The sequence below is a fragment of the Callorhinchus milii genome, unplaced genomic scaffold (assembly GCF_018977255.1).
Source record: "Callorhinchus milii isolate IMCB2004 unplaced genomic scaffold, IMCB_Cmil_1.0 Scaffold580, whole genome shotgun sequence".
Taxonomy (NCBI): domain Eukaryota; kingdom Metazoa; phylum Chordata; class Chondrichthyes; order Chimaeriformes; family Callorhinchidae; genus Callorhinchus; species Callorhinchus milii.
The window spans coordinates 1-54,449 of NW_024705321.1; the positions used below are offsets into that span (position 1 = coordinate 1).

The 54,449-nt window shown below is 51.0% G+C and overlaps 2 protein-coding genes across 7 annotated transcripts; both read left to right on the forward strand.

The window, feature by feature from the left end:
• Positions 1-1,334: 1,334 nt before the first annotated feature.
• Positions 1,335-24,143, forward strand: LOC103191190 (LARGE xylosyl- and glucuronyltransferase 2; the record flags this gene model as incomplete). 2 transcript variants are annotated; one of them, XM_042346304.1, is given in 11 exon segments in its annotated part: positions 1,335-1,458; positions 10,732-10,903; positions 13,890-13,994; positions 14,109-14,221; positions 17,403-17,528; positions 17,628-17,783; positions 17,956-18,119; positions 18,269-18,547; positions 22,227-22,373; positions 22,498-22,693; positions 22,820-24,143. In XM_042346304.1, coding segments are annotated over 11 exon segments (1,780 nt in total), but the record flags the coding sequence as incomplete, so codon positions are not given.
• Positions 24,144-26,034: 1,891 nt separating this feature from the next.
• Positions 26,035-50,678, forward strand: celf1 (cugbp, Elav-like family member 1; the record flags this gene model as incomplete). 5 transcript variants are annotated; one of them, XM_042346299.1, is given in 7 exon segments in its annotated part: positions 26,035-26,106; positions 37,738-37,809; positions 42,098-42,285; positions 43,670-43,752; positions 49,455-49,503; positions 50,213-50,347; positions 50,575-50,678. In XM_042346299.1, coding segments are annotated over 6 exon segments (630 nt in total), but the record flags the coding sequence as incomplete, so codon positions are not given.
• Positions 50,679-54,449: the final 3,771 nt, after the last annotated feature.

The following is a 54,449-nucleotide window of genomic DNA, read 5'->3' on the forward strand; positions in this document are numbered from 1 at the left end:
ATTTAAAATAGTTGTTAAAATGAACAGAGGCAAGGGGAGGAGAAATGTTTTCACAGCGAGTTGTTGGATCTGGAATTGCCTAAAGGCTGGTGGAAGCCGATTCCATAAACAACTTTTAAGAGAGAAGTAGATAATTATTTGGGGAAGACAAGTTTGCAGGCTATGGGGAGAGCGCGGGGGAGTGGGGTTGATCAGGGCTATGGGGAGAGAGCGGGGGAGTGGGGTTGATCAGGGCTATGGGGAGAGAGCGGGGGAGTGGGGTTGATCAGGGCTATGGGGAGAGAGTGGGGGAGTGGGGTTGATCAGGGCTATGGGGAGAGAGCGGGGGAGTGGGGTTGATCAGGGCTATGGGGAGAGAGCGGGGAGTGGGGTTGATCAGGACTATGGGGAGAGAGCGGGGAGCGGGGTTGATCAGGGCTATGGGGAGAGAGCGGGGGAGTGGGTTGATCAGGGCTATGGGGAGAGAGCAGGGGAGTGGGGTTGATCAGGGCTATGGGGAGAGTGGGGGGGAGTGGGGTTGATCAGGGCTATAGGGAGAGCGGGGAGTGGGGTTGATCAGGGCTATGGGAGAGAGCGGGGGAGTGGGGTTGATCAGGGCTATGGGAGAGAGTGGGGGAGTGGGGTTGATCAGGACTATGGGGAGAGAGCGGGGGAGTGGGGTTGATCAGGGCTATGGGGAGAGAGCGGGGAGTGGGGTTGATCAGGGCTATGGGGAGAGCGCGGGGGAGTGGGGTTGATCAGGGCTATGGGGAGAGAGCGGGGAGTGGGGTTGATCAGGGCTATGGAGAGAGAGCGGGGGAGTGGGGCTGATCAGGGCTATGGGGAGAGAGTGGGGGAGTGGGGCTGATCAGGGCTATGGGGAGAGAGTGGGGGAGTGGGGCTGATCAGGGCTATGGGGAGAGAGTGGGGGAGTGGGGCTGATCAGGGCTATGGGGAGAGAGTGGGGGAGTGGGGCTGATCAGGGCTATGGGGAGAGAGCGGGGAGTGGGGCTGATCAGGGCCGAATGGCCTCCGTCTGTGCTGTATAATTCTATGATTCTATAGCTTGCGACTGCCACAGTGAGCAGCGAATGGTGGTGTTAATAGGAGAGCAGAAGATGCAGCTAACTTATGGTGGGAATACTAACTCTTATCAAATACCACCAGAGTCAAAATTTAAAGATGTTTCTTACTCCCACCTCGCAACACAGTATTCAGGTATGGTATATAAGACTGACAGGACTTTAAATTGAATAACAATATCTAAGTTTAATTAAATCACAACAGGAATTGCACAACAGCAAGATTATGTCTGTCAGGTTAGGGTTAGTGAAACACTGTTTAATCTCTCACAGAAAGAACCCACTATATTTCCATTTCATCACGGATGCGGTGGCGTACAGGATCCTCAGCAAACTGTTCCAGACCTGGATGGTTCCCTCTGTATACATCAGTTTTTATGATGCAGATGAGTTGAAGGTAACATTTGGGAATGCTTTAAAGTTCCAGTGTGAGCACAGGACAGGGCAGCGAGAGGGCAGTGCATGACAGGACTGGGCAGGGCAGGGCAGGGCAGGGCAGGGCAGGGCTGGGCAGGGCAGGGCAGGGCAGGGCAGGGCAGGGCAGGACTGGGCAGGGCAGGGCAGGACTGGGCAGGGCAGGGCAGGGCAGGGCAGGACTGGGCAGGACTGGGCAGGGCAGGGCAGGGCAGGGCAGGGCAGGGCAGGACTGGGCAGGGCAGGGCAGGGCAGGACTGGGCAGGACTGGGCAGGGCAGGGCAGGGCTGGGCAGGGCAGGGCAGGGCAGGGCAGGACTGGGCAGGGCAGGACTGGGCAGGGCAGGGCAGGGCAGGGCAGGATGGGCAGGACAGGACAGGGCAGGGCAGGGCAGGACTGGGCAGGGCAGGGCAGGATGGGCAGGACAGGACAGGACAGGGCAGGGCAGGGCAGGGCAGGGCAGGACTGGGCAGGGCAGGGCAGGACAGGGCAGGACAGGGACAGGGACAGGGCAGGACAGGGACAGGGACAGGGACAGGGCAGGGACAGGACAGGACAGGACCGACTGGGAAAGTGTGAAGTTCTGATCCGTGCGCTGACTGAGTTTCTATCTGACAGTTCAGGGCTATAGTTGATCTCAGGGCCTTTGGACAAGAGAATGGGGGAAACTTAGACAAAGTTCCCATTACTGATCATATTCAGTGACCCCATCCCCTCCAGTTCTACGATGCCTGAAGACATGATTGAATCAAATGGTATCAGCGTGAAACTTGACCTTCACATGAGGGAGATGGGGGTAGAAGGGTATGGGAGGGAGAAGGAATGAGACAAAAGCCCTGTTTCCATGCTGTACATTCTTTGTAAATCTTTGCAAATATGTGGACATTAGAGGTCCACAATTCCCTGGAGAGCCGAATACATATTGTCTTAAAATTGGGGATAATTCTTAAATACAGTTAATTTGGGATCTGACAAATGTCATCAAATTAAAGCTGAATTTAAGGAATTTCCACATTCTGTGCAAAACATTGCCATGTGGTACCAGAGGCCACTGCCCTGTCTACACCATCCTCACTGCCCCGTGTACACCATCCTCACTGCCCCGTGTACACCATCCTCACTGCCCTGTGTACACCATCCTCACTGCCCTGTGTACACCATCCTCACTGCCCCGTGTACACCATCCTCACTGCCCCGTGTACACCATCCTCACTGCCCTGTGTACACCATCCTCACTGCCCTGTGTACACCATCCTCACTGCCCTGTGTACATCACCCTCACCACCCTGTGTACACCACCCTCACTGCCCCATGTGTACACCACGCTCACTGCCCCATGTGTACACCACGCTCACTGCCCCATGTGTACACCACCCTCACTGCCCTGTGTACACCATCCTCACTGCCCTGTGTACACCATCCTCACTGCCCTGTGTACATCACCCTCACCACCCTGTGTACACCACCCTCACTGCCCCATGTGTACACCACGCTCACTGCCCCACTTGTACAGCACCCTCACTGCCCTGTGTACACCATCCTCACTGCCCTGTGTACACCATCCTCACTGCCCTGTGTACACCATCCTCACTGCCCTGTGTACACCATCCTCACTGCCCTGTGTACACCATCCTCACTGCCCTGTGTACACCATCCTCACTGCCCTGTGTACACCATCCTCACTGCCCTGTGTACACCACCCTCACTGCCCTGTGTACACCATCCTCACTGCCCTGTGTACATCACCCTCACCACTCTGTGTACACCACGCTCACTGCCCCACGTGTACACCACCCTCACTGCCCTGTGTACACCACCCTCACTACCCTGTGTACACCACCCTCACTGCCCTGTGTACACCACCCTCACTGCCCTGTGTACACTACCCTCGCTGCCCTGTGTGCACAACCCTTGCTGCCCTCACTGCCCCGTGTGTACATTAACCTCCGTGTGTATCCACTGTCAATGCACTGTGTTCACCGTCTTCACTGCCATGTGAACACCACCCTCACTGCACCTGCATACACCGTAATCATTGCCCCTGCGTATACTGTCCTCACTGACACCCGTGTGTACACCACCTTCACTGCCCCCCGTATGTATACCACCCTCATTGCCACCCATGTGCACATCACCCTCATTGCCCACCGTGTGCACCACCCTCACTGCCCCCTGAATATGCATCACCTCAATGTTCCCTGTGTATACCACCCTCACTGCCCCATGTGTACACTACCATCACTGCTCTGTGTACACCACCATCACTGCTCTATGTACACCACCCTCACTGCCCTGTGTGAACGGTACTCACTGCCCTGTGTTCACCACCATCACTGCTCTGTGTACACCACCCTCACTACCTATTATACACCACCCTCATTGCCCTGTGTACACCACCCTCACTGCACTGTGTACAGCACCTTTGCTGCTCTATGTAAACCACTCTCAATGACCTGTGTACACCACCTTCGCTGCCCTGTGAACTCCACCCTCACTGCACCCTGAGAACACCCTGTGTACATTGCTCCCTGTATGTGCATCACCCTCACTGTCTGCTGTGTACACCACCATCACTGTGCCCTGTGTACACCAGCCTCACTGCCTTCTGTACACCAACCTCACTGCCCCGTGTGTACAACACCCTTACTGCCCTCTGTGTAAACGACACTCACTGACCGCTGTGTACACCACCCTCACTGCCCTGTGTACACCACCTTCATTGCCCTGTGTACACCACCCTCACTGCCCTATGTACATCACCATCACTGCTCTGTGTATATCACCCTCACTGCAACTGCGTACACCATACTCATTGCCCCTGTGTACACCATCCTCACTGACACCCATGTGTACACTACCCTCACTGCCCCCAGTATGTACACCACCCTCACTGCCACCCATGTGCACATCACCCTCACTGCCCCGTGTATACCCCACTCACTAACCCCTGTGTGTGCAACACCCGCACTGTGCCCTGTGTACACTAACCTCAGTGCACCCTGTGTACAACACCCTCATCTTGCCCTCTTTACCCTGTGTACATTGCCCCATGTATGTGCATCACCCTCACTGTCCCCTGTGTACACCACCATCACTGCTCTGTGTATACCACCCTCACTGACCCATGTGTACAACAGCTTTACTGCCCCTGTGTAAAGGACACCCACTGCCCCCTGTGTACACCACCCTCGCTACCCTGTGTACACCACCCTCACTGCCCTGTGTGTACACCACCCTCGCTGCCCTGTGTACACCATCCCCACTGCCCTGTGTACATCACCCTCACTGCCCCTGTGTACACCACCCGAATGGCTCCTGTGTACACCATCCTCATTGCACCCTATGTACACCATCCTCACTGCCGTCTATGTAAACCACCTTCACTGTCCCCTCTGTACACACCCTCACTGCTCCGTGTGTACACAACCCTCACCGCATCTTTATGTACATCACCCTCACTGCCCCCTATGTGTACACCACCCTCACTGCCCCCTGTGTGTACACCACCCTCACTGCCCCTTGTGTACACCACCCTCACTGCCCTGTGTACACCACCCTCACGGTCCTGTGTACACCATCCTCACTGCCGTCTATGTAAACCACCTTCATTGTCCCCTCTGTACACACCCTCACTGCTCCGTGTGTACACAAACTCACCGCATCTTTATGTACACCACTGTCACTGCCCCCTATGTGTACACCACGCTCACCACACCCTTTGTGTACACCACCCTCACTGCGCCCTGCGTACACGCCCTCACTGCCCCCTGTGTGTACACCACCCTCACTGCCCCCTGTATACACCACCCTAATGGCTCCTGTGTACACCATCCTCACGACCCTGTGTACACCGTCCTCATTGCACCTTATGTACTCCACCCTCACTGCCGTCTATGTACACCACCTTCACTATCCCCTCTGTACACCACCCTCACTGCCCCGTGTGTACACCACCCTCACTGTGCCCTGTGTACACAACCCTCGCTGCCCTGTATACACCACCCTCGCTGTGCTCTGTGTACACTACCTTTCCTACCTCATCTGTACACCTACCTCACTGCCCTCTATACACCATGGTCACTGCCCTGTGTACACCTCACTCACTGCCCTGTGTACACACACTCACTGCCCCCTGTGTGTACACCACCCTCACCGCATCCTTTATGTACAGCACCCTCACTGCACGCTTGTACACCACCTCCACTGCCTTCTATGTGCACACCGCCCTCACCACACCCTTTGTGTACACTACCTTCACTGCGCCCGGTGTGTACACCACCCTCACTATGATCTGTGTAAATACCCTCACTTCCCCTTGTGTGTACACCACCCTCACTGTACACCACCCTCACTACCCGTGTACACCATCCTCACTGCCCCCTATGTACGCCACCCTCACTGCCCCGTATGTACATCACCCTCACTGCCCCATGTGTACCCCACGAACACTACTCTGTGTACACCACACTCACTGCCCTGTGTACACCACCCTCGATGCCCTGTGTACACCATCTTTACTGCCTTATGTACACCTTCCTCAATGCCCTGTGTACAGCACCCTCACTGCTGTGTGCTCACCACCCTCATTGCCCCTGTGTACACCACCCTAATGGCTCCTATGTACACCGACCTCATTGCACCGTATGTACACCACCCTCACTGTGCCCTGTGAACACCACCCTCACTGTGCCCTGTGTACACCACCTTCACTGTGCCCTGTGTACACCGCCCTCACTATGCCCTGTGTACACCTTCCTCACTGCCCCTGTGTGTACACCACTCCTATTGTGCCCTGTGTACACCTGGATACATCTGCTCTGTGTACACCGCCCTCATTGTGCCCTGTGAACACCACCCTCACTGCCCTGTGTACACACCCTCACTACCCCGTGTACAGCACCCCCACTGCCCCCTGTGTGTACACCACATCCTCAACGCTCCTTGTGTGTGTACAATCCTCACTGCCTCCGTTTATACATCACCCTCTCTGCTCCCTGTGAACACCACACCAGCTGCCCGCTGTGTGTACACCACCGTCACTGCCCCCTGTGTACACGAGCCTAACTGTGCCCTGTGTACACCACTCTTATTGTGCCCCGTGTACACCCTGTGTACGCTGCCCCTGTGTGTACACCAGCCTCACTGCCCTGTGTATCTAATATGCTCACTGCCCCATGTGTAGCCCTCTAACACTGCTCTGTGTACACCACCCTCATTGCCCTGTGTACACCTTCCTCACTGCCCTCTATACACCATTGTCACTGCCCTGTGTACACCTCATTCACTGCCCTGTGACACCACCCTCATTGCGCCCTGTGTGTACACCACCCTCACTGTGCCGTGTGTATACCTGCCTCACTGTGCCCTGTGTACACCTGGGTACATCTGCTCTGTGTACACCTCCCTAACTGTGCCGTGTACACCACCCATGTTTGTACACCATCCTCACTGTGCCCTATGTACACCACCCTATATGTGATCTATGTACACCCCCCTTCCTGCCTCGTGTGTAGACCACCCTCGCTGCCCCATGTACACCACCCCCACTGCCTTGTGTACACCGCCCTCACTGCCCTGTGTATAGAATATGCTCACTGCCCTGTGTGTACATCACCCTCATTGCCCCATGTGTACCCCACTAACACTGCTCTGTGTACACCACTCTCATTGCCCTGTGTACATCACCCCCACTGCCCCCTGTGTACAGCACCCCCACTGCCCCCTGTGTACAGCACCCCCACTGTGCCCAGTGTACCCCACCCTCATTTTGCCCTGTGTACACCCCCCTCACTGTGCCCTGTGTACACCGCCCTCACTGTGCCCTCTGTACACCTCCCTCACTGTGCCCTGTGTACACCGCCCTCACTGTGCCCTCTGTACACCACCCTCAATGTGATCTGTGTACACCCCCCTTCCTGTCTCGTGTGTAGACCACCCTCGCTGCCCCCTGTGTACACCACCCCCATTGCCCGCTGTGTGTACACCACCTCACTGCCCCCTGTATGAACACCCCCCTCACTGTGCCCTGTGTACACCTCCCTCACTGCCCTGTGGACACCTACCTCATTGCGGCCTGTGTACACCACCCTCATCACATACTTTATGTACACCACTCTCACTGCCCGCTGTGTGTACACCACCCTCACTGCCCTCTGTGTACACCTCCCTCACAACCCTGGGTACATTACCCTCACTGCTCCATGTGTACCCCACTAACACTGCCCTGTGTACATACACCACCCTCAATGTACTCTGTGTACACCCCCCTTCCTGCCTCGTGTGTAGACCACCCTCACTGCCCCTGTACACCACCACCAATGCCCCCTGTGTGTACACCATTCTCACTGTGCCCTGTGTACACCACCCTCACTGTGCCCTGTGTACACCACCCTCACTGTGCCCTGTGTACACCACCCTCACTGCCCGTGTGTACGCCACCTTACCTGTGCCCTGTGTACACCGTCCTCACTGCCCCCCGTGTGTACACCACCCTCACTGTGCCCTGTGTCCACTGGCCTCGCTGCCCCATGTGACCACCCTCGCTGCCCTGTGTACACTTTCCTCACTGCCCTCTATACACCATTGTCACTGCCCTGTGTACACCTCCTTCACTGCCCCCTGTGTGTACACCACCCTCACTGTGCCCTGTGTACACCGACCTCACTGTGCCCTGTGTACACCACTCTCACTGTGCCCTGTGTACACCGACCTCACTGTGCCGTGTACACCACTCTCACTGTACTCTGTGTACACCACCCTTCCTGCCTCGTGTGTACACCACCTTCGCTGCCCTGTGTACACCACTCTCGCTGCCCTGTGTACACCACCCTCGCTGTCCTGTGTACACCACCCTCGCTGCCTTGTGTACACCTCACTCAATGCCCTGTGTACACCCCCCTCAATGCCCTGTGTATACCTCCCTCACTGCACCCTTTGTGCATCGCCCTTACTGCCCCTATGTGTACACACCTTCACTGTGCCCTGTGTATACCATGATCACTGTGCCCTGTGTACACCACCCTCACGGTGCCCTGTGTACACCACCCTCACGGTGCCCTGTGTACACCACCCTCACTGCAATGTGTGTACACCACCCTCACTGCCCTGTGTACACTACCCTCACTGCCCTGTGTACACTGCTCTGTGTACAACACCCTCACTGCCCTGCGTACACCACCCTCACTGCCCTGTGTACACTACCCTCACTGCCCTGTGTACACCACTCTCACTGCCCCATGTGTACACCACCCTCACTGCCTCGTGTATACCACACTCACTACCCCATGTGTACATCACCCTCATTGTCCCGTGTGTACACCACCTTCACTGCCCTGTGTACACCTTCCTCACTGCCCTTTGTACAGCTTCCTCACTTCTCTGTGTACATCATCGCCACTGTCTTGTGTACACCTCCCTCAATGCCCTGTGTACACCACCCTCACTGCCCCTGTGTACACCTTCCTCACGGCACCTGTGTACACCACCTTCACTGCGCCCTGTGTACACCACCTTCACTGCCCCGTGTGTACACCACCCTCACTGCAACACGTATAACCCACTAACACTGCTCTGTGTACACCACCCTCACTGCCCTTTGTACAACACCCTCACTGCCCTGCGTACACTACCCTCGCTGCCCCTTGTGTACAGCACTCTCATTGCCCTGTGTACACCATCCTCACATCACTGTGTACACCATCCTCACTGCCCCATGTGTACACCACCCTCACTGCCCTGTGTGTGCATCACCCTCACTGCCCTGTGTACACCATCGCCACTGCCCTGTGTACACCTCCCTAATGCCCTGGGTATACCTCCCTCACAGCCCTGTGTACGCCACCCTCATTGCCCTGTCTACACCATACTCATTGCTCTGTGTACAACACCCTCACTGCCCCTGTGTACACCGTATTCACTGCTCCCCATGTGTACACCACCCTCACTGCCTGCTTTGTACACCATCCCCACTGCCCCCTGTGCGTACATCGCCCTCACTGGCCACTGTGTACACCAATCTCACTGCCCCCTGTGTACACCTCCCTTACTGCCCCCTTTGTACACTACCCTCACTGCCCACTGTTTGTACACATTCACAACCTATCGGAGTACATCGGTGGCCTTCAGCCTCAGCCCCGAGGCTCTGGAACTCCATCCCCCAATGTCTTCGCCGCTTCCTCTCTTTCCTCCTTCAAGGCCTCCATTCCCCCCTCCTCGCTCCCCCCCTTCCCTCCCCTCACCCTGACCATTTCCCCCAATGCTCGGGTTCTGACCCAACTGTACAGCGCCTTGGGACGTCCTCCTGACGTGAAAGGCGCTCTATAAATGCAATCTTGTTGTTGTTGCCCCCTTTGTACACCACCCTCACTGCCCACTGTTTGTACATACTCACAACCTACTGTGTACACCGCCCTCTCTGCCCTGTGTACACCTCCCTCACTGACCCGTGTACACCATCCTCTCTGCCGTGTACAAAATTCTCATTGCACCTTGTGTATGTACACCACCCTCATTGTACCCTGTGTACACCTCCCTCAATGCCCTGTGTATACCTCCCTCACAGCCCTGTGCACACCACCCTCATTGATCTGTGTACACCATCCTCACCGCCCCTGTGTACATCGTATTCACTGCCCCTGTATACACCGTCCCCATTGCTCCTGTGTACACCAACCTCACTGCCCCCATGTGTACACCACCCTCACTGCCCCCTGTGTACCCCACCCTCACTGCCCCGTGTACACCACCCTCACTGCCCCGTGTACACCACCCTCACTGCCCCGTGTACACCACTCACTGCCCCCTGTGTACACCACCCTCACTGCCCCGTGTACACCACCCTCACTGCCCTGTGTACACCACCCTCACTGCCCCGTGTACACCACTCTCACTGTCCCGTGTACACCACTCTCACTACCCCGTGTACACCACCCTCACTGCCCCGTGTACACTACCCTCACTGCCCCGTGTACACCACTCTCTGCCCTGTGTGCAGTTTGAGGCTCTGATTTGTGTACTTAGTTGATGTCCAACATTTGACATTTAGACAGAACGATAGGGATTTCAGACCGGACTGAAGCCAGTGCTTAACCTTCCAAAGTCCAGCACTGCAGTAAACTCCTGTCTGTTAAACTGGGATCTTCGGTCCTGCCGTGGCTTTGGGATTCCCAATGTCCTGCCCGCGTCCTGCAGCCTTTCCGAGAGAAATGAAGGTTTTCTACTTGTCAGAGATGTAAATGTTTTGCTGATTTTTCTGCAGCCTATTGTCGCCTGGATTCCTAACAAACATTACTCTGGCATTTACGGACTGATGAAGCTGGGCCTGACCAACGTCCTGCCGGCTAACCTGAGCCAGGTCATTGTGCTGGACACAGACATTACCTTTGCCACCGACATTGCTGAACTTTGGGCGATCTTCCGCAAATTCACAGGTGATTCTGTGAGGTGAACGGTGTAAGGCGAGTTAGCCTGTGAGCTGGAATGTACGAGACCATTTGCGAAGTGTGTTCATTGGGAGCATAACGACAGCTGTTCTAGTGCTATTAGATGCTGATACCTACCCCTCTCCTGCAATAGTGATAATAATAATCCTTGCATCTGATACAGCGCCTCATCATGTCTTCGAGACGTCTCAAAGCGCCTCACAGGATATACTGTAATAATAATAATCCTTGCATTTGATATAGCGCTTTTCACGTCGGGAGGACGTCCCAAAGCGCTTCACAGAACACACTGTAAAGTGAATTGACTGTATATTTGTGGGCGAACGCGGCAGCCAATTGCGCACAGCAATGTCCCACAAACAGTCGTAGAATGAAAATGACCAATTTATTATTGTTTTGGGTTTTGGAGGATTATTATTAGGCTCTGTGTGGAGTAAGGAAACTTGCCCGAGGTTTTGCCCTGACCTGCCTGGATAGTAGCAAACTGCAGGAGGACGTAAACAGACTGTTGAAATGGGCCCGCCACATGGCAGATGAAGTTTAATGCAGAAAATTGTGAGGTGATGCATTTTGGAGGAAGAATGAAGGAAGAAGAATATATACAATAAATGGTACAGTTTTAATGGGGTTCAGGAGCAAAGAGACCTGTGGGTTCACATACACAGCTCTTTGAAGGTGGCAGGACAGGTTGTTGGAGTTGTTAAAAAGCATATGGGATCCTTGGCTTTCTAAACGGAGGCACAGAGTACAGAAGCAAGTAAGTTCCACTAAACCTTTATAAGTTACTGATTAGGCCTCAATTGGAGTATTGTGTCCCATTCTGGGCACAACAATTTAGGAAGGATATCAAGGCGCTGGATGCTGCAGAGGAGATTTACCAGAATGGTAATAGAGATGAGGGACTTTATGTATGTGGAGAGTCGAGAGAATGTGGCTTTGTTCTCCTTAGAGAAGAGAAGGTTAAGGGCAGATTTAACAGAGGTGTCCAAAATTATGAGGGGTTTTGGTAGAGTAGATTGGGAGACACTGTTTCCATTGGCAGGTGGGTCAATAACCAGGGGACATAGATTTAAGATAATTGGCAAAAGAACCAGAGGGGAGATGAGGAGAAACTTTTTTACTCAGAGAGTTGTTATGGTCTGGAAAGCACTGCCTGAAAGGGCGGTGGACACTGATTCAATAACAACTTTCAAAAGGGAATTGGATAGGTACCTGAAAAGATAACATTTGCAAGGATATGGGGAAAGAGCGAGAGAGTGGGACTGATTGAGGAGCTATTTCAAAGAGCTGGCACAGACATGATGGCCGAATGGCCTCCTTCTGTGCTGTAATACTCTATAATGCTATGATTCTAGTTTGAAGGGATTATTACCTCGGAAAAGTGATCTGCTAATTGACTAACAACTGCGTTCCTACGTACTACTAGGTAAACAGAAGTGTGTGGAGTAAAGAAAGTTGCCCAATGTTTCACCCAGGTCATCTCACTTGTGAGGCGAGTGCTCTAACCACTAAGATACAGGACTCCACAATGAGGAGACAGATTGTTAATTTACATGTTTCAAAGAGGGAGAGAAGAAACAACTTGCACTTGTATACCTTTATGTCTGGGAATGTCTCTGAATACTTTACAGAACAGGGTGGGAGATTCGGTGCTGGTAGGAGAGAGGTAGCCAAAGCACAGTAAAAGTCAGAGGTCTTTAGACTTAAATTCAAAGAGAGTGCAAAGTGAAGAGATTTTGGAAGAGTTCCAGAGAGTGGGGGCAAGATGCGTGGGTGGATGGGTTGAGGGACAAGAAGCAGCATCATTAGAGCTGAGAGGGTTGGCAAAAGAAAGGATGTTTACCATCAGTCCTTCTCGCAACAAGAACAACCCATTGCACTTGTACAGCACCCTTCACGTCAGAAAGATATCCCAGGGTGCTGGACAGACAGGGGTTATAGCAGAATATAAAGTGCACCAGATTCCCTGACTTGGAGGCCTGCACACTGTTGAATTCCCAAAGCGGCATTAACTGAGCTCTAGGTTTCATTGCTTTAATATTTTTGATAATAATCCTTGCATTTGATACAGTGGCTTTCACATCAGAAGGATGTCTCAGAGCGCTTCACAAGATCTAATATAAACTTTGGGTACTGTATTTTTTAGCGGAACCCGGCTGCCAAATTAGGTACAGCGATATCCCACAAAAGCTGCAAAGTGAACGAATGATTTTATCTGGATTCTAATTCTACTAATTATTCTATACGATACATTTGGAATCATAGAAACAGGAGGAGGCTATTCAGCCCCTCGAGCCTGTTCCACCATTTTATAAGACCATGGCTGATCTGCACCTCAAGTCGTTACCGCCCTCGCCCCATATCCCTGAATACTCCTACTTAACAAATAGCTATACCTCCGTCTTGAAGAGAGATTTGATTACTGAGCACAAAAAATAGCCTTTAAAATACGAGTAAAGATTAAAGTTAATTTCTGAAGCAATTTTAGAAATAGTCCAGGATATTGTGGGATTGATTGTTTCTATGCAGCCACTGAATCATAGAACTATACAGCACTGGAGGAGGCCATTCGGCCCATCATGTCTGTGATGGCTCTGCCAGGGCGTGACATCATCCAGTATAACCCAGAAAGTACGAAGAAACTGCTATAGAAGCAGACTGGGCAGACCGTGGGAACATGTCCCAGACTTCCTCTTCAAGTAAAACTTTTTGTGATCATTGACTTAATAATTGTTTAAAGTGAATTGTCAAAAGTCTTATTTGGAAGATGAACTTCCTGATCATTCATTCTGGTTTGCTACAAAACAAAACACATAGACACTCCACTTTATAGTAAATGCTATGAAGCACTTTGAGACATCCTTCCAACATGAAAGGTGCTGTATCAAATGCAAGGATTATTATCTATTTGAAAGATGACTGAAATGACCTTGTTGTATGTGACATGGGTGACAAGGCTTTCTCTTCCTTCTAGATAAACAAGTAATTGGGCTAGTGGAAAATCAGAGTGACTGGTATCTGGGAAATCTTTGGAAAAACCATAAGCCGTGGCCAGCACTGGGCAGAGGCTTTAACACTGGTAGGAGTTTGATCAGCAGCGAGGCTTCAAATGGATTTGCTGGATAATTCAGTACCACGTGTTGCATCCTAGTGATACACATCGCTGAATGTCCTGTGTTTGCTGTGTGTGTAGGTGTGATCCTGCTTCTGATGGACAGGCTGCAGAGGAGAGGCTGGGAACAGATGTGGAGGTTGACTGCCGAACGGGAGCTGATGAGTATGTTCTCAACATCGCTGGCTGATCAGGTAGGAAATGAAGCAATTAACAGTGCAATCCCAGGGCAGCTTCTGCATGTAATTCTGCGTGTGTGGCTCCTTGTTACACAGCAGTTTGAGATTTCAGACACTGTTAACCCCAAATCATGCAAACATTATACAAAAACATCTGAGGTTGACAGGATGTCACTGTAGACTCTGTTTCTGGGCTGTCCAGTGGGTTCGCAATCCATGATTTGATACCAATCTGAGATTTTAGAAAGCCATCTTTTAAATTCCCACAGGTTAGCACAGTAATATTTTACAATTGAGACATTAGTTAGAAGTGAACAGAAAATATTTCTTCATACACAGGATTGTGAAAATGTGTTAATGATTTGCCTAGAAAGCCATAGAATCAGAGTCCATTCATAGACCCGATGATACTCCAGAGCACTGCATTGTCTTTCAGATGAGAAGTTAAACCAAGGTCCCAAAGGTACGAATCTCCTGGGGTTCTGTCCGACAGTTCCACAGATTTAAAAATCTGGTTGTGGGACTTGCTGAGTGCAAATTGACTGCATTCGCCTATAAATCACTGGACTTTACACCAGTGGTGGCTCCTGAACATTTGCACGAGTCTAGATAAGCCCGTGTTCGATTAGTAGCGTGTTTTCATTTTTTTCTTCATTAGAATCATACAGCACAGAAGCAGGCCATTCGGCCCATCGTGTCTGTGCTGGCTCTTTGAAAAGAGCTTCCAAATCAATCCCACACCCCCACTTTCTCTCCACAGCCCTGATCAACCCCACTCCCCCGCTCTCTCCCCATAGCCCTGATCAACCCCACTCCCCCGCTCTCTCCCCATAGCCCTGATCAACCCCACTCCCCCGCGCTCTCCCCATAGCCCTGCAAACTTGTCTTCCCCAAATAATTATCTACTTCTCTCTTAAAAGTTGTTATGGAATTGGCTTCCACCAGCCTTTTAGGCAATTCCAGATCCCAACAACTCGCTGTGAAAACATTTCTCCTCCCCTTGCCTCTGTTCATTTTAACAACTATTTTAAATCGGTGTCCTCGGGTTACCGACCGACTCGCCAGTGGGAATAGTTTCTCCTTGTTCACCCTATCGAATCCCTTATCATTTTGAAAACTTCTCTTAAGTCTCCTCTTAACCTTCTCTGCTCCAAGGAGAATAATCCCAGCTTCTCTCGCCTCTCCTGATAACTGAAGCCCCTCATTCCTGGTACCATCCTGGTCCATCTCCTTCACACCCTTGACATCGTTCGTCAAGTGTGGGGCCAGAACTGAACACAGTCTCTCGCTGAGGCCTAACCAGTGTTTTATATAAAGGTTTATCATAACTTCCAGACTTTTGTATTCTATGCCCCTATTTATAAAGCCCAGTATCCTGTATGCTTTTTTAACAGCTTTATCTGCCTGTCCGGCCACCTTCAAAGATTTACTATATGACCCCCAGGTCTCTCTGTTCCTTCACCCCCTTTAACACTGTATCATCAGCGTATATTGCCTCTCCTCATTCTTCCTCTCAAAATGCATCACTTTGCATTTCTCCACATTAGATTTCATCTGCCACCTGTCTGCCCATTTTATCAGTCTGTCTATTTTTGAGGGATAATAATAATAATAATAATAATAATCCTTGCATTTGATACAGCGCTTTTCACGTCGGGAGGACGTCCCAAAGCGCTTCACAGAAGACACTGTAAAGTGAATTGACTGTATATTTGTGGGCGAACGCGGCAGCCAATTGCGCACAGCAATGTCCCACAAACAGTCGTAGATTGAAAATGACCAATTTATTATTATTTTTTTTGGTTTTGGAGGATTATTATTAGGCTCTGTGTGGAGTAAGGAAACTTGCCCGAGGTTTCGCCCTCTGCCTGGAATTGAACTCAGGTCTCTCACTTGCAAAGCGAGTGCTCTAACCACTGAGCTACAGGACTATGCTCCACATGAGGCTTCTCCGGCCCTTCCTCAACTAAGCCTTCAAGCATAACCTTCTATTCCTTTCTCCCTCATGCACCTCTCTAGCTTTCCCTTAAATACATCTGTGTTATTTGCCTCAACATTTCCTTGTGGTAGCATGCTCCAGATTCCCAGTACTCTCTGTGTGAAAAAATGTCTTCTAACTTCCCTATTTGATCTATTGGTGACTATTTGTTATTAATGGCCCCTGGTTTTGGTTTCGCCCACAAGTGGAAACATCTTCCCTATGTCGACCCTATCCAAACCTTTCATCATTTTAAAGACTTCTATCAGGTCACTCCTTACCCTCCTCTTTTCAAGAGGAAAGGAAGGACCCTTTGGCTTTTGACTCCTCCCCAGAGGTGTCACCTCCCTGACTGGTCTTCAGTAGAGAACTGGTTTGTGATTGCCACACTCTCAGGGGATTTCTGCACTGCCCGTCCCCTCTTAATAATAATAATAATCCTTGCATTTGACATAGCGCTTTTCACATCTTCTCGACGTCTCAAAGCACTTCACAGAATAGACTGTAAAGTGAATTGACTGTATACTTGTGGGCGAACGCGGCAGCCAATTGCGCACAGCAATGTCCCACAAACAGTCGTAGATTGAAAATGACCAATTTATTATTGTTTTGTTTTGGAGGGATTATTCCTACCATGCCGAGTGGTCACCCCCTCACTCTCCTTCTGAACCCTCTGTGGCTGTGCGGTGACCACCTCCTGAGACATTCAATCGATGAACTCTTCAGCCTCCCTGTATGCCATGTAGTGGAACCAGCCTCTCCTCGAGCTGAAGCTTGAGCAGCCGGAGGCACTTCCTAAACACGTGTCTGTCCAGGGCACACAAAGCCTCCAGGACTTCCCCCACATGGCACACATTGTGCACGCAACCGGTCTCAGCTGCCCTTACCATGTTCCCAGACATATTTTATAGTGTTTTAATAAAAATGACACATTTTATAATTATGCATCTCTTTCCCCCTCTCACCCAATTCCTTAACAGAAATCTTACTCTGTTTCCCCTCACTCAGTTCCCTCCGCCTGCTGCTGGGCTCTCTGCTCAAAATGAAACCTGCCAGGTTGATTGGTCCGGGTTACCCATTGTCATGTGTGCATTTTTTGAATACTCATGCGTACATGCCACATTTGTAAAACCCCAATACTCTCATTGTCTCCTCTTGGGGGCAATAAGAATTTGTATGTTTCTTATATTCTCTAATATCATTGTTCTATTTTCTCAGGATATTTTTAATGCTGTTATTAAGCAGAACCCATCCATAGTGCATCAGCTGGCTTGTTTCTGGAACGTGCAGTTATCAGACCACACACGATCCGAACTCTGTTACACTAAAGTCTCAGATCTGAAGGTGTGTTAAGTGGGTTGGTTTGAAAGGTTTGGCTGTTGCTCAAACTGACAGGATATGTCAGTCCTGTTTCACTCTCTTCATTCTCTCTCTGACCTGCAGGTTATCCACTGGAACTCCCCTAAAAAGCTGAGAGTCAAGAACAAACATGTGGAGTTTTTCCGGAATCTGTACTTGACATTCCTGGAATATGATGGGAATCTGCTGCGTCGTGAGCTCTTTCGGTGTCCCAGCCAGACCAGCACAGGAAGACAACGGGTCAGTGTTTCTGATGGATTGAAATTAACTGTGAATGACATTGGTTGCAATCCAAAGCTTAGTGGCTCATCCACTTGGAAGCCAGTGCTTCTCTTGGGGGTCAGGTCAGGCTGCTGGAGGTTGTGTGGAGGGCTGGAAGCAGGGCTGGATTGTCATGTTCCCCTGTGTTCAGTTGCAGAGAATGCTGGAGGAGCTGGATGAGGATGACCAATGCTATGATTTTCGACGTGAGCGGATCACTGATCACCGGACCCATCTATACTTCCTGCATTATGACTTCACTGACAACATGGACGAAGCTGGTGTTACACTGGTCACCCAGCTTTCCATGGACAGGTAATGTGGATACGTAACACTGATTCATTGTCTCCCTGAGCTGGTCTGGCTGGGATACTACAAGAGTTCACGACCCACAAGAGGAGGAGCGTATCTATGAACTTCCTGCATGATTTTAATTTCCTGGTTTCTCTTTCCTCATCTCCTAGGTTACAGATGGTGGAAGCAATTTGCAAGCACTGGGAAGGCCCTATCAGCTTGGCGCTCTATCTGTCTGATGCAGAGGCTCAGCAGTTCCTTCAGTATGCACTGGCTTCCCAGGTGCTGAGGAATCGCAGGAATGTTGGCTACCATATAGTGTACAAGGAGGGTCAGTTCTACCCTGTGAACTTGCTACGAAACATTGCACTGAAGCAAGTAAACACCCCGTATGTCTTTTTGACAGACATTGATTTTCTGCCAATGTATGGGCTCCATCAATATCTCAGGTAGAGTGATTTATATGTCTTCCAGCAGCTGGATTGTTTTCAGGCCACTGTGCAAAACGTGCGGTAGCCCATTATGTTTGCTCAGAATCCCATCTCTTGCGGTCCGATCCTGCTTGTTCCAATATCTGCACTTTATCTCCTCCAACGGTTTCTCCTCCCGTCCTCACATGATTACCTGCAGAGTGCAGTGGGCTCTAACTTCAGCTTACATGCTTCCCTTAGCAACTTCATCTCCGTACACATAGTTAACATCCACTTACAATACAATTTACACTTATATAATGCCTTTCACATTGGGAGGATGTTTCAAAGCGCTTCGGAATGTCAGCTGGGCACCCAAGTTGTGGATGGAAGTTGAAGGGGGTGGGGAAAGATGACCGAACGCATGGTCAAAGAGGCATGTAAAATTTGCACTGCTCCCACTCCTGTCCTTTACCCTCCACTACTCCCACTCAATCTTCTTTCCCACCGCCCTCTCCACCTCCTATCCCTGCTCGACCTTCCCACAGCCTCCCTCTGCTCCAGCCTGGGAATCCTCTGTCACGCTCACTGTAGCCGATGCCGCTAGCTGTCCCAACATCAGCCACCCTGACTGCCCCATTCTCCACCTCTGCCACAATGCCCATCGGTCCCTGACTCTGGGGGCCACCCTCTCCTCTCTTATCCGCATCCCCACCCTCCGTCAATCCTCCCCCCACCCCTCGTCTCGCACATTCCTCCACCACCAGCTGTCCCCTCTGCATTGGTATACAAAATGCCCACTCGCTCTCCAGCAAAACGCTCACCATCCAACATTCTCGCCCTCACCGAAACCTGGGTCACCCAAGGCAACACCTTCCCCCTGACAGAGGCCACAGCACCCGGCTACCCTTTCCATCATACCCCTTGACCTAACCACCGTGGTATGGTGTGGTTCTCAACTCCAGGTCCCCGCTCAGCCTATCCCCTTACTCCTCTGGTTCCTTCCCCTCCTTTGAGTACCTTATCCTTTATTAACCCTCCAACCTTTCCCTCAAAATTCTCCTTATTTATCGTCCCCAAATCTTCCCCCACCTTCCTCATGGAACCTCCACCCTCCTCTCCTCCTTCTGCTCTGAATTATTATCTGAGGCGACTTAATAATAATAATCCTTGCATTTGACATAGCGCTTTTCACATCTTCTCGACGTCTCAAAGCACTTCACAGAATATACTGTAAAATTAATTGACTGTATATTTGTGGGCGAAACGCGGCAGCTAATTGCTCACAGCAGCGTCCCACAAACAGTTGTGGACTGAATGACCAAATTGTTATTGCTTTTTTTTCTTGAGGGATTATTATCAGGCGTGTGGAGTAAGGAAACTTGCCCAAAATTTCACCCTGCTGGGAACCGAACCCATGACTCTCGCTTGTAAGGCTAGTACTCCAACCACTCTAACCGGGGCCAGGGCTCTCTCTTCAACCAGCACTTCACCTCCTCCTGCTCTACCTCTGCTGACGTCTCCTCCCTCCTCTCCTCTCACAACCTCTCCCTCCACATCAACTCTGCCACCAACATCAACATGCCCCCCACCCCTCCCTCCTCCCCCCTGACCCCAGCTCAGGTCTGAAATGCTGTACACTGTCCAGCGCCTTGGGATGTCCTCCCGACGTAAAAGGCGCTATAAAAATGTAATCTTGTTGTTGTTTTTGTTGCCACCCACATCCACAGTCATCACCCTTGATCTGGTGATTACTCAGAGTCTCACCATCTCGGACATCACCATCATTGACAAAACCATTTTGGATCACTACTTCATCTCCCTTAACTCTGCTATCCCCCGTCCCCCACTCAACCTATCTCCTACTGTCCTTGGAAAAAATATTTCCCCCACTCTCTCCGCTGCCCTGGAATCATCCAAACTGCTACCCCTCTGGCCCTCTTCTCACAACGACCTACCCTCCTCACTCTCTTCTCCACAACTCCCTCTCCTCCATCCTTGACTCCCTTGCCACCTTCAACCCCCCCCCCCAAAATTGCCTCCTACTCCCATAAATTCCTTGGTACCAGCCACCTCCAATCCCTCAAGGTACAAGTACATGTCACGGAATGCACCTGGATCAAATCAAACCTAACAGTCCATCGGTAGATCTGGCTAGACCATACCAAAGCAGTAGCTCTGCCTTCACCTCCGCCAAATCATCCTTCAACTCCAAGATAGTCTTGGAGGTCAGGACAATTCCAGGCTCCTCTTCTCCACCACCAACTGCCTCCTCTGTCCACCTTCCTGTGTCTGGCCCATGCTCTCCTCCAATTCCAACTGCGAGAAGATGTCATATCCCAGCTTTGCTCTTTCCTCTCCTGCCATTCCATTTATGAACCCCTCCAATCAGGTTTCCGTACTGCCCACAGCACAGAAACAGCCCTGGTCAAAGTCACTAACAGCATTCTGTCATCTGCACCCAGAGCTCTCTCTGCCTCCTTGTCCTTCGACATTGTCGACTATTCTATCCACCTACACAGCCTCTCCTCTCAGCTCAAGCTTCACGTCCTGCCCTTGCCTGGTTTGAATCCTATCTCTCCCACCGTCTCCACTTTGTTTGCACTAACGGCTTCTCCTCTAACCCCCGCACCGCTACGTGTGGCGTTCCTCAGGGCTGTCCTTGGTCCCCTCCTATTCAATATCTATATTCTCCCCCATGGCGACATCATCTGCAGATGTGGGATTAACTTGCACGTGAATGAGGATGACACCCAACTCTATCTCTCTGCCTCCATCCTCGACTCACAGAATGCTTGTTGGACATCAAGTCCTGGATGAGAGCTAACTTTCTTCAGTTGAATGACACAGGACCGAGGCTCTCCTGATTGGCTCCCATCAGCACCTCCAAACCTCGGGCACTGACAGCGTCTCCCTTCATGGATGCACACTACTACAGCCAATACGGAACTCCTTGAGTTTTGTTTGACCCTCAACTGTCCTTCACCCCCCACATCCATGCCATGACCGCCTTTCCCCACCTCCGCAACATTGCCCGGCTTCACCACTGTCTCTCACCGCAGGCCACCGAGACCCTCATACATACCTTCATCACATCCAGGCTTAACTACGCAAACTCCCTGCTTGACGGCCTCCCCAACTCCTCCGTCCACAGGCTGCAGATCATCCAGAACTTTGCAGCCCGTGTCCTCTCCCCACCAGGCTCTGTGGCCCTATCACCCCCATCCTCGCCCAACTCCACTGGCTTCCCAATACACCAGAGGATACAGTTCAAGATCCTGGTCCTCATCTTCAAAGCCCTGCATGGCCTTGCTCCGCCCTACCTCTGTGAACTCTGAACCCACTACCAATCTGTCCGCTCCATCTGCTCATCAGGCTCCGGGGACCTGCTTCACGCCCCTAGCCTTGCCTGTGCTGTCATTGGTGGGCGGGCCATCAGCCTCTCTGCCCCCACACTATCAAACTCCATCCCACAGACCCTACCCCTCGCTTCCTACCTTGCCTCCTACAAGACCCGTCTTAAGACCATGGTTTTGGACCATACTTTCGGTCACCCTCCTACCCCTCCCCTCCCTCCACCCCTCCTGATCTCAACCACCAGCTCGGGGGTGGATCCCTGACTGTCTAGCACCTTGGGACATCCTCCTGACGTGAAAGGTGCTATACAGATGTGATTTGTTGTTGTTATTCCTGTCATGTGTTGCCTCTGTGCCTGCAGGAAGTCCATCATCCAGCTGGAGTTGGACAGTGAAAAGAAGGCACTGATTGTTCCAGCGTTTGAAACATTGCGCTATCGTCTTTCGTTCCCAAAATCCAAAGCAGAAGTGCTCTCGATGCTTGACATGGGGACTCTTTACACATTCAGGTAGGGACCTGCCCACTTGAGGCTCACTCTTTCTGCAACCGCCTACCTACCCAACCCTGTTGATTGCCCTTTATTCAACCCTTTATTCTGATTTCAATCAAGGTGACCTTGTTTATTTTGCCAGGTACCATGTCTGGACTAAGGGACATGCTCCAACCAATTTTGCCAAATGGCGCACAGCGACCACTCCGTATAAAGTGGAGTGGGAGGCAGATTTTGAGCCTTATGTTGTAGTAAGGCGAGATTGTCCAGAGTATGATCAGAGATTTGTTGGATTTGGATGGAATAAAGTGTCTCATATCATTGAACTTGATGCTCAGGTGAGTAAAGTATGAAGATGTGATGGAAGATTTGAAAATCTTGCACAGCTGCTTACTTTGAATTACTAGCACTTACTAGAGGTTACTGGGAACGTTGCTCATGATGCAAATCTCTTAATTTCACAGGAGTATGAGCTGATGGTCCTCCCCAATGCATACATTGTCCACATGCCCCATGCTCCCAGCTTCGACATCTCCAAGTTCCGCTCCAGCTCACTTTATCGCAAATGCCTGAGAACACTGAAAGAAGAATTTCATCAGGATATATCCCGAAAGTACGGTTCCACAGCACTAAAATATCTGACAGCAGAGCAGAGCATCTAGAGGCCTCTACTGAAAGCTGCACCTTGTTCGGAACAGGCTTTAGGAATAGGCCCCGTACATACACATTGTACCAGGCTATTTATCTGTATTGTAGGGATCAATACAGGCACACTATATGCAGCTCCCTGTATCTACATGTTTTGGCTCAATGTAGATTGGGACGTAACTGAATGTAAACTTTGGACAATTGGCTGAGTTTTCTATCTTTTTTCTCTCTATTTAAATTATACAATTTCGGAACATGTAAGTAGTGATTTTTTTTAGAAATAGTAAAGTGGGTTTTGCTGTTTGCCCACAACCTGTGTATTAATACACTTGTTCAGTGTGGAAGCATCACATACAGAACTATGTTCTGAGGCAGCCTTGTTACTCTTCAAGATTAACCCTTTCTTATAGTATAATTGTCCAGCCATTTCTCTGCTTTCCATGAGACTTGCAGTGAGCACAAGGTGGGTATCAAATGGTTAACAGTTGGTATGAGTAAAGGTAGTGTGTGAAATTATGTTACCATTATCATAACCTGTACTAGACTGGTACTGTCCTTGATTGTAGTTCTGAATCTGGTTAAGCATTGATGGCTTCTAAACCTCACGGCCATAAACATTGTCAATTGCCTCCAGCCTGCCAGCACTCCCAATGATGGAGGGAATTGCCAGCTCCTGCCTGAAAATATGGTTTTATGATGTATTAGATTTTCGGCATCAAATCCTGGCATAGCATGCCAGAACCAGTGACACACTTGGGATCACCTGGATACAGAAAAACTTCTTCCTGTTCCCGTGACTGTTTGTTGGTCCCAAAGTGGATGATGGCGCTGTTGGAATGGGATTTGGGACAATGGTAATTTCTAATCCTGTACATTCCTATGTTCCTATGGAATGGTTTAATGATGCTTCTGTTTTTCTAATCACCCAAAACTGTCTTTTCTGCCAAGGTGGATGCTCTGGAATAGAATGGCTCTCTGTTCATTCTGCTGTTATACTGTTACACTTGACTGTACTTGGAACTTGTCCTGAAGCAAGGCTGTAGTTTCTTCCATAGTTTGAGTAAAACAAAAAAAATTTCTGCAGAGAAATTTGGATAATTGCTATAAATCAAAATTTTCTCATTAAAACTGATCTTAGTTCTTGGTTTGTCTGCCTATAATTAAGCTTGTAATAATAATCCAAATATTTGATGTAGCATCTTTCACAACGGGAAGATGAAAAAATATATATTGTAGAGTGGAGACTGACTGTCTGACATCGAGTCTTGGACGAGAGACAACTTTCTTCAGCTCAACGTGCGAAAAACCGAGGCCCTCCTGATTGGCTCACGTCGGCGCCTCCGCACCTCAGGCGCCGACACCATCAGCTCCGCACTCTCCACCTCTCAAAGCCATCAGGAACCTCGGGGTTCCCCTCGACCCTGAGCTGTCCTTTCTCCCTCACATCCGCACCACAACCGGCACCGCCTTCCACCACCTCCGGAACATGGCCAGACTACGGCACTACCTCACCCCTCACGCGGCTGAAACTCTGGTTCACGCCTTTGTCACCTCAAGGCTGGACTATGGGAACTCTCTCCTCGCCGGCCTTCCCGCCACCTCCCTCCACACTGCAGGTCATTCAGAACTCTGCAGCTCGTGTACTGTCCCGCACCAGACACCGCGACCACATCACTCCCACCCTCACCCTCGCCCTCACCCTCGCCCTCACCCACACCCTCGCCCTCGCCCTCGCTCGCCTCCACTGGCTCCCCATCCCCCAGAGGATCGAATTCAAGATCCTCATCCTCACCTACAAGGCCATTCCCGGCCTCGCTCCCTCCTACCTCTCCGACCTACTATCCCCCCACGTACCCCCCCGTACCCTCCGTTCCTACGGCTCCGGTCTGCTCCACGTCCCCCGCCCCAACCGCCCTACCATCGGTGGTCGGGCCTTCAGCCTCTCAGCCCCAAGGCTCTGGAACTCCATCCCCAGTGCCTTCGCCGCCTCCTCCCTCTTCTCCTTCAAGGCCGGTCTCAAGACCTTTCTCTTTGACCTTCAGCCTTCAGCTCCGCTCTTGACTCTCTACCCCCTCCTCACTCCCTCCCTTCCCTCGCCTCACCCTGACCATTTCCCCCCTCCTCGCTCCCTCCCTTCCCTCCCCTCACCCTGACCATTTCCCCCCTCCTCTCTCCCTCCCTTCCCTCCCCTCCCCCTGACCATTTCCCCCCTCCTCGCTCCCTCCCTTCCCTCCCCTCACCCTGACCATCCCCCCCTCCTCGCTCCCTCCCTTCCCTCCCCTCACCCTGACCATTTCCCCCCAATGCTCGGGTCATGACCCAACTGTGCAGCGCCTTGGGACGTCCTCCCGACGTGAAAGGCGCTTTATAAATGGAATCTTGTTGTTGTTGTTGTTTTTAGGAGAAAATGGCAACCAATTTGCAAAGGAAAATCCCATAAGCTGCCGTGAAGTGAATGAAGGATGTTATCTGGGCATTGCTGGTCTAGTGGTAGTGCGATGGGATTTTTAAAGTTCACCTGAATTGGAAGGGTTCTCTCTTTCAGTGCCCTCCTGTTTTGCGGGTGAGTTGGGGGGTCAGTCAGGTCTCTTCGCAGCTGTGGAATGTGGAAATCGGGTCCGAGCTCTGTGCGGGTCTCCTGTGTGGCTTCTGCACCAGGTGTGGGCTGATAGCATTGTGGGCACTGCTGGTGGACAGACCCGGAGCGGCAGACAAGTCATTGGGGGTTGAGGTTCTTCCCCCTCAGCTCCTGTGACCCTACAACCCAAAGCCCTGTCGGGGCGCGCGGTCCTGACTGGACAGACCGCGGGAAAGCGGGTTACACTCCAGCAGTTACCCCAACACACACTCCGGGTCCGCCCCCAACCCCGGCCTCATCCTCTCTGGTGTCCATTCCGCGGTAAGTTGCGGGTGTCCGCGCGTGTCTGACGGCAGCGGCTGCGATGCGGGTCCGGGGACGGCCATTTTGAGTGTCCGGGCGGAAGGGGCGTGGCCTCACAGCCGAGTGACGGCAGACGCCGGAAGCGCCGCCATTTTGAGTGCGTCTTCTCAGCGGGTGGAGCTGCGCGCGGGACTGGGATCAGCGATACCGACCGAGACCTCAGTGAGTGACCCCCCGCTCGGGGGGAGAGAGCGTGGAGAGGTGGGAGGGAGGACAAGCGGGGGGAGGGAGACAGGGAACAGTGGGGTGGGGAGCCGGGCCCCGGGGGTGTCGGGGGATGTTCAAGACGGGCCTCGCTCCAGCAGCTGGGAAGGCCGAGACCATGACAAGTTGTAGCACGAGCTCAGGCCGCAGGCGGTGTGGGGGGTTGGGGGGCGCTGGCAGTGTGGAGGGGGGCAGGCGGGTGGTGGGGTGGGGGGCAGGCGGGGGGGGGTGGTGGGGTGGGGGGCAGGCGGGGTGGTGGGGTGGGGGGCAGGCAGGGTGGTGGGAGGCGGGGTGGGGGGCAGGCGGGGTGGTGGGGGGGCTGCAGGCGGGGTGGTGGGGTGGGGGGCAGGCGGGGTGGTGGGGTGGGGGGCAGGCGGGGTGGTGGGGTGGGGGCAGGCGGGGTGGGGGGCAGGCGGGGTGGGGGGCAGGCGGGGTGGTGGGGTGGGGAGCAGGCGGGGTGGTGGGGGGGCTGCAGGCGGGGTGGTGGGGTGGGGGGCAGGCGGGGTGGCGGGGTGGGGGGCAGGCGGGGTGGGGGCAGGCGGGGTGGTGGGGTGGGGGGCAGGCGGGGTGGGGGACAGGCGGGGTGGTGGGGTGGGGAGCAGGCGGGGGGTGGGGGGCTGCAGGCGGTGTGGGGGGTTGGGGGGCACTGGCAGTGTGGGGGGGCTGCAGGCGGTGTGGGGGGTTGGGGGGCACTGGCAGTGTGGGGGGGCCGCAGGCGGTGGAGGGGGCCGCAGGAGGGACTTGTTAGATGATGAACCTTCTATCCGCTGCCCAAGAGATGCCTGAACAGTCTCACCAGATAATAGATTCTCAGACTTTGGTGAACATGGGCTTTGGAGAGTTATTAAAGAAGATGGGGATGGCTTTTGCAAAGTAGACTTGGAGATGTCCATTTGACATCAACAACAACACCAAGTACAATTGTATATCGATTTTCAGGAGATGTCCCAAGGCGCTGGACGGTTAAGGAGCTGGTGGTTGGAATCAGGAGGGTGGGGAGGGTATGAGTAAGAGGGTGGCCGAAGGTTGAAGAGGAGGGTCTTGAGGCAAGCATTGAAGGAGGCAAGGGAGAGAGAGAGGCGAAGGGACTGTGAGATGGTTTCCAAAGGATGGGGGGCAGAAAGGCTGAAGGTTCAACTGCCAGTGGTTGGCGGGCTGGGGTTCGCTGATTGGAGAGAGCAGACAGGTCGGTTTGGAGTTCCCAGGTTATAGAAGTAGGGAGGCCCAAGGCCGTGGATGGCTTTGAAATTGAGAACAAGCATCTTGAACGTTATCCTCTCGGGGATGTGGAACCAGTGAGGATGGGGTTGATTGGTTCATGGAGCTTAGTGCGTCTGATGGGTGAGGTGATGACCATGATTGTCAATAGATTAAAGTATTGATGTATGGAGCTGGAGCTATTAGATTGCGAGAAATGTGAAGAATCTTGGATTCTTATTCCTGCATTGGGCAAAGAGGAAATCCAGTTTTAGTTGAATATATACAGTGGACAAGATCATTAATATTTTGAAGTAACTAAGCTAGGCTGAACTGCAGTGGAACACTGGATTGTCAGAGATGCCATCCTTCTGATGTAAACTACCTGTCTGTTCAGGTGGGCATTAAAGATCCCATGTCCCTGTTGCGAAAAAGAGTGTCCTGGCCAACAGTTCCCCAGATAAAATTAGTCATTCGCTTCTTGTTGGCTTTTGCATTCATCCACAAAATTTGGGCGAGACATTCACAAATTTCATGATCTTGCTTCAACCTCTGTTAGTAACTGTTTGGAGATGTTCATTCTATGTAAAGCATTACTTGAATGCAAGTTATTTTATTGCCCAGCCAGTCAAGGTTCCTGACTTTGGGAGGGGGGAAGAGAGGTGGGAGGAGTTCAACTGCTTGAGTCTCAGTGCTGCGGTATAGCTTAGTTGTGGCTGCAGGGATGGAAGCGATGGGGTTGTTGGTCTCAATTTCTGCATTGAAATTTCTGTATTTTTATCTCTTTTAGTTTTTTATTAAGATTTGTATTACTAATTTTGTGTTTTTCCACCTCTGCTGGCACCTCTAACAGGGGAGGGAGGTGAGAGAATTGCATTGCTTGCTCCTTATATACACGGGTGATAGAATAGTGTTTTTGACTGCTGTGAACTTGAATATTAACCCTGGTGTCAACAACAACTTGGATTTACAACAACAACTTGGATTTAAATAGCACCCTCCACGCCAAACAGCGTCTCAGAGCGCTTCACAGTAACGGATCCCGGGGCCGAGCAAGGGGGAGGGGGAAGGAAGGTGACCAAAGGCGCAGTCGAAAAGAAAAGTCAGTAAAGACTAGACTAATCAAATCAATTGTTCTGAGTTTTCTAAATTCACGCTGTTCATTAGCTATAAATGAGTATTTGGAGAGGACTTTGATTGCTGTAAATTCAGCTAAGTCTGCAAGATTCAGTAATGTAGAAATCGTGCAATTTACATCAATATAATCTTACATATCTCAGGGTGGGGGGCTGGGGGACAAGAAGCAGGAATCATTTGGACGTGATGCCAAGAGGTTTAAAGTAACAGTTGGTTTAAAAACTGCACCCAATTATATTTTTTACTCAAATTAATGTTAGGCATTGTCGTAAGTTTTGTCATTCCTGGCATCTGTTCACTGCAGCAGGAATTCAATCAGTAGGGGCTCTGTCGCTGTGCAGTATCTGTGCTCAATTAAACACGACACTGTATAATCCTTGGATATCCTTTTCAGTGTAATAAACCTTCATTTATGCCTGTTCTCAGAGTATAATTGTGAGACTCTCCCTTCCATAGAAATGAGCTGAACAGCTGTTTAAAAAGAGAAGTTAACATGATTGAAATGGCACTCACAGAGAAATGAAATCAGAGCTATTCACAGGCAGCCCTGAAACATGCTGATGATGTAGAAGCATTGAAGGGTCAGTATGTGCTGGTGTGGATTGCAGGCTGCTTTAGCTTGTGCGCTTGGCTCAAATGATATTTCTTAGATGGGCTTGGTGCACATTTTTCTTCCTGACATTTCTTGTCTTGAAGTCATAGTTGTGTGTCCTAGAGTGCAACTGAAAGGCAGGCTGTCATTTCAGCGTCTCTCTCATTGCTGTTGCTGGTTCAGGTTAGATCTGATGCTAGACAATCCTATAGCACTTCTGCTTTTTTGATTATTCTACATTAGAATGAAATACCATTGACAATTGTTGAGATACAAGTGACATTGCTGGACCATTAAAGCTGAAACATTTTGATGTGCTCTTCAATATGACTTTATATCTCGAGACTTGTGTGAGGGTGAGCAGATAGACGTGATTCTCTTTTGAGTGTGAACAGATAGACATGAGAAACTTGTGAATGTGACCAGATGGATACAAGCTGCAAGGGTTATTAATTTATTAGCTGAAAGAATTATGAGCATGAAGAGATAGATCTGTGAGGTTTATGAGTGTGAACAGATAGACCAGACAGATTGGTGAGTGTGAACAGGTAGACTGGGCAGACTATGTGTGAGACTGCATAGAGCATTTTGAGATGCTGACACCCCAAACCTTGCCCATGTATAAGCTTGGACAATAACTGCAGGCCTCATCGGTCACATTTGATTTGTGCTCTATACAAGTAAACACTTAATCAGATCAGAAGTTGTTGTGAGCAGCAAACCTCATTGAGTTTCCCTCCCAGGCCCGGGTTGTGCTGCTCTGTATCTGCTGCATTAACAATGGAGCTCTTTAATCCATTGCTGGAACCTTTAGATTTTTGGATGTTAGACTATTGAGTTGTCAATGAGCTGCAGGTTCCAGTAAAATATCCTGACAGCACTGACTAAATGTACAATGGAATATGGCAACCCAGTTTCTGTTTTTGAAGAGTGAGAAATATTTAACAATTGAAACCTCCTCTGTGAAGCATGTCTGAGCAGTGTTGTCGGGCAGCTTGTGCTGGGTTTGATTCTCTCACCGGAGGGTAAGCAGGAGCTGTTGAACAGAATGATAATTGCAGGTAGTTTGAGGAGATACGTTCAGGCGAGTAGCGAGCAGCCTCTGCTAGTTTGGGTCCTGATGCAGCTGTCACAGTGGCGGAGTGCCAGAGATCACATCCTGAGCAGCTTCCTTGCCTGTAGCAGGAGCACAAATAAAATGCATTAAACCTGACTATAGGCTTAGCCCCTCCTGGTATTAGTTGTGTTTGTTTAATGTAAACAGACTAAGTGTGTACTCCTCGGTTGAATATAGCAATGACTGCTTCAACAGAGGTTTGCCAGGTGAATGAAGGGGATAACCCATCTCACAGTGTGGCTCTTTGCAGTGAGTATGAGTAAGTAATCATTTTCTAAAGTGTGCATGAAGATAAAACACATAAGCAAGCTAAATTTGTGAGTTTTTCAGAATGAGCTGAATAGAGCAAGCAGGAGAGGTATGTTTGGTAATGTCAACCTCAGTGCTGAGTGCAGTGAGTCGACCGCTCACTGCCATCTCTGCTCCCAAACAATACAAAGCTTTCTGCCATGCAGAGGAGATCAATTTAGTTTGAAATCCTTGAAATGGCTACAAGACTGTGATGGTGTTGACCAGGTTGATGAAGCACAAGGAAAGTGTCAGCACATTGAATGTGTTGCTGCAGTGTGAGGGAGACAGTGGCCGTGTTTAATTAGTTATGCTGAGTCCCTAACGTTACGGATGGAGGGAGCACTGGTGGCCTATGTCCTTGCTGAGGATGGTACAGGGCCTGTGGCCAGGTAAGCATTAACCCATCTATCTTGGGCTCTGGAATTCTGCCTTACTAATGTGGATGTGATTTCTCTTTGGCCCAACCTTCTTTGCTGGGTAGGTCTTGGGGATTGCTGTCTTTAGCTTCTTTCTCCATGGTGCTCATGTTCAAGTCTGGAAGCTGTTGAAATGTAAGAGTCTTTGCTTCTAGTAATATAAGAAAGCTTATTCTAGCTAAGTGCCACCATGCATACATCAAACGGCAAAATACTGCAGAGACTGGAAATCTGAAATAAAATCAGAAGTGGTTGGGAACACTCAGCAGATCAGGCAGCATCTATGGAGAGAGGAAAATGAGTTAACGTTCAGGTCATCGACCTGCTGAGTGTTCCTATTTCCATGCGTACATCGTTTAGTGAAATGGGATGTTCTAGAAAGCTGGTATTTTCAGCCTTAGTTAACTGGCCATGCCGCATGACAGCAGCCATTACAAAATGTTGCCAGCAGCTCCACTTGCCCGTTGGCTTACCACCTGAAAACTTTTGATCTGTGATTTAAAATGTGATCAATTTAAATATTTTCTGAAGATGATGAATTTTGGCTGTGTTTTGTATACCTGGAATGGTTCTGGAAACAGAATGACAATGTAATGTGTCGCAGGCTGGTACCGAGAGGTAGCACTCTTGCTTCTGAGGCGGAAGGTTGGGGGTTCAAGCTCCATTTCAGGACTTGAACTCGTATAGTCTAACCCGACACGAAGATGCTGTGGTCCTTCAAATGAGATCTGGAACTGAAGTCCCACTTGTCTGTTCGAGTGGATATTAAAGATCCCAAGGCACTATTTGAAAAGAGAAGGGAGTTTCTCCCATTGTCCTTGCTGACAATCCTGTAATTTAAATTGATCATTGGTTTCATGGTTGTTGGTGGAACGTTGCTGTGCTGTTAACTTGCAAAACACACAATCACTACACTTTAATTCTGTGGAATGCTCTGAGACATCCTCCTGACATGAAAAGTACTAACTTAAATGCAAAGATTATTATTATTACAAGAAGTGTAGTATATTGGTGCATGCTGTCAGGCTGCAGCAATTAATTGATCAATCACAGCTGAAATATTGTTCAGCATTGATAGCTAGTTATTTCTACCATCCTATAGATTGCACACTTGATCTTGTACTGAGACTACAGCTATTTCAACGAGTTGTGCCAGCTCGTAGTAATAACAATAATAATTCTTGCATTTGATATATCAAGTCTTCATAATGTCAAGTCGTCAAAACATCTCAAAGCGCTTCATAGGATATACTGTAAAGTGAATTGGATGTATTATTTGGGAGAATGGCGGCAAGTAGTGGTACACAGCAATGTCCCACAAAGAACTATGAAGTGAGTGACAAATTGTATTTGGCCAGGACACTGGGAGAAACTCCCTTCTCTTTTCGAATAGCACAGTGGAATATTTTATGCCTACCTGAACAGGTAGACAAGACTTCAGTTCAATGTCTCATCTGAAGGACGGCACCTCCAACAATGCAACCCACCTGCAACACTGCATTGGAGTGTTAGCTTAGACTATGTGATTCCAAGTACTGATGTGGGGCTTGAGCCCACAACCTTCTGACATTTCGCCCACAAATATACAGTCAATTCACTTTACAGTCTATTCTGTGAAGCGCTTCAAGACATCTAGAAGATGTGAAAAGTGCTATATCAAATGCAAGGATTATTATTAGCGACTTGAGGACTACCTCTGAGCCAGATCGACACATGCACTAACAATAATAATAATAATCCTTACATTTGATATAGTGCCTTGTCAGGTTTTCGAGATGTCTCAAAGCACTTCACAGGATATGCTGTAAAGTGAATTGACTGTATAAAATGTGAGGTTGACAGGATGTCACTGTAGACTCTGTTTCTGGGCTGTCCAGTGGGTTCGCAATCCATGATTTGATACCAATCTGAGATTTTAGAAAGCCATCTTTTAAATTCCCACAGGTTAGCACAGTAATATTTTACAATTGAGACATTAGTTAGAAGTGAACAGAAAATATTTCTTCATACACAGGATTGTGAAAATGTGTTAATGATTTGCCTAGAAAGCCATAGAATCAGAGTCCATTCATAGACCCGATGATACTCCAGAGCACTGCATTGTCTTTCAGATGAGAAGTTAAACCAAGGTCCCAAAGGTACGAATCTCCTGGGGTTCTGTCCGACAGTTCCACAGATTTAAAAATCTGGTTGTGGGACTTGCTGAGTGCAAATTGACTGCATTCGCCTATAAATCACTGGACTTTACACCAGTGGTGGCTCCTGAACATTTGCACGAGTCTAGATAAGCCCGTGTTCGATTAGTAGCGTGTTTTCATTTTTTTCTTCATTAGAATCATACAGCACAGAAGCAGGCCATTCGGCCCATCGTGTCTGTGCTGGCTCTTTGAAAAGAGCTTCCAAATCAATCCCACACCCCCACTTTCTCTCCACAGCCCTGATCAACCTCACTCCCCTGTGCTCTCCCCATAGCCCTGCAAACTTGTCCTCCCCAAATAATTATCTACTCTCTTAAAAGTTGTTATCAAATCTGCTTCCACCTGGTCTCCGCGTGCTTGTTTTGGCTGCCACTCTGACCCGAGCCTCTCCCCCTGGAAATGCTGCTCCTCCTACACCCCTCTTTCCACTACTCCCACTCTGTCTTTCTCTCCCACCGCCCTCCCCGCCTTCTCTCTCTCCTGGACCCCACCATTACCTCCCTCTCTTCAGGCCTGGGCATCCTCCGCCGGGCCCATCATGGCTCTCACCATCGGTTGTCCCAGAGCAGCCACCCCAACTGTCCCACCGCTCACCCTCTCCGCACCAGCCGTCAAGCTGCTCCATGATCGCCTCTCCTCCACCTTCAACTCCCTCGTTCTCCTGAAATCCAGAACCATCTCCAAATCTACCCACTCCCCCTGGTGCAACAGCCATCTCCACTCCCTAAAATCCCAAATCCAATTGCTCGAGTGCAGATGGCTGAAAACCAGCCTCACAGTTCACCACCAGCTGTGGCGCAGGCATCTTCACACCTCTTCATCTTCACACCTACCTGTCGCAAGCAAAAACTGTGCACGACTCAAACATCATACTGGAGGCCAACAATAACTCCAAAATCCTATTCTCCACTGCCCGTCACCTCCGTGCGCCCCCTCAATCATCACATCTAACGCCAAGTGCAAAGAGGTCATGGACATCTCTAAAATTGACAATATCCGCCTGGCAGCTTCATCCCTCTGCACTGTGTCGCCTACCACCACCCCGATTCCGTCTCCCTCGCCCACCCCGCCTTCAGATCCTACCATGGCCCTCATCCTACATTCATTTCCCCCCATCTCTCCACCATCACCACCTGCTACCTCGACCCCCTCCCCACCCAACTGCTGATCACTCAACCCCCCTCCTCTGTCCACTGCTGGCAGACACTATTAACCAGTCTCTCTCCTCAGGATCAGTCCCACTCCCCCTCAAAACCGCAGTCATCACCCCCCTACTTAAAAAACCTACCCTCGAGCCCTCCAACCTCGGCCACAACCGCCCTATCTCAAGCCTGCCCTTCCTTGCCAAAGCTCTGGAACGCGTTGTTGCCAACCAACTTCAGACCAACTTCCCTCCACACCCTACTCCAACTCCTCCAGTCCGTTTTCCACTCTGACTGCCCACAGCACAGAGACAGCGCTCGTGAAGGTCACAAACAATATCCTCTATCTGTGACCAGGGCTTGCTCTGCCTCCTCGTCCTCCTGGACCTCTCCGCCGCGTTCGACACAGTCAATCATGCCATTCTCCTCCACCGCCTGTCCTCCTCAGTGGTTTGAGTCCTAGCTTACAAACCGCCAGCGCTACATTTCTACAAATGGCATTTCTTCTCACTTCCACCCGGTCACTTGGGCAGTAGATACCCCAAGGATCCATCCTTGGCCCCTTCTCTTCCTGATCTATATGCTCCCTCTCAGTGATGTCATCCGCAGACACGGGGTTAACTTCCATATGTATGAGGATGACACTCAACTCTACTTTTTCACCTCCAGCTGCGACTCCCAGTCTTCTGATGTTCTGTCAGCTTGTGTGTCCGACATCAAGAGCTGGATGAGCTCAAATTTCCTGCAGATGAACGTCAACAAGAAGGAAGCCATACTCTTTGGCTCCCGCCGACATCTTCTTGTCTCACCGTACCGACCTCCTCAATCTACCCGACTTGTCCTTAAAACTCTCCCAATCTGAGCGCAACTTAGGCGTTAGGTTCAATCCCCAGTTTTCTTTCCTCCCCCACATCCGGTCCCGGACCAGCCCCGCTTTCTTCCACCTCCTCCACATTGCAGTCTCCGACAATGCCTCACCCCAAAAGCTGCCAAAACCGTTGTCCGTGCCTTTGTCGCCTCTCGGCTGGACTATAACCCGCTCCTCACCGGTCTCCCCTCCTCCACTATTCACAAAATGCAGCTCATTCAAAACTCCACAGCAGTACCCGCTGCCTCCGCTCTGTTGGGTCCAGCTTCCTCCGTGTCCCCCAAATCCTCCGCTCCACCGTCGGTGACCGTGTCTTCAGCCACTACGCCCTGAAGCTTTGGAACTCCCTCCCTCAACCCCTTGGCCTTGCCCTCTCCTTCCCAATCTTCAGGTCGCACCTGAAGACCTTCGACCGCAACTACAGTCATTTCCCCCTCCCCCTGGCTCGGCCTCGGGCTCTGCCATTGTTAAGCTCTGAGAAGCCACCCGTTGTGGAGGGCGCTTTATAGATGCAAGTGGTTGTTTTGTGAAGACAGGTGCGAAGTCCTCATTCAGTACTTCAGCTATGCCCTCTGCCTCCACAAGATAATTTCCTCTTTGGTCCCTAATTGGACCCACCCAACTGTGACTAACCTTTTATTCTTTATATGCTTATAAAATACCTTACGGTTCCCTATTATGTTCCCTGCTAATCTTTTATCCAATCTCTTTGCCCCTCTTATTGCCTTTTTCACTTCTCTGTACTTTCTATATTCTATTTGATTATCTTCTGTATTTTGACCCTGACATTTATCATAAGCCTCTGTTTTTAGTTTAATCCCAATTTCCTTATTCATCCAGGGAGGTTTGGATGGCCTTTGTGGGAATATATTATAGCACATCCCACTCCATCTCTATGCTGTTATATTGGTCGATTGAATATATTATAGTACAAAAATCAAGAATTATTCAATCAAGAAGATTTATTTTGTTGCCTGACATAAAGGTTGGCCACCAGTGCTTTACAGGAAACTGCAGTGCTTTGAGATGTTTTGGTGTGATAGGGCACTATGTGAAATGCAAGGATTTTTTGTGTAAGAGAGAAAAATTGATATTGCTCCAACGCCTTGGGACATTCTTTCCACATGAAAGGGGCAATATAACCACTGTAAATCTGTATTGATACTTGTGATTACAGTTATAAAGACAACAGAGGAGAGTGGGGAAATGGCATGGTCGATCAGCATGATTTGTCTCAATGGCTGAATGGCCTGCACTCTTTTTATGTTTGTACAACAGAGACGAGTGTCATTTGACTGTACAGTGCTGATTATGGAGGCCTCTGCATGCCGTACCCCATTATGAACAATGTTTGAGATGTTCATGCAGACAAGGCTATACTTGGAGTAAAGTGGAGGCTTCTTTTATTCATTTGATGATTTTCTGCAGCTCTCTGGTCTACCAGCTTCAGTGTTTGGGGCCATTTTGTGGTGTTATGTTAGAAGGGAATAGTAAAACCAAAAACTTCAGTTGGAAACTTCCACAGCTTGACTATGCACATGGGACCACAGGGCTGGTTACTTTTGCACCTAAAAATTCAAAATAAAGCTCAGCAACTTCCACAAAGGGAATGCATAGCAGTTGCAGCAGAAAATTAAAACACTTTTTTAATAATCATTTCCAATTAATTGATGGATCTCAGCAGCCTGTGAATTGAGTTTTCAGTGAGTGTCAAGAATCAATGCCTTGTTTCCCCGGGAGCACACTGAGGGAGAGTGCAGCAGCTGCTGTTTGTCTCTTAACTTGTGTCACGTACCTCCAGAAAGGAGCTTGCAGTTTTGTGTAGCTCACACCCTTTAATCTCCACCTCCCCAATTTTGGTCTCCCACTCCATCTCTATGAATTGCTTTGAGACCTTCTTTGTGAAAGGTGCTATCTAAATGCAGAAACTTGTTATGAATAATAATCTTATGACATCAGTTAATGACTTCAGTGAGGTGATTTCCCCACTACTCCCCTCCTTTCTCTTTAGTAAACTGCTCACTCAGTGGCTGTGCACTGTTGATCTAGGCTACTGGCTACTGCTGATATTTTTCGCTTGATTACCTACAAACCTGACCTGTCTCACATGTGACCTCAGTCAATGCAAAACAACTGTAAACTGTGCTGATGGCAGACTGACTGAATGGACAATAGGGTATTAACACTGGATTAAAACCCAGCAAGAGGCTTTTATTCACACACATCAAGCGCTCCCAGCATCTGACAGCCGATTTATCTGACCGTGCAGTTAGTACTGCTATGGCAGTACATTTTACAAAAAGTCTGATGTATCAGCACTTTCTATTGTGCATCAGGGTGAGACTGTATTTGCTGGTTTTCATCCCATTTAATCCAGCCCCCATTTCCAAACGGATTCAGTTTATTCTTTCAGACCAAGCTGTCCTGCTTGTGTTTTCACAAGTCTGCATTTCCCCTCCTCCACCCCTCCCTGTGTTCAGAGTGGAACAGCTGCTCAATGTTGGTCTCCAGAGCGTGAAGGGTACGGTGGCACTCAAGCCTGTCCTGTCCCATCACTTGCCAGAGAAAGAAATTAACAAATCAGGAAACTTCTCAGAGAAAAAGAGATCTCTGCTCTTCTTTCCCCTCAAGAATGTCTTCATTCAAATTGGATTTCCTGCCTGAGATGCTGGTGGATCACTGCTCACTGAGCTCCAGCCCAGTGTAAGTAGAACCCAAAGGTCACTTGATTTATCTAAGTTTCTAAGTGCAAATGTTTTGTAATTGTTCCATCTGCTGCTATGAGCTTCTGCTTGTACCAAAGTTATGTGAAGAAGGTTCATGCCTTCCAGTGATATGTACCCAATTGGAGGTCAGAAGAGCTGTGGGCTGTCAGTCACCCTAAGGTGGGGCAGGGGGATTGTCAGTCAGCCTTTGGGCGGGGGGATGTCAGTCAGCCTTTGGGCGGGGGGATGTCAGTCAGCCTTTGGGGGGGATGTCAGTCAGCCTTTGGGGTAGGAGGGGATGTCGGTCAGCCTTGGGAGTGGGGGTGTATTATTCAGCCTTTGAAGGGAATGGAGTCATGTCAGTCAACCTTTTTTTTTTGGGGGGGGTGTCAGTCAGCCTTGGGAGGGGGTATGTCAGTCAGCCTGTGGGAAGGGCGGTGGGGGGGATGTGATGCCTGGTGGGGGGGGGTGTTAGTCAGCCTGGGGGGGAGGGGGGGATGTCAGTCAGCCTTTTGGGGGTGCAATGTCAGTCAGCCTTTGGGGTTAGGGGTGTCAGTCAGCCTTTGGGTGGGGGGATGTTGGCTGACAGGACAGCCAATGTGGCTGATTGGCAACACTTGGAGGGGCAGACCAGTCGCTCGGGCAGGGACTCTTCCCACTCAGATGTGGTTAATCCTGCAAGCGAAAGCCCTAATAGTCCTAGCTGGACAAGCAATGGGAAAGCTTGCCAGACAATGCTTTCAATGACATGGTGTTTATATGGTGTTTTAGCTGGTTAGACTCCAGCAGTTACCCCAACGTACCCTCTTTGGTCCCTAAGCAAAGGCTCTTGCCAACCTGCACCTAATACTTTCTGGAAATAGGTAACCAGGATGTGTCCCTCCAGGGAGGGAGTGTGCATTCCAATAAATATCACAGGAATTTTCATGTATTGGTCGAATTTCCATGTATATGTTGAACTCGCCCTACGATCGCCTCTGCGATCTCCTAACCCCCTACCAACCCACCCGGCTCTGGCCTGCTCCACGTCCCCCAACCCACCCACCCACCCCACCATTGGCGGGAGAGCCTTCAGCCACTCTGTCCCCAACCTCTGGAATTCCATCCCCCAGTCACTCCGCCTCACCCCCTCCTTATCCTCCTTCAAGTGTTATTAGCTGGAGTTAGATTAGAAGATCAGCCATGATTGAATGGCAGGGCAGGCTCGAAGGGCTGAATGGCCTACTCCTGCTCCTACATGTTATGCTATGTTAAGCCCCGCCTCAAGACGCTCCTCTTTGACCATACCATCGGTCACCCCCTTCCCCTCCGCTCCCTTCCCCCCCGCCCCCGACCCCAGCTCGGGTCTGAAATGCTGTACTCTGTCCAGCGCCTTGAGACGTCCTCCCGACATGAAAGGCGCTATACAAATGTAATCTTGTTGTTGAACTCTGTTTGGTCTGGATACTCTTAAGCAAGGTGAGGGGTTACCTCATGCCTGATCCCCCAAAAATCTTCATTTGATGACAGTGGACTTGAGTTTTGTAACTTGGTTAATTTACAGCAAAATCATCCGCTTGACTCAACTGTTTCCACACTAAATTTGGCTTTGGAGCTACTGGTTTGTATATCCTCCTATTCGATGGACAGACACCTTGTGCACATTGGACTCATGCAGAACTGGAGGCATACCCAGGTTCCTCCTGGCTACAAACTTGACTAGTGGGTTAACTGTGAGCCCGAAGTCTTAACGCTGCAGGCCGATTGATCCTTAAAGCAGAATCTAATGCTGCTATTCTGGATTCTCGGAATCAGCAATTGGAAATGGCTAAGTGGTTGTTGCCTTCAGCACTGCATGAGGGGAGCTGTCTGCCTCTGTCAAATCAGAGCATAATTGAAGTGGTAAATATTGAATGCATCACTGCAGTAGCCCCATTATTTGCTTCCTGCTCAAAGGAGATTTATATAATAATAATAATAATCCTTGCATTTGATATAGCGCTTTTCACGTCGGGAGGATGTCCCAAAGCGCTTCACAGAACACACTGTAAAGTGAATTGACTGTATATTTGTGGGCGAACGCGACAGCCAATTGTGCACAGCAATGTCCTACAAACAGTCGTGGATTGAAAATGACCAATTTATTATAAATTTATTTGTGCAGCTGATATCATTAAAATTGTTTGTGGTCCATCTTAAAATCCCTCCTTGTGTCAGCACTTCATCTGTGCCCACCCTCGTGTCCAGCACCATTGTTCTGACCAGCTCCTGCTTGAATTCACAGCCTGTAATGATGTACTGTTGTCCAGAATGGAATATATAGAAGCAGGTGAAGATATTTGTGCCTGAGCTCGGTTGACTGTTAGCTTTCTGCACTTGGAACTTTTGTACCGGGCCTTTGATTGTGCACCTAGCAAACGTATTGGCAGATGTTTCTCACATTATTTCAATGCCTGACTTATCTCTCCATTGGTTGCTTATCTTCTATCTGTTATAATAATAATAATAATCCTTGCATTTGATATAGCGCTTTTCACATCGGGAGGACGTCCCAAAGCGCTTCAGAGAACACACTGTAAAGTGAATTGATTGTATATTTGTGGGGGAACGCGGCAGCCAATTGCGCACAGCAATGTCCCACAAACAGTCGTGGATTGAAAATGACCAATTTATTATTGTTTTTGGTTTTGGAGGGATTATTATTAGGCTCTGTGTGGAGTAAGGAAACTTGCCCAAGGTTTCGCCCTCTGCCTGGAATTGAACTCAGGTCTCTCACTTGCAAAGCGAGTGCTCTAACCACTGAGCTACAGGATACAGAAGTATTTCAGCTTAGTTGGCAATTCTGCAATGACTATCTGGGGGCCGGTTCTACATCAGTGCTCTCTCCCTGGTCAGCATTCTGAGACAATACCCCACATGAATGAAGCTTGCTATATAAATGCAAGGTGTTGGGTGGTTTTGGTGATCATTCGTTCCTCATCCACCTCAGGAGGCCTGCTTCGAGTCCTACTTTACTGCCATCACTTTGTCTCCTCAAACTCTTACCCACCCCCCCCCCCCCGCCCACCTGTGGGGTACAACGAGGCTCTATCCTTGGACCCCTTCTTTTCCTTATTTACATGTTCCCTCTCAATGATGCCATCAGCGGTTGAATGTCGACAAGATGGAAGCCATACTCCTTGCCTTCTGTCTGTCCCGCGGCTGAACTCCTGAACTTCCCAGCCTTTCCCTGAGGCTTTACTGACCTTGTTCGTAACATAGACTTTGGGTTTGATCCCCAGCTCTCCTATCTACCCCACAAGGCTGGCTTCAGTCTCCTGCTTGTCCTTCATCCACAGCACCATCGGCGGCTGTGCTTTCAGCCAGTACTCCCTGACATTTTGGAACGATCCCTCTGCCTTGCTCCCTCCTTCCCCATTTTCAGGTCATGCCTGAAGATTTCCTTTTCAACCATGCTTATGGGCACTCGCAGCCGCCCCCCCCCCTCCCCACTTGGTGTCAGGCTCTGCCACTGTTAAACTCTCTGAAGCGCTACCATGTGTGAAGGGTGCTATATAAATGCAAATTACTGTTGTTTGAATGTAACTTACAGTCCACAATACTCATCTATACCCTATTTCCTCTATTCAAATAATGCTTACATTTAGTATTTCGCCTTTCATGTTGGGAGGATGTCTCAAACCACTTAACAGGATTTACTTCAGCCGACAGGAACGCCTCCCTCGTCGCCATTCCACCTGGGCCAGTAGCCACCATGAAGTAAATATAAACTGTGTCCCTTGATGTGAATATAAACATAAATTAAACATTTGCATTTGATATAGCGCTTTTCACGTCTTCTAGACTATACCTCTGCAGCTGACTCTTAAGTATTTATCTAGTTTCCTCTATTTCATCACTGGAGTCTATATAATGCAATGCTTCACCCATCATGCCTATGTGTTCTGAAAACTCTTCACAGTGCTAGACCTCTCCCTGCGTTTAAAGTACTTTTAAAACATATCTCCAGTTATGCCTTTGGTCAACCTTATTTTCACAGCCTGGTGCCCACCACTCTAATTGTTGAGTACTTCAAAATATCCTTTTCCTGAAGGTGCTAATCAAATACAAGTTGCTGTTGTGAAGTCATTTTTATTCCATGTACAACATTTCAGTCTGTTTCATTTTCAGCAAGTAGTTGGTGAGTTTAAACTACTGTCTCCAGCCCATTGCTGTCAAAGTGAAACGTGAACTTTTATCCTTGTCAGACCTGTGCACCATTTCCAGCTTCACTGCAGATTTAGCTTGGATTCTGCTTGATTGTACAGATCAAAAAAAATGAATGGGACTCTGGATCACCCCGACCAGCCTGACATTGACTCCATTAAGATGTTTGTAGGACAGATTCCACGTTCCTGGTCAGAGAAAGAATTGAAAGAACTTTTTGAGCAGTATGGCGCTGTGTACGAAATCAACGTGCTGCGAGATCGAAGTCAGAATCCCCCTCAAAGTAAAGGTGAGTGCTTCTCCCTGGATCCTTACCTATTCCCAAACTACCGCCGCTTCTCCAACCTCCCTTTCCAAGGTCCTGGAACGAGTTGTTGCTTCTCAGCTTCACTCCTTCCTCTCCCGTCACTCCCTTCTCTGGTTTCCGTACCGCCCACAGCACAGAAACAGCTCTGGTCAAAGTGACAAATGACATTCTGTTCATCTGTGACCAGGCCTCTCTCTGCCTCCTCGTCCTGCTTTCGACACCGTCGACCACTATCCTCATCCACCACTCTCCTTTCACCTCAACCCCCACGGCTCTGTCCTTGACTGGTTCAGATCCTACCTCTCACACCGTCTGCAATTCATCTCCACAAACAGCTTCTCCTCTAGCCCCCGGACGTCTCGTGCGGCGTTCCTCAGGACTCGGTCCTTGGTCCCCTCCTCTTCAACATCTACATGTTCCCTCTTGGTGACATCATCAGCAGACATGGGGTCAACTTCCACATGTATATGCGGATGACACCCAACTCTCTCTCTCTGCCCCCCACTTGACTCCAGGATCCACTGCTGTCCTGACAGACAGACCTTGGGGTCTTGTTTGACCCTCAACTATCCTTTCTCCCCCTCATCAGTGCCATGACCCGTTCTGCCTTCCCCACCTCTGCAACATTGGCCGGCTCCCACACTGTCTCATGCCGCAGGCCCCGAGACCCTCATACACGCCTTCATTACATGGAGGCTTCACTACTCAAACTCCTTGCTTGCAGATCATCCAGAACTCTGCAGCCCATGTCCTCTCCTGCACTAGGTTCCATGACCCTATCACCCCATCCTCACCCGACTCCACTGGCTTTCCATCACACAGAGGATAAAGTTCAGAATCCTGGTCCTCATCTTCAAAGCCCGCCATGGTCTTGCTCCCCCCAACCTCTTCGACCTCCTAAACCCCTACCACCCTGATCAGCGGGCTCCAGCTTGCTTCATGTCTGCCGCCTTGCTGGCCCCACTATTGGCGGGCGGGCTTTCCGTCACTCTGCCCCCACCCTCTGGAACTCCATTCCGCAGGACCTCTGCCACACTCCCTCCCTCGCCACCTTCAAGACCCATCTCAAGACCCTCCTCTTCGACCTGCCTATGATCTCCCTGCTTCTCCCCCTAACCCCCCTCCCCCACCGCGACCCCCAGCTCGGGTCCGTAACTCTGTCTGTCTAGCGACTTGAGAAGTCCTCCCGACATGAAAGGTGCTTTACACATGGAATTTTGTTGTTGTTGTTTTGCTTATGAGAGATTAAAGAAACTGGGGCACTCCTTATTAAAACTGAGAAAGGTGAGAACATATCTGATTGCAGGTTTGACAACAGAGGTCTCCAGATTTTTGTCTTATTTACATATGTTTGTTTTGATCATAGGTTGTTGTTTTGTAACATTTTATACCCGTAAAGCGGCGTTAGAAGCACAAAATGCTCTTCACAACATGAAGATACTGCCTGGGGTAAGAGATCCTTACTTTCTGTCATAACTGTACCTCAGTAGAAATGTGTTGTAAAACCGGTATTGAGCTAATGACAAAAGCTTTAATATCCTTTTCCTAAGTTTAAAGCACCCTGATCCAGTTTCTGGTTTGCACACACTGATGCTGATCTTAATACTGCGCATATGCCTGTTTATTATGAATCCTTGGTGAAAAGTTTTGTGTAGCACTGAGGCTGGTAAGAGTGGGGAAGTCAAAGAAAATACCTTGAAGTTAGTGGCACAAGCTTGCAGCCCAAATCCTGTAGATTGTATGAAAAAGGAGGAGATCCATTGGGGAATGAAGCCAGAGGAGAAGACATTTATGGTATTGTCAGAAGTTCACTGACATGAAAGCCATTTGTTGGTGGGGGGATGGTACAGAGGAGACTCATGGTCTAGTCTGAAAGTTGCTTCTAGTTTCCTTGGTTTACTGATCTCGTTCAGACTTTCTCAATGTTGCCATGTTGCTGTGCGCAGTTCCTGGTCTCACTTGGCTGATGCCTCAGTGTTGCACGTGTTTGGGGAATCCTTCAAATACAAATAACAAGCACTTAAAATATTTAAATACGAAGCAATTCTCAGAAAGGTTTTAAACCTTTCTGAAAATTGCTTAGTATTTAAATATTTATTACCTGGGTTGGGTTGGGCTCAGTGTTTAGCTTTTCTGTCCATTGTGGTCACCCTCAGTCCACATCCAGCTTTAATAATAGTGATAATAATAATCTTTAGCTTTCACTAAACATACCTCAAAGGTGCAATCAGGACCACGGCCAAGCTGTGCTGCTGGGCGTGTGCGCGGCTGTGCTGCTGGGCGTGTGCGCGGCTGTGCTGCTGGGCGTGTGCGCGGCTGTGCTGCTGGGCGTGTGCGCGGCTGTGCTGCTGGGCGTGTGCGTGGATGGCTGTGTGCCCTGGACTCAGATGACTGCATCTGAACTCCTTCACCTCTGGCGCTCCCTGACAGATCTCCCCTCCTCACTCTCCTTTCTCCACAACTCCCCCTCCTCCATTCTGGACTCTTGNCCCCCTCACCTCCCAAACTGCCTCATACTCCCGTAAATCTCCCTGGTACACCAGCCATCTCCGTTCCCTCAAGGCACAAGTGCGAGCTGCCGAACGCGCTGCGCTCTTGCCTCTGCCAAACCCTCCTTCTACTCCAAGGTCATCTTGGAGGCAAAGGACAACCCCGGCTTCTCTTTTCCACCACTAACCATCTCCTCCGTTCACCTTCCCATACCTCACCCATCCTCTCCTCAAACGCCAACTGTGAGGAAATACTGGACTTCCTCGAATCCAAAATTGAGGGGATACGTTCAGCCACCTCAGCCCCGTCCACAGCCACCCCCACATCACCTTTCCCTCATGACCCACCCCCCACCCATCCCCCCTATACTCCTTCGACCCCATCTCTCCCTGCTCCCTCACCGCGATTGCTAGCAAACTCAACCCCACCACCTGCTCCCTCGATCCCATCCCCACAACAACAACAACAACAACAAGATTCCATTTATTGAGCGCCTTTCACGTCGGGAGGACGTCCCAAGGCGCTGTACAGTTGGGTCAGGACCCGAGCCGGGGGGAAATGGTCAGGGTGAGGGGAGGGAAGGGAGAGAGCGAGGAGGGGGTAGAGAGTCGAGAGGGGAGCTGAAGGCTCGGTCAAAGGGAAAGGTCTTGAGACCGGCCTTGAAGGAGGAAAGGGAGGAAGCGGCGAAGGCACTGGGGGATGGAGTTCCAGAGCCTCGGGGCTGAGAGGCTGAAGGCCACCGATACAACAACAACAACAAGATTCCATTTATAAAGCGCCTTTCACGTCAGGAGGACGTCCCAAGGCGCTGCACAGTTGGGTCATGACCCGAGCAGGGGGGAAATGGTCAGGGTGAGGGGAGGGAAGGGAGGGAGCGAGGAGTGGGGAAATGGTCAGGGTGAGGGGAGGGAAGGGAGGGAGCGAGGAGGGGGAAGAGAGTCGAGAGGGGAGCTGAAGGCTCGGTCAAAGAGAAAGGTTTTGAGACCGGCCTTGAAGGAGGAAAGGGAGGAAGCGGCGAAGGCACTGGGGGATGGAGTTCCAGAGCCTGGGGCTGAGAGGCTGAAGGCCCGACCACCGATGGTAGGGCGGTTGGGGCGGGGGACGTGGAGCAGACCGGAGCCAGAGGAACGGAGGGTACGGGCAGGTAGGTAGGGGGATAGTAGGTCGGAGAGGTAGGAGGGAGCGAGGCCGTGAATGGCCTTGTAGGTGAGGGTGAGGATCTTGAATTCGATCCTCTGGGGGATGGGGAGCCAGTGGAGGGGAGCGAGGGCGAGGGCGAGGGTGGGAGTGATGTGGTCGCGGTGTCTGGTGCGGGACAGTACACGAGCTGCAGAGTGGAGGGAGGGCCGGGAAGGCCGACGAAGAGAGAGTTCCCATAGTCCAGCCTTGAGGTGATAAAGGCGTGGACCAGAGTTTCAGCCGCGTGAGGGATGAGGTAGTGCCGTAGTCTGGTGACATTCCAGAGATGATGGAAGGCGGTGCCAGTTGTGGTGCGGATATGGGGGAGAAAGGACAGCTCAGGGTCGAGGGGAACCCCAAGGTTCCTGATGGCTTTGAGAGGTGGAGAGTGCGGAGCTGATGCTGTCAGCGCCTGAGGTGCGGAGGCGCTGACGTGAGCCAATCAGGAGGGCCTCAGTTTTGCGTACGTAGAGCTGAAGAAAGTTATCTCTCGTCCAGGACTCGATGTCGGACAGTCAGCTGTCAGGACATCGGGGGTCGTGGAGTTGAGGGTAGAGGAGGAAAGGTAGAGTTGGGTGTCATCCGCATACATGTGGGAGTTAACCCCATGTCTGCGGATGATGTCACCACAGGGGGAGCATATAGAGGGTGAAGAGGAGGGGACCGAGGACAGAGCCTTGAGGGACACCGCACAAGACAGTGCGGGGGGGGGGGGGGAGGAAAAACCATTTGAGGAGACAAAGTGAAGACGGTGGGAGAGGTACGACCTAAACCACTCAAGGACAGGGCCTTGAAGGTTTAGGTGGGAGGACAAGCGGTGGAGGAGGATAGCGTGGTCGACCGTATCGAATGCTGCCGATAGGTCGAGGAGGACGAGGAGGCAGAGGGAGCCCTGGTCACAGATGGTCAGGATGTCATTGGTGACCTTGACCAGGGCAGTTTCTGTGCTATGGGCAGCACCGAAACCCGACTGAAGGGGTTCAAATAGTGAATGGTTGGAGAGGAAAGAGCGCAGTTGGGAGGCGACAACTCGTTCCAGGACCTTGGATAGGAAGGGGAGGTTGGAGATGGGCCGGAGATTGATAGCTGCGACGCATCAAGGGAGGGTTTTTTCAGGGTGGGCGTGATGGTGGCAGTTTTTAAGGGAATGGGAATAGAGCCACAGGAGAGGGACAGGTTGACGATGTCTGTGATATGTTGGGCAAGGAGGTGGAGCTGGGAGATAAGGAGTGGGGATGGGGTCAAGGGAGCAGGTGGTAGGTTTCAGGGAGAGGATGAGTTTGGTGACAGAGGATGGGGAAACGGGTACGAAGGTGTGTAGGGGAGGATGGGTAGGAGTCGGAGTGTGGGAGAGAAGGGGTGGGGGGTGGGTGGATGTTGGATGGGAAGTGACCGCGGAGCGGATTCCCTTGATCTTGGATTCAAGGAAATCCAGCATCTCCTCGCAGTGAAGGTTGGAGGAGATGACCTGCGCGGGGTGGCGGGGGGGACGGAGGAGTTGGGATGTGGAAGTTGGGATCTCTCCTCGTCTCCCAGCTCCACCTTCGGCCCCTCTCCTGTCCGACATCATCAATTTCTCCTTGACCACCAGTTCAGTTCCCAGCCCCCTAAAAACAGCCGTCATCACCCCCATCCTGAAAAAACCTTTCCTGGACCCATCCCTACTCTCCAGCTACCGCCCCATCTCTAACCTCCCATTCCTCTCCAAGGTCCTGGAATGAGTCATCGTGTCCCAGCTCCGCTCCTTTCTCTCTCGCCATTCCCTCTTTGAACCCCTCCAATCCGGCTTCCGCGCTGTCCACAGCATGGAAACAGCCCCGGTCACAGTCACTAACGACATTCTGAACATCTGTGATCAGGGCTCCCTCTGCCTCCTTGTCCTCCTCGACCTCTCTGTTGTCTTCGACACTTTCGACCACTCCATCCTCATACACCGCCTCTCCTCTTTACTTAATCTTTGCGGACCAGCCCTTGCCTGGTTCGATTCCTATCTCTTTCACCGTCTCCACTTTGTTGCCTCTAACGGTTTCTCCTCCAGCCCCCGCACTGTCACATCTGGCGTCCCCCAGGGCTCTGTCCTTGGCCCTCTCCTCTTTAATATCTACATACTCCCGCTTGGTGACATCATCCGCAGATATGGGGTCAACATTCATATGTATGCGGATGACACCCAACTCTATCTTTCTGCCCCCACCCTCAACTCCAGGACCACTGCTGACCTGACTGTCTGTCGGACATCAAGTCCTGGATGAGGGCAAATTTCCTACAGTTGAATATGAACAAGACTGAGGCCCTCCTGATTCGCTCCCGCCAGCGCCTCCGCAACTCAGGCTCGGGCAACATCAACCTCCATGGTTACACACTTCAACTCACCAGCCCGTCAGGAACCTGGGTGTCCTGTTCGACCCTCAACTGCCTTTTGTTCCCCACATTCAAGCCATGACCCGCTCTGCCTCCCTCACCTCCGTAACATCGCCCGACTTCGCCACTACCTCACCCCTCAGGCGCTGAAACTCTTGTTCATGCCTTCATCACCTCCAGGCTCGACTATGCAAAGCCCTGCTTGTCGGCCTTCCCAACTCCTCCCTCCACAGGCTGCAGATAATCCAGAACTCTGCAGTCCATGTCTTCTCCTGCACCAAACTCTGTGACACCATCGCCCCAATTCTCGCCCGACTCCATTGGCTCCCTATCCTTCAGAGGATCCAGTTGAAGATCCTGGTCCTCACATACAAAGCCCTCCATGGCCTCGCCCCACCCTACCTCTGCGACCTCCTAACCCACTACCAACCCGCCCGCTCCCTCCCCTCAGCCGCTCTGGCTGCTCCAAGTCCCCCGACCCACCATTGGCTGGAGAGCCTTCAGCCACTCTGCCCCCAACCTCTGGAACTCCATCCCCCAATCACTCTGTCTCGCCCCCTCCTTAGCCTCCTTCAAGTCCCGCCTCAAAACCCTCCTCTTCGACCATGCCATCGGTCACCCCCCTTCCCCTCCCCTCCCTTCTCCCCCCCGACCCCCAGCTCGGGTCTGAAATGCTGCCACTGCCTTGGATGTCCTCCAAGCGTGAAAGGTGCTATAAAAATAATAATAATAATAATCCTTGCATTTGATATAGCGCTTTTCACGTCGGGAGGACGTCCCAAAGCGCTTCACAGAACACACTGTAAAGTGAATTGACTGTATATTTGTGGGCGAACGCGACAGCCAATTGTGCACAGCAATGTCCCACAGACAGTGGCAGATTGAAAATGACCAATTTATTATTGTTTTGGTTTTGAAGGATTATTATTAGGCTCTGTGTGGAGTAAGGAAACTTGCCCGAGGTTTCGCCCTCTGCCTGGAATTGAACTCAATTAATCTTGTTGTTGTGCGCGGCTGTCACTATTTACAATGAGCCTCAGGGGCTGATGATCTCTGACGTATTTGGAAAGTTCCGAAGTCCAACAGCCTGAAAATTGTCAATACCTCTGTTTTTTCCCCAGATGCATCACCCTATCCAGATGAAGCCAGCAGACAGTGAGAAGAACAATGGTGAGTTAGGGCCTGGCTGTTAATGCTGAGACTAATGTACACAAAGGCTGAGTACATCTCATGAGTACATGACTGTGTATGCCTGCTATCTATTTCCTGTTAGTTTTTTTTCTGCATGTTGTATGATGGTTCGTATTTCCAGCTCATCACTTTTTCTGCTAGTTGAATGACCTAGAGCCTGTTACCTGAGACAGATTGGTAGGAATATGATCACTATCTTTGATCACTTCTTGAGGTGAACCAGTTGGCAGACTGTGATAATGTCAATTTATTGGCTCAACTCTGTTATCAACCTGTTTCTATCCTTTTTATCCTTCACAATTGTTAATGCTGTTAGGTCATTTCAAATGCTCAGAGCAACAGACAGTCCAAAGGCCCTATACAAATGTAATCTTGTTGCTGTTGTTATTGAAGTGATATTACTGTGGGATGGAAAACTAGTGTTTCAATGCTATTCAGAATCTCATTCTAAAATTTGGGTCTCAGCTTACTGTCAAACAGCAGAATTATGTACAAAATAGCCTAGAGTTTTCACTGATTGGGATTAGAGAGTTGGCTTAGGCTATCATGAGGAGGAGAGGTGGTGCTCTAACTAAGTTATAGAGAACTTTCTAAGGGAGTGGTGAAGAACATTGGAAGCTGCAAAGATATTATTTCAGTAAGTATGTAGTAAGTGCCTGTTATGATAGATACCATTGTGTGATTGCAGCCGTGGAAGACAGAAAGCTCTTTGTTGGAATGATTTCCAAAAAATGCAATGAGAACGATGTTCGAGTTATGTTTTCACCATTTGGACAGATTGAAGAATGTCGGATATTGCGAGGGCCAGACGGGCTAAGTCGAGGTGAGTAAATGATGCCTCACTGCCCATAGTTTGTGTGTAAATAAGAATTCATTTGTTCAGTTAAAGTCTCGCTAGGAGAATAAAGATTGTGGGTAAGGTGGGAGAGAGAGAGAGCAAGAGAGTGTGGGAAAGTGGGGAGAGAGAGTGTGGGAAAGGGGGAAGGGAGAGACAGTTTGTATTTAGTTAGCATCTGTGCTCTGCAGTGTTAACCCTATTCTCTCTGCCAGGTTGTGCCTTTATAACATTTGCCACACGATCAATGGCACAGAATGCGATCAAGTCAATGCACCAGTCGCAGACGCTGGAGGTGGGTGCCTCGACTGCTGAACAGGTTTCTAAGTATTCATAATTCTTTCTAATTTGTTGTTTCGCAATGTACAAACCTCCTCTGCATGTGTCAGATACATGGCTGACCCCAAAACAGTTATCTTTGCCCAATCATCTGCGTTCGTCCATACTTAACTCCCAATGTGGCCAAGCCCTTTCCATGCCTTCGTTACCTAATGACTAGCGTTCTCCAATGCCTTCTTTGCAAACCTCCACAGCTCAACATCCACAAGCTTCAGCTCACCCACAATTTAGCTGCTCACATCCTTACCTACCTTACGGTCTGTGTCCCTAACATCTCCAGCCTTTGCCAGTCTCCATTGTTTCCCTGACAGTGGATTTACTTCAAGATTCTCAGTAACACGCAGGCCTCTCCCTCCTTCTGTGATCTTTTCCAGCATCAGTCTCTTGCTTGCCGCTTTCTTTTGGCAAACTCTTCTGTGTGTCACGATTAGTGGCCAATCCTTCAGTCACTAGGCTGCTAGACTCCAGGCCACCCCCTTAGCCCCTCACAAGGATTAGCATTATTATTATCAGTTTTTATGAGACTCGTGAAAACCTACCTGTTCAACTGCATCTGCAGTTACCTCACTCATTGTTTCATGTGAAAGACACCGTAACAATACAAATGATTAATTTGTCAATAAGGGTGGTATTACTACTGTTTTTGTGTGTGTGTCTAGACTTGTGAGTGACTGTGTGGAGGGGGGTGTATTGGGTGAGTGATATGTGTTGGGGGGGATGAGTGATATGTGTGTGGGGCAGGATTGGCGGTATGTGGGGTGGGACAGTGGTACCTATTTGTGCAGGGGGGGGTGGGTGAGGGGTGTGTGTGTGTGGGAAGGGTAGGTGGAATGTGGTGGGGGGGGGGCAAGGGGTGTGTGGAGGTAGGCGAGGGGTGTGTGTGGGGGGTGGGGTGGGGGTGGGCCAGGGATGTTTGTTTGGGGGGGCGGGTGTGTGGGAAGGGTGGGTGGAATGTGGTGGGGGCGCGAGGGGTGTGTGTGGGGGTGGGCCAGGGGTATGTGTGGGGGGGTGGTGTGGGGGTGGGCCAGGGATGTTTGTTTGGGGGGGGGGGCCAGGGGTGTGTGTGGGGGGGTGGGCCAGGGGTGTGTGTGGGGGGGTGGGCCAGGGTGTGTGTGGGGTTGGGCCAGCGTTGTGTGTGTGGGGGTGGGCCAGCAGTGTGTGTGGGGGTGGGTGAGGGGTGTGTGTGTGGGGGGGGCTGAGGGGTGTGTGTGGGGGGGGCGAGGGGGGTGTGTGGGGGGTGGGCCAGGGGTGTGTGTGGGGGGGTGGGCCAGGGGTGTGTGTGGGGGGTGGGCCAGGGGTGTGTGTGGGGGGTGGGCCAGGGGTGTGTGTGGGGGGTGGGCCAGGGGTGTGTGTGGGGGGGTGGGCCAGGGGTGTGTGTGGGGGGGTGGGCCAGGGGTGTGTGTGGGGGGTGGGCCAGGGGTGTGTGTGGGGGGGTGGGCCAGGGGTGTGTGTGGGGGGGTTGGGCCAGGGGTGTGTGTGGGGGGTTGGGCCAGGGGTGTGTGTGGGGTTGGGCCAGGGGTGTGTGTGGGGTTGGGCCAGCGTTGTGTGTGTGGGGGTGGGCCAGCAGTGTGTGTGGGGGTGGGCCAGCAGTGTGTGTGGGGGTGGGCCAGCAGTGTGTGTGGGGTGGGCCAGCAGTGTGTGTGGGGGTGGGCCAGCAGTGTGTGTGGGGGTGGGCCAGCAGTGTGTGTGGGGGTGGGCCAGCAGTGTGTGTGGGGGTGGGCCAGCAGTGTGTGTGGGGGGGGCGAGGGGTGTGTGGGGGGGAGAGGGGTGTGTGTGGGAGGAGTGTGTGTGGGAGGGGTGGGTGGAATGTGTGTGGGGGGCGAGGGGTGTGTGTGGGAGGGGTGGGTGGGATGTGGTGTGAGGGGGGGAGAGTAGTGTGTGTGTGGGAGTGATGTGTGTGGCTGAGAATGGTGTGTGTGGGAGTGGTGCATGTGTGGGGTGGGAGCGGTGTGTGTGCGCGGGAGTGGCGTGTGTGTTTGAGTGGTGTGTGTGTTGGGGTGGGGATGGACTGGTGTGTGTGGGAGTGGTGTGTGTGTGGGGCAGTGGTCGGTGTGAGGGAGTGGTGTGTGTGGGGGGGACTGGTATGTGTGTGGGAGTGGTATGTGTGGGGGGGGGGGAGTGGTGTGTGTGGGAGTGATGTGTGTGTGGGAGTGGTGTGTGGGGTAGTGGTGGGTGTGTCTGTGGGAGTGGCGTGTGTGCGAGAGTGGCATGTGTGTTGGAGTGGCGTAGTGTGTGGGGGGAAGTGGTGTGGTGGGGGAATGGTGTCTGTGGTGTCTGTGTGCATGTGTGGGATTGGTGTGTATATGTGGAGTGGTGTGTGTGTGGGTGGGGGGAGGGGTGCCTGTATGGGAGTGGTGCATGGGGAAGAGTGGTGTGTGGGTGAGAAAGGTGTGGGTGTGGGAGTGTTTGTGGCAAGGCTTGGTGTGTGTGAGTGGCGTGTGTGTGAGGGTGAGTGTCGTGACGACGAGTGTCATGTGGGTGTGAGTGGCGTGTGTATGGGGTGGTAGAGAGGTGTGTGGGGGGGAGTGGTGCATGTGGCAGTGGTGTGTGTGTGGGTGTGGTGCATGTGTGGGAGTGATGTGTGTGTGGGAGTGGTGGGTGTGGGGGAGTAGTGTGCGTAGTGGGGGGGACTGGTATGTGTGTGGGAGTTGTGTGTGTGTGGGAGTTGTGTGTGTGTGTTGGAATGATGTGTTTGGGCGGGGGGTGGGGGAGTGTGTGTGAGTGTAGGGGGAGTGGTGTGGGTGGGTGGGCGTGGTGTGTGTTGGAGTTGTGTGTATATGTGGGAGTGGTGTGGGGGGGAGTGGTGTGCATGTGTAGCAGTGGTGTGTATATGGGGAGTGGTGTGTGTGTGAGGGCGGGTGTGTGAGGGCGGGTGTGTGAGGGCGGGTGTCGTGTGAGGGCGAGTGTCATGTGGGTATGAGTGATGTGTGTATGGGGTGGTGGAGAGGTGTGTGTATGTGGGAGTGGTGTGTGTGGGAGGGAGTGGGGTGTGTGTGTGGGGGGGGAGTGGTGTGTGTGTGTGGGGGGAGTGGTGTGTGTGTGGGGGGGAGTGGTGTGTGGGGGGGAGTGGTGTGTGTGGGGGGGGGAGTGGTGTGTGTGGGGGGGGGAGTGGTGTGTGTGGGGGGGGAGTGGTGTGTGTGGGGGGGGAGTGGTGTGTGGGGGTGGGGTGGTGTGTGGGGGGGGAATGGTGTGGTGGAGGGCGGAGTGGTGTGGGGGGCGGAGTGGTGTGGGGGGCGGAGTGGTGTGGGGGGGAGGGTGTGGTGGGGGGGAGTGGTGTGTGTGGGGGGGGGGAGTGGTGTGTGTGGGGGGGGGGGAGTGGTGCGTGTGGAGGGGGGGAGTGGTGCGTGTGTGTGGCAGTGAGTGATGCGTGTGGCAGTGAGTGGTGTGTGTGAGGGGGAGTGGTGTGTGTGTAGTGAGTGGTGTGGGGTAGTGGTGGGTGTGTCTGTGGGAGTGGCATTTGTGTGCGCGGGAGTGGCGTGTGTGTTGGAGTGGCGTAGTGTGCGGGGGGAAGTGGTGTGGTGAAGGAGTGGTGTCTGTGTGTGTGGGAATGGTGTCTGTGTGTGGGAATGGTGTGTGTGTGACAGTGTTGTCTGTGTGCATGTGTGGGATTGGTGTGTATATGTGGAGTGGTGTGTGTGTGGGGGGGGGTGTCTGTATGGGAGTGGTGCATGGGGAAGAGTGGTGTGTGGGTGAGAATGGGGTGTGGGGGGGAGTGGTGTGTGTAGGTGGTGTGTGTGTGTGGGGGGGAGTG